The 72,089-nt window shown below is 38.9% G+C and overlaps 2 protein-coding genes across 2 annotated transcripts; one reads left to right on the top strand and one right to left on the bottom strand.

The window, feature by feature from the left end:
* The first annotated feature begins 22,181 nt into the window (after positions 1-22,181).
* Positions 22,182-57,247, top strand: zbtb20 (zinc finger and BTB domain containing 20). Its single transcript, XM_071528840.1, has 4 exons — positions 22,182-22,382; positions 40,400-40,543; positions 42,171-43,712; positions 45,487-57,247. The coding sequence occupies exons 3-4, from the start codon at positions 42,191-42,193 to the stop codon at positions 46,020-46,022; spliced, it is 2,058 nt and encodes a 685-aa protein (XP_071384941.1). The 5' UTR covers positions 22,182-22,382; positions 40,400-40,543; positions 42,171-42,190; the 3' UTR covers positions 46,023-57,247.
* Positions 57,248-67,322: 10,075 nt separating this feature from the next.
* Positions 67,323-70,010, bottom strand: LOC139651947 (ADP/ATP translocase 2). The gene is made up of 4 exons (XM_071528849.1): positions 69,803-70,010; positions 68,459-68,945; positions 68,222-68,362; positions 67,323-68,003 (listed from the first exon to the last, which is right to left on the bottom strand). The coding sequence occupies exons 1-4, from the start codon at positions 69,911-69,913 to the stop codon at positions 67,846-67,848; spliced, it is 897 nt and encodes a 298-aa protein (XP_071384950.1). The 5' UTR covers positions 69,914-70,010; the 3' UTR covers positions 67,323-67,845.
* Positions 70,011-72,089: the final 2,079 nt, after the last annotated feature.

Genomic DNA, 72,089 nt, shown 5'->3' with positions numbered 1-72,089 from the left:
TCCTTGACACACGTGACTAAATGTTTGCGCTGCATCGACAACACATCATGGAGGAAGACTAAAAGATTAAAAAATGCTCCACTGGAAGAGCTCAAATATGAAGTGAGCCCTCTCCAGCATTAACCGTCCAACTGAAGCGCAGGGCCAGCAAGGTAAAGGAACGGTACATGATCAAAAACGCTGCTTGGATTTCACAAATAATCACTTTAGAATCAGGACAGGACCACCTTGATGCAAGTTGCAATTGCATCTGATGTTTAATTTCTGCAACAACGCTGTTCACGGCTATTGCAGCAGCATGAATGCAGCACCTGCAGCAAAAATTAGCACCACAGCGAACTTGGAACCTGCCAAATGTTCTAAGCTGAAGACATGCAAAGTCGCAAAAAATCATGCCAAACCGCGGCTACGGTTGCAAAGCACTCACAGTGCAGGACCCAGCTGTACTGGAGCAGGATGCAAGGCAGTTTGTGTGAGGTCTGTCTGAACATGTAGGTGTGCGGCTTTCTTTCAGGGAACCGGTTGAATGTGTGGGTGAGTGGTACAATATGTACTTGAGGTAGAAACAAAGCCATGGCTGACCACGAAATTTCTCAATAGTACACGACGAAGGTAGCCCTTTGAACAGGAATGACGAAGAGACAATCAAGAAGGGGGGGAAACTGGGGTGAGGAGGGGGGACAAAAAAACGGGTATATTCATCTGCATATAATTACACCTTCTATCCCTCTGCCTTTTCTCGGACAATAGGGAGGCTGAATATCTGGTCGTGGCGTCAGACGTGCGGGGCGGCCCTGCTCCACTAACTGCGCCCTGGGAGCAACTTGGCAGGATCAGTGTCTCTGCTCCTCGAGCTCTGTGGCTGCAAACAAAGGCCTTATGGGCGGAAGGTTGCTCGTGTCCTTGAGTGGAGATCATATGAGCTCTCCACCCGACCACTAACCCTAACCCACAGCATATGTCACACACACACACACACACACACACACACATGGACACACACAGACACGCACACTACACTGTATGGTGAATAGACACTTGTTAGGCTGAGCAGCATTGTGGACGGGCTGCATGAATAATGAGGTGGCTCTGTTTGATTTCATCTGAGTGGTGAGAGGAGGCTTCAGCCTGACAGCTAAACTCCATCTTGGAGACTCTTAGGAATAGAGCAAGAGGCAGCAGTCGTCGGCTTCTCACCCCCACACCTCCATGTATGCACACACACACACACATGCACACTCACGCACATACAGTACACATGTATATGTATTCACAACATATAAATATTCATATTTATTGAACTACTAAGAACAGCTGGCAGCACAACATCATTACAAATGTGAGTGCTAACATCCATTCCACTGAAGATGCTCATGTTGGAGCTTATGCAGCCACCATACATGAACCCAATAATGTGCACATGGACCATAGCTGCTGACTTTGACTACATCTTGTCAAATGTATAATTTATTTGGAGAAGCACTAACTAGTGAAGCCTGGAAAGTGGAGAGGAGATGGACACAAGGTGGGAGGAGGGTTAGGAGAGAGGGAGCAGAGAGAGAGAGAGAGAGAGAGAGGAGGGGAAGCAGAAGGGGGGAAAGGAGGTAAAATGAGATAAGGGGGAAGGAGTGGAAAGGGAAAAGAGGACTGAGCGTGGGATTACAGAGGTGAAGGAGACAGAGAGGACAAAAATTGCGGAAAAGGCTGAGGAGGAAAATAAAGGGATGTGGGAATGGAGGAGAACTGGAATGAGGGTGACAAAAGGGAGAGGAGTGATTATCAAATGAGAATGACAGAGAAAGTATGAAAAAATTCAGCTTCTCCTACAAGAGAAACATAGTTGATATAACGACCTTATTCCAATAACTTACTATCACACTGACATGAAGATAGCATTATGGTTGGTAGTGTTAATGATGCAACCAGGGGCAGAGATACAAGAGGTGCAAGCAGTGCAGCTGCATCCAACTCCTTCCTACTGTATACATCATCTTTTTCTCACCTCTCACACATCAAACCATCTCAGTACAATGAAGGAGGGAGAGTCAACTCTGGTGTTGAACAGCTAGCAACAAATATATATCCTGTGAAATCCCCCAGAGCTAATATTCCATAATACTCCAGTTCTCAATGTTTGGTGATAACACTCTTGTATGATGCAATACTGTAATACATTGAGATGTACTCTTCTGTTTTTCTTTGATTTAGCTGAAGAAAGAAACAGAAAATTACGTGGGCGAAATGTCAAAATTCAATACTTCAATCAAATACTTGATAGAAATCGTTACCTCTGAGTTTTCACGGATCATCTGTCATGACAAGACTGTTGCTGCAAAACGCTTGCAGCATTTGTCAACAAATTAAATAAAGTTAGCAGCTGTTAAGGCTGGCTTGGGAGCAGCTTCTCCTGCACACATTGCCTATAGGCTATAATGGCTATGATGATCTCATAGTAATATTTTTTGAGCGTTTTTGGGAATCGCTTTCTCCTACAATGAATTTCAAGCTAGTATTCAACAGACTGATGATGGCATGACAAAATTATGGACAGATACAGATAAATACATTGTGTCTCCATAAAATGTTTTGAGGCATTTTGGAGGCATTAGGAGCTAAATGGTGGGAATCTCAATTAAAATTTTGGATGGCTGTTGTGTGGTAAAAATAGAAAGTCATTGCTAGCTACTCAAGCTGGGCAAAGATAATACTAGTACTATCCCTTAATTAAAAAAAAGTAAACAAAAGCATTCGCTCGCCTTATTCACTCTGGTTATTTGGCCTAATTTTCCTCAAGGACAAGAAACTCCTTTTTATATCGTACAATACGCTGATTTACTCTTCAGGTTGTACAAAGGGGTTTTGAGTAATCTTTATTTTTCCTTTCAGAATTACACAAATTCTGCCTTTCTTGCTTTCAGGAGATGCCAGGTCTTTTAATTACATCTCTATACAAATTTAGGAAGTAGGTGAATCGTTCATGAAAATATTCAAGCGCTGTGGTTCACTAATGGATGGTATTAAAGTCCTTGAGACAGCTTGTTGAGCAGGAAGAAAGCCCCTGGGAAGAACTTCATTGATACAGTGTGCTTGTATTACTCTCGCTGTTACTCCACAAGCTAAAAGCATTATTATGTACAGTGGTGCTTTAGTTGAATTTGCTGTGTTGTGTACAGTGTTATCACATATTTGTCACTGACTAGCACATTCTATCTTCACCCATGCAGCAAAACTTCTGTGTGTATAGCTTATACTTGTGTATACATGGGAAACCCATATAGTATGTGGGTGTCAGAGAATGGCTGGCCCATCATCGGCTACAGTTTATGATGGCAATGTGGCAAGTCACACTCCTCACCTGCAGTGCAGCCAGTCTCCATTAATGTTTAATTACATGCAATTAAAGGGATACTCCAAGTTTTTGGCAAGTAAGCACTTTGATCAGCTTAACTTGTCACAGTGAGAAGGCTAGTGGCAGTTTCACCTATGTAGGCCTATCCAGTATTTATTCATTTCACAGTGTTGGATACCAAAGGTTTTGCAGACATTGTGGATAGTTCAAGCTAGTTTTTCATCCAAAATCAAAATCCATGTAATGAATACTGAATACACCACGATGAAAATGCTACCAATCCTCTCGATGCACAATGGTGAGTGATCAAAAAGCTGATTTGCCAAATAGTCAGTGTGTTCCCTTACACAACATCACCACTTCACTAAGTTTGCTTCCCTTTACAAACTGACCATCTGCCTCACAATCTCTTGGCAAAACTCAAGCTTTCATTGCCAGATCTAAGTCTTTTCTCACTTTGAGGGTGATGTATGATGCTGGAACAGGTTTGGTGAAATATCCACTGTTACCAACTGTGGTCTTTCACTTACAGTGATTTTTTTTTTTTTCAAGTAACACAGTGAGTCACACTCAAGGCAAACAAGATGTATGCATGAGGGACTGATGTTCCAGGCATAAAGAGATACTTTGACATTTTCAATTTTTGTCTGTTATTTTTTTCGACATGCTCTTGTTTCACTGTGGTGTAGAAGACTGTGCATGGTGTTAGATAACTGAAAGAAGGCTGGTAGAATTGCTAACATTCATACCAATAGGTTCTCATTTAGCAAGGGGAAGAGGTGAAATCATTTTCTTCATTTTTAACTATGCCAGTTTAAATGAAACATAAATATCAATAGTTTAGCCTCATGACTTTTGTGATATTTTTTCATTATATGTATAATGTGCAAATGAGACATTACCTCATGAAATGTATATTTTAATGTAATTATTCCACAATGTAACATACTGTCTCCCTGTTCATCTTGCTGCACATATTTATCTATGTTTAACTGACCAAAAACCTCTGTTGCCAGGGAAACTGAGAGATTGATAAGCAAATGAATGTAATGTGCCACAGTTAAGCACTAATTTATGTAATACGACTGACAGAGCCAACTGAGCACTAATGTGCACTCACTTCCGCTCTGAAGACACCCCCCCCCCCTCCCGCCACACACACACACACACACACACAAACATACACACTCACTCACACTCACATATACACACACAAGTCCGAGTCAAAATTCTTCGAAGCATAACAGCTGTAACAGTTATCCTGTACGTATGTGTGGGTGTGTGGGTGTTTCTATTTTCCAGTCTTTCTCATCACACTGCTGACATTAACATGTTCACCAGAAATGGCAAATGGCATGCAAGAGCAGCTGCTATGCTGTTTACCTGCTTTTGAATGTGTGTGTGAGTAAGTGTGTGTCCACCAGGATTTTTGAAGGGGGAAGAGGGAATGTAGCATCCTGAAAAGCAGAGTCAAAGACACCACCAACACCGGGAGTGTCTAGACCCAGACTGCATGGCATTAACGTTCTTTCTTTTTCTCTTTTATTCCCCCTAATTTCATGACCGGGCCTGTCTCCGTGAAGCAGCGGGCTGAAGTCTGATGCTGGCCACATGTGTGTGATATAACACATCGCAGATCTTGTGTGCGAGAACCGCCAGGCAGATGTGTGGCAAGATCCAGAGTGGGTTGCTAATGTATGTGTGCCAACCGTAAGAGGTTAAGATAAGACAGAAAGCGTCTCAAAATACGAAGGGATTAGCATGCAAGAGTGCCCACCCCTGCTCTCTGCCTCTGCTCCTGACATATTCTGCGGCTCCAGCGTGACACAAAGCCCGCACAAGCTATCCTGAGCACAGGTTTCTGTCTCCGGCTTTTTAACAGCATCCACGCAGGTCAGCCCCTAGTCCCTGTCAGCACACTCACAAAGCATGACACAGAGTAGGAGACGGAGAAAGAGAGAGAGTGGGAGAGTAAGAAAGAGAGGGGCATCAAGGGAGAGATATCAAAGAGTGTGCTTGCTACACACCTCTCAGGTAGTCCGGCTTACTCCGATTTCCTTTTAAACAGCCCAAAATAACACAAAGACAGAGTCTATGTGTGTGTGTGTGTGTGTGTGTGTGTTTTTTCACGGAAGGACAAATGGCATCTATAGACCGTACTTTACAAATGTAATACACACATGACAGAAAGAAAGAGTGAGATGAGGTGCTTCCTCTCCTTGTTCAGATACAGTTGTGCTACCTCTCTCACTCTCTCACGCTCTCCTCTCTCTCTCTCTCTCTCTCTCTCTCTCTCTCTTACACACACACACACACACACACACACACAGCCAGAGTAATGAACAACAGATAAGCTTACCTTTGTAGTCACAATGCAGAGGCAGTCCATGGTACTTAGAACAAAATATTGGGGTGTAGCTCAACCCCCCCAACCCCCCACAACAGAGGGCTGAGACCCCACACCCCTCTCCCCAGCCTGCCCCACTCCTGCTCTCTCTCTCGTCCTGCCTTTCCCCCCTTTTCTTTCCTTCCGTGAATCTCTTCTTTGACTAACTGAACCAGCGAGGGAAAGAGAGGATGGAGGGAGGGGGAAACATGAAAAGGGAGGGGGAGGGCCACAGGGAAATAGAAAGAGTGAGCAAGAGAGAGAAAGAGAGAGAGAGGAGAGAGAGAGAGAGAGGAGAGAGAAAGAGAAACAGAGAGAGAGAGAGAGAGAAAGAGAGAGAGAGAGAGGGTGGTCTCAGAATTTGGTATGAGAGAGAAAGAAGAGCAGAAAAGGGAAGGTGAGAGTATGTCTGCTTTACGAGGCAAGAGACGAACACTAGAGGCGAAAGAAAGGGTGAAAAGAGAGAAGATGAGGTGAATGTGAAAAGAGATGGAGAAAAGGGAGGATGGAGATGGAAAGCAGAGGTGGAGGGGGATAAAAGGGGGGGGATTCACACTGTGGAAAGAAAGGGGAAAAAAGAGAAACAGACAATAAGACAGCGAAACAGCAGAGGATGGAGAGGGAGAACTGAGGGAGGGGACAGTGAAGGAGAGAGAAAAGGAGAGGGAGAGTGGGTGAGTGCGTGTGTGTATGTTGTGTGTGTGTCTGTGTCTGTGTGTGTGAAGACAGAAGGAATTAGACCGAAAGAAAATGTGTTGAGGAGGAGAGTGTGAATTACATATGCATCACAGAAAAAAGAAACCACACAGCGCTATGAGAACGAGTTAAAGAAGGCAAACACAAAACACAAAAGAGATCGCGTTAACTGGATGAAACAATGAGACTGAAAAGGCACGAAGGTTTTTCTGCTTGTTGTAGCACTCTGCAGCTGTTGCCTTAGCAATGGTGCAGTTGTTGCCATGGCAATAGGAAGGCTTGTTGTTGTCATATGGTTGCTGCTGTAGCGCTGAAGTCTCACGAAGGAACTCTGCATCGGCTTTACAGACCTGTACAACGGAGTGTGTGTGTGTGTGTATGTGTGTGTGTGTAGGTGTGTGGGTGTGTGAGTGTGTGTGTGTTCATTCATTTTACATTGGGTAATATAGGGCAGAGAGCCAAGAAAGACAGTGTGATTTAAATTAGTAATCAACAGAAATTATATAGTGCGTGAATATAGACTATAACCACATTTCCACATGGTTCATTCTATGTGATTTTGTCTCCCTGATAACCATTAACCCCATAAATTATTATGTGTTTTGCGGTATGCTTTATCATTGTGTAAACTATTTTGTTCAGTACAAATAAAATGGTGTAAAAATGCATGCACTCATCTTAGTAGTACACTCTGCCTTTAAGACTGTGGACCGTACCACTTGGGGCTGCGTTAAGGGGGAATGTGTGCTTCGGTGTCTTTGCATCATCAGTTCTATAATTGTACAAATCCACCCCGCTCCCCGCACCCCACCCCATCCCCTTTCCCAGCTCCCTACAATGCCAGAGCAATGGTGCAGCAATAAAGCAATTCTCAATGATGAACACACACTTATTCCCTGGGGTGAAGAGGAGAGGCATGGATCGAACATACAGTGAAATACAACAAACACATACACTTGTGTTCTACAGATGGCCGCTGATATAAATAAACTTGCACTCATGCTTTCATAAATGTCAAGCTCTGTAATTGAATGCAGGGACAGGCTATACCTTAATCTATGGATTACACATTGGAGAACCTTCGCTCAAGTTAGTTTTTTGTTGTTTCGTCAACTAGTTTTTCTGGTGTCTTAATTTCACCTTCAGACTCATGCTGAACTGACTGTCAAGAAACTTATCTTACTTACTAGTTACTTACTAGATGCTAGACAGCAGCCCATTTTAACAGTGGGTTAAGGGAATATTCACCACTGATTAATTTGGGATGTAGTTAACGCAATATTTCACCTCTGTATAACATTTACAGTTTTACAGATTTACAGTTTTTAACTCACAATAGCCCTTATATATGTTCCAGCAACTCTATTTATAATACATATACAAACTAAAGCAGTGCAACCTTGGTTTTCTCCTGAGTAGGTTGACCTTTTTAGGCAGCAATTGTGCCTATTTTCAATTATGAATAGAGACAGAAAAACTGCATGGTAGTGAGGAATCCATAAAGAGGGCCAGATGATATTTATCACTCAGGAAGTAAGTGTTTAAACGATGAAAATTGTGTACTTTAAGTAAACAACATAATAAACAACTACTGTATTTGTGTCTGTATTACTGTTGGCAGTATAGTCCATAGGTCAAACACTCTCACTTTCACAACACACTAGAAATTGTACTCAGTCTGTCATTGACTGTAAACATCTCAGAACATATTAAGAAAAGGACACTATAAGGTGCATTTGTTGTTGCTTTTTCTCATTTGTGGCAAAGACCGTATTGAATTATATTGGAGCTTGGAGTTCAAGGCTCCTTTAAGTGGCAGCATTGCCATTGCACCATTGGAATAAGATAATGGAAAAGTCAAGGTTGTGATTGAAAAAAAAGAATTTATCCTTTAACTTAACCTTAGCCAGTGCTTCACTATACAGTGTTATGACTATAGAGATAGTTGACTCCACTACGAAACTTATCAACTGAAATATCTCTCACATTCATGTACTTGATAGACACACACAATGAAAAATGTAAACAAATGCATATGTAAAAGTGTTAAAATGTGAAAGTGAAAACATTTTCTGTGTATCTCAGGAGTGAATGCAAGAACATTTTATGTGTGCGTAAATATTTCAGTGGGGAATTGAGAGCAATTCATGTTTATGTGAATGCATTAGTAATGAATGCAAGTGCATTTGTGTGTGTGAGGTAATGCAGTGACTATGACAGCTGTTTATGCTTATTTGAGAGTTAAAGTGGTAAATATGAGAGGTTTTTTTGTGCATATGAAAGGGAAAGTTTGAATTATGGGCCATACAGCACATCTTAGTATTCTGTCAGAGGATGATCTTAATATGGCTGACCTGTTTACTAGATTATATAATTCTGCTGTGGAGTTGGAAAGACAGTGAGCAAGAAGCTCTGCACCCACAGTTGCTTTGCCAAAACTTTAGTATTCTCATATTCTCTAAGCTACGATTCCTCTTTTACATACTATGCACAGTATAAACCTTAACTGTCACAGAAATGAGCTGCAGGGAGAACAGACTAGTACGAATTATTTTTATGTGGATGATACAAAATATCTTAAACACACAAACCTTCCACTGCCCCTCCAACACCCACACACGTGCATGGGCACACACAAGCCACACACACAGATACACACGCTGTTAAAAATATATCAAGCTAGAAGTAGCAAAGAGAATAGCATCCCTGTGCACTAGCTGGAATACTGGGAGCATTTTCACTGATGAATAGCAGCAAACCTTCATTATAATTTTCCTTCCTAAGACTGGAAAAGCACTCACCATGAAGTATGCAGTATCCATCCTCTTGTCCCGTTTAGCTTAAGACTAGTCTTTTGGCTCTGTGGCATGCCTCTGACTAAAAAGTAGGCCAAGGACGAGCGCTGGTCATCTAAACAGGCTAAACCCATGCGGAACATCCAGATCATGGGGATGCTGACTGAAAAGTGGCCAAATTTATCTTTAGCAGAGGCCAATGGCACATTTTTCATTGGAACTGGTTTATCCATTATTAGCCATATATGACATTGCTGATATGATAACTTGATATGATATGATAACCATTTTAGATAATCAGGACAAAAACACATACAGAGAAAAGTGTTATTTTGATTCAAAATATCTGGTATTTCAATGAATTACTAAGAATTACTATGTATTACTATCTATGTATTAAATAATATATTTAATAGATGAGCTTAGTTAATACTTTAAGTGAGCATTGCAAACATACACATTCTTTTTTAAATATTTAAAATATCGTTGGCTTCAATGGCTTCTCTCTGCCAGAAGTCTGTTCCAGACCAGGATGAAAACCAGGAGACTATTTCTGAGACTTACAGTTGTCAAGGACAAGAGCCACCCACAGGTGTCCAAGCACATTCCTCTCATGCAAGAGATTTGTGCTGCTGCCAGCTGGGCTTGCCCACTCTCAGTTTTGCTGCATGGATGTCACTGTGACTTGCTTTAAGTATATTGTCCTTAGTGCGGGTGGTGGGTAGGTTGGACCGTATGTGCTCAGAAAACAGGCTGCTGGCTGGCTGTGAGATGTTGACTGATTGAGATGACGTATGTAAAGTCTGTCTTCTGAAGGATACAAAAGAGACATGACACCAGATGCACGCCGTGTCTAAGAGGAAGTTATAGGGAAGGAGGCTTTGGGACCTTTTAGATGCTTTTATAGCAGTGGGGCTGCACACCTGCTAAGCTTTGAAACAGGTGAGAATGTCATATGACCCACAAGAGGGCACATCCTATGCAAAATGTCTTCTTCATTTCCTTGAGAGAATGAAGATTATGTGACCAATAGTTTCTGTCAATACTGTCAGATCTTTTGTTAAAACATCATGTCCCCCAGTTTTCTTCTTTTGTCTGCTGCATTTGATATTTTGATAAAGGCAAAATAATGACAGGAGGACGGATTTGAGTAAGAATCATTCCCCTGCCTCGGAGCTGATAGTTGAAGATGATGATAAATTTTCTAGGTGTTTGCTGGTTACATCTACAGGTTACAAGTACACAACACAGACATAGCAATAACATTTATTCTCTGTTTGCAACTAAGTGGTTCAGTAAATAGACAGCACATTTTGCAGCTTAACTACTTCACTACCACATCCCATAAGGTTAGCTAGCTCAGCTGCTTACTTTACTGCTACCCAGCGAAATGGTATTTGACTCACTTTCACTGATAAAAGCAAAACCAGACTCACAATGATCAAGACGCTTCCTCAGCTCACACTCGTTTGCCAGCTTGCAGTAACCTTTCCTTCCTGAATATTCCCACAAACATGCAGCATGCTAATTAATAAGCAGCTGGGGAATTCCTAGGCTGCTGAAATAACACATAATTGTCAACTTTAGCCTGTGATGTTACCTCACATTCATCCTCCTGCCATATCACCCTAACACACACCATGGCCAGAACTGTCCTAAGTAACAAAGTTGACAGTAGGTGTTGAGATGTGTTTACAATTCTAACCACTTTATTATTTGCAAGTTTATTGGAGACATCTGAATGTGATTGTCCAACATCATGGTCTCTTTGCACTAGAGTTTCTGCAGGCATGGAAAGCTGCGTTAAGGGGACAGTGGGAGTAGACTTGATATTGTGGGTGATAAGATGCACTTGTTCCAAATAATAGTAATGAACCTCAAAGTTCATTACTATTATTTGAACCACTAGAGGATATGGAAAGAGATTAATGTCAGCAGATATTGTATTTGAATTGCATACATTTGAATGCTCATATTGAACTGTTGCATTCAATAAATGGATTTGTTGAGTAAATTAATTCAAAAATTGTATTTTTAAGGCACAATTTCTATTGAGGATTATTATCGAATTCATCTTTTAAATATAATTTTAAATTCGTTTACCCGATTCAAATTCAGATTCTGTTTTCTGCGACACACATTGAGTTTCCTGAGTGTCGACTGGACGACAGCCGCCTCCTCCAAGGCTGCCAACAGTAGGCTAACACTCCTCACTTAGCCAACCACAAGCCATGTGGCACTGTGCCTTGTTCATCTCCTCAGCCACTGATCGAGTCTTATTCTTCCCACTTGGTGAAAGAGTTGCAAATCTGGCCATTTGTTTTAGGATAGTGAGCATTATATCAACTTGATAAATGATGCTAAAATTACGTTAAATTCAGTAATAATCACAGTCAATTTCAAGCCATTGCATTTATTTCAAATTGTGCCTTGCAAATTGAATTTTTGAATTCTCTGCTGACACTCTTTTCTTTCATTAGGGAAGTTACTGTGACATGATTATGCCATGATGCCACTGTTTGTCTGAACCACTTCAAGCAAGCCTAAGAGTAATTCAAGTGTAATGTTTTCATGTAATTGCTCAGTTTCCTCATCTTCTGTATATAATAATTCATACAATTCTGTTATTGTATATATACTGTATATCTACTGGTAATTTGAATCTGCTTAAGTTTTTAGGCCTTGATACACAATGTGATCATCAAAAGCTCTTTAAGACATACTCTATTATGTTGGTTTGTTGTACTGTATTTTATAGGAAATACCTGGTATCCCCACACAGGCTCTAGAGCTTGGCATTACATGGAGTTGAATGCCATCTCCTGGTTAAATACTGAACTACAATAAGTGGGCCTGGGATCTGCACATCACAAAGCTAACTATTTTTTATTCAATTTTTTTTTTATAATGCAATATTGCCCATATTGACCAATCGACCCTATAGACAACTCCAGCATGTTTGCTTTATTGCCTGTTATGACTGAGAAATGTGATGAACCAAATAAGAGGAGAATACAGTGCCTGGCCAAATTTGAACACAATAAGAGAGATTTGCTAGCATTGTTTCAATGGGTATAATCATTATCGGTCTGTGTCTGTCTGTGATCTTGTGTGTACACGCCTGAATCCCCCCGTTTACCTGGAACAGGCATTTCAGTGATGTTTGGAATGTTTTATGGCGTCTATCATAGGTGTGTGTCATACGGGCGTGGCCAGCATTGGGCTGGGTTGTGGCTATTAAGGTGAGGCTGGCAGCCACTAGTAGTGGTAATTACAAATCACTTTGTACTGAACTGAACAAAACCATTCAAAACAGCAAATATTCAAATCAGTGACTATGTGATTCTACTCCTAGTTTAGCATCATTCAACAGTGTTTGTGCAAACATTCCTGTCATACGCACTACAATTGGAAGTATCTTGCCTCATGTAATCATCATTATATTCATATAATCATATTATTCCTTGGGTGTCTCATAGTGTACTGCTGTACTGGTACAGATAGTCAACAGTCTAGACAATCAGCAATTCAGAAACAGTTCTGTCACGTCGGTCAGTTACTTAGAAAGTCCGCCCCTCGTCCTTATCCCTCAGTTGTGATGGGCTGCTTCATATAGCCAGCCGATAATATCTTAAGTTGCTTGAACAAGGAAGGATTTTTGTAGTCCTGCTCGAAAGGATAGGGCAGAGATAAGATCACTCAGTTCATTAGAAAGATTTGTTCATAGATCAACCAGCGGCCACAGTGCGGCAAGTCACAGCAACAACAATGGAGGAAAGCAGTACAAAAAGAGAGACAGTGAAGTTAAACGTGCAGCAGACAAGACCCGCTCAGAACATGATGAATATTGGCATTGTTTTTATAATTGCAGATTGCCTGTGTTTGCCGTTTGCTTCTTCCACACCTGTGGTGGCTTTACGGATGTCGGTTAAATCAGCCTCAGGCTAGGTGCCATTTCAGTTGACAGCTTATTTAGATGAGTGACAACTGTCAGGGCAGGAACTTGTCCAACTGAGGGGGAGGGGGGCAGGAATAACAATACACTTCCAGCCTCAAGGAAAAAAGTTGCATATTGTAGCTTTAAGGCCAAAGCACTGTGACACCAAGCCAAGTTATAATATATGAGCTGGCCTGTAGCAAGTTGTGAATGCCAAGTTAAAGTTAGAAACAACATTTGTGAAAGATGCATAGGCAAATGGTAATCCATAATTAATAATAATTGATTAATAATTTTATGCTCAGCAGGGCAAGCATCTACATGTTCAAATGTTAGGTTTGTAGGATTTTAATAAGTCATTGTTGAACTGCACATGAATTGACTGTGGTAGTAAATTTTACAGCTTTACATTGATTACTTTAACTCTCACATCCTACCAGCCCTCACTTTTTTGCCAGTCAGAGATTTTAGGGTTGCAGTATTCCCTTTTTTGCAGCACTGAATTAGGTGACTGTTAACTCCTCATTCAGGACGCTAATGGAGAGTTTCAACTTGTTCTTCTGCCCATAAAAACAACGATGGTCAGGCTTCATGGCAGGCCCAGCCACCTGCAGAAATACTGGGTAGTCTTCCTCTCAAAACCCCCAGCAGCAGACAGCAGGATAAATGGGAAGATGTCAAAGTCCAGGCTTTGAATTGGTCTGGCATTCCTTATTCGTGCACCACCATCCGCCATGACTCCGACTAGCCTCCTGAATGGACACTGTGTTATTCAGGGTCCAGGAAAAGGTCTGGCCCAAGCTTTGGACTGGTTTGTCAGTGATGGATGAATCCGACTGCCTCCTGGGGAGAAGCAAACTTGGTCAGCCACTTTTCCCCCACCATCGCTTGGAATTTGTTCACTTGAGGAACAACCATATCCAGGTGATGAGCTTCTCAAGGCCTTTGGAGGAGCCATCTGCAGGCCTACAGTGAAGCGGTTATCACTGTCAGGTCATCCATGACAGCTCTGATGAGCCAGACATGGTTCAAGGGCTTATGGCATTCCACTTGCTGGCATGATTTGCATTTTGATGGCCAGGGCAAAGACGATCACTGAAATGGTGCCTCCAATGGCAAATCCCCTGCATGCACCGTTAACTTCATCCAGTTAAATTTGGGGGAAGTTATGAATTTGCAAGACGGAAAGCTTTCATGTAAATGTGGCCTACATCTACCTAAGTGTTACAAGTAAATGTATACGCTGTCTATTAAATCTATACAGTGACTTTTTGTCAAAAAAGCTCTTTGATCAATATGTTTTAGCAACAAGACTGGCATGAGTTTGACCTCTGTGTCAGTATTTAATGAGCTACAGTGCTTTTGGGGTTAGGCTAATGTAGCACATATCGCCCACTAAACATGCTCAGTGGGGCTCCACCCTATGTTGCCTTTTTTCATGGTGAGCATAAGTTGATATATTGTGCCTACGTGATGAGTAAGCGTTAGATCCTCTATCTTTACTGTAGTTAACCTGTGCCCAAATTCCCCACACACTCTCTGTTGACTTGCTAAGCACACTTGTGTTATATGAATTCAGCTGGCTAGCATTGTCAAAACAAGCTGGCGATTTTGTGTGATGGTGATCAGTTTTTATCAAACACAGTTTGTGAGCTTGTTAATTGTCATCAAGCCTGATTGTGTGAAAAGTGAGTATATCATGTTAGATAAACAGGACTGCATCATAGGCTTTCAATCTACTGATTTGCATCGTAAGACAGAGAGAGGTGAGTGGCAGCCTGGAGGGATGAGTGGCACCTTATTCCTATTAGCATTCCTACATCTGTCTCCTGTTCTCTTAGTAGGTGGTAGAAGCCTGGGAGAGATGGACAAGCGCCCTTGTGAGCTGAAAGGCAACTGAAGAAGCCTGTTAATCATTTATACTGCCTGGACTGTGTTCCCGAAAGGACAGCGTTGTGTTAACTCGTTTATGTTCCTGATAGGGAGAGGTAAAAATCAGGGTGTTGGTTGAGCTCTCCCCATCATCCTTGTTCCTGTCTGGGTCCAACGCTGCACAACTGTCACAGGTCTATATGTCTAGCCTGAGCCTCTAGCCTGAACGGTCTCAAGATGTTGTTGCAATTCATTTGCATTTACAGTACTTGCATCTTGGAGGCATTCTTGACAACATGCCCCTTTCTTTGAGTATATACAAAACAGATATATGTACAAAATAGACACTCAAAAGTTTAAATCTACATGATTTGTGAGAGAATTAATAAGGGAATGAATTGTTTCTTGATTTGAATAATACTTTACCTACATTGCTGATGTAAGACTATGAAATTTTGGTTATGAGTTATCATGTGTCACTTCGTTGCCATCCCGACATGCAAATCCTGATCCTGATATATATATATATATATAGCCTTGTATGGTACAGCATTATGACTTTGTATATTATAAGAACACAGATGATCTTTACTTGGTCTGTCAGGGAGTCCACAGTTGTAATACAAGCAGTAATTCAGTATGTGTGGCATGGGTAAATCTAACTATAGTGAAGTGTTAAAAGACATGTCTGATGAGCCAAGCCACTGATTTTACAGATTGTACTTTTTTTTTTTTCTTCACTAAAATTCTTAACATCAAACGATGTGACTCATGGAACAGTTGGTGCTATTCTGTAAAGAGCAAGAGCTATTTTGTCTCACCTCACACATGCAACACTTCCAGAAAAAAGAAAGAAAGTACAGTTTCTGTACAGTCTCACAGCACATAGATAGAAACAGAGGGGAGTTCCAACCCAGAAGGAAGCGAAGGGGTTCAACCTGTTGCCAAAAATGTTAGGAGTCCTTCATTCTGTCACCTCCGGCTCCGTCTGTGATCACGGATTTTGAGTTTCAATTAAACATACAACATAATACAAATGTTGGCACTTACATACTGCACGACCCTAAAAAAGTGACTTGACAGGCCAAGAATTATGTTGCATTGTTGAAAAGACAAACGAATAGCTAACAAATTAATGTTAGCTCCCAGTAACGTTCTGTGAGTATTTGTCTTCTGGGAGCAGCCACTATTAAAAATGTCAAAGAGATGCTGTGCACCTTCCTGCACTACAAAAATAAAGACCTCTCTCTTCAAAAACAGCGTCGGACAATATATGCTTACATCACAGGATGCAACAAGCTTTGGTTAGCCCCAGTTAGCTTGTTGGCATTTTAGTGGTTTAGGATAAATGGATTTTAACGGTCATGCATTCGTTTCACAAAAATATGACAGAGGACAAAGATGTATTTATTGTTGTGATACTTTCTGAACAAGAAGATCTAAAGTTCTGATCAGTAGGAAGAAACAGAAAGCATGAATTTTAACACTGGTGTGAAAGATGGTTATATGGTGTTTGCCTTTCCCATCTTCAATAAAGAACAAGCACGGTTTGTACTAGAAAATAACTTCCTCTATTGCTGTAAAGAATGACAAAGTTTAACAGTGCACAGGTGTAAAGGAGTGAAGTGTGCCACCTCCGACCCTAACCTTCCCATGATGCCCTTGCCACCGTGGGAAAAATGATACCGCTGGCTAGCACCCAATCCAACACAAGGTGTGTAACATTTTCTTGGTGCATGCACAGCTACACTATGCAGGTCACGACCAAGACTTTGGGTGTGACTGGGGTGATGTCATCACCACTCCTCAGTAGCTTGTGCTGTAGTTTACTGAGAGAACAAAAGGTACAATGAACAATAAACAAGTCAAGTCGTTTCCCGCGTCTCAAATAAGTTGTAAGTCCTCAAATATGTGATTCAGGTTCTACTTGACTCTAATCATTATCACTTGAATCAACATCTCTGCCAATCAGAGGGTGCGGCCTGAGCTAACTGGTTTACATTCCACCACTTTCTACATTATAAATGCTTTTATCTTACTATTGCTATTCCCCTAAAACCTATAACAGTATAACAGATTATAGCAACATGAAGTAAGGATCCATTCTATTTAATGTGTGGTGAGCAAGCATTTGAATTCCCTCAATCCCTCTCTTGTTTTCCCTCCTCTCTGCAAAGTATACAAACTTCCAGCATGAAGTATATTCCACAATCCACCAACGCAAGTGACGGGCCATCGTGCTGATCAAAACAGATGAATCAATTACAATATAATATAAGCAGGTTACTAAATATGCCATATAGGCTGCTCTCAGTTGTTCTCAGTAGTTGTTCTCATACGAAAGTGTGAGAAAGAATGGACACACCAAATCTAGGAAATGCCCTCTCAAAGATTGGCTTGTTTTTTTCCTTTATCCCCATTTATGGGTTTCCACCAGGTGGGGTTGAAGACAAGGCAGGCTTACGAAGGCACATTTTGAACACAAATAAGATTTTTTAATTGCATTGCATATTGAACGAAAAATAATTGAAACTGCCCTGCCCCCTTTTGCACTTTGTCAGTTCCCATCCATCCAGTAACGATGAATTACAGATATAGAGACTGCAGTTGTGTCAGAAAAAACCCAGAAAACACAATGGGCGCCATCTTGCCTAGACTCCTTGGTAAATTAATGACCTGTGGGCTGTTCATTAATTATGGTTATATATTACAACTGGGGCAGAAAGAGAAAGACAAGAACAAGCCCTGGGTGTAAATCCATACAATAACATTATAGCTAACAGGGAAGGATGTGATAATGTAAGATCTGGGAGGTTAGCAAATATTCATATAAATATTCAAATAAATAAAAAATATATATTTTAATATATTAGTGCATATTAAAATATTGAATGGAATAGAGTGAATCATCCTTTAAAAGTGTGCTTGTGTCCAGCAGAACCATATGGGGAATTCTTAGCATGCCAATGTATAGGAACTAGCAACAGGAGAGAGACAGAAGAACATATAAATCTTCCTGAAGGGGCAGAAGAACAGGTAACCAGAGAGAGTCTGGGCCAAAAACTCAGTGGGACAAAGTGTATGACAGAGATGCTATTTTGGAAAAACCCTTTAAGAGGGATAAGAGGGAGAACTGTGAAGAACTGAGAACAGGGGAGGGAGAGGAAGACCCTCCCCATCCCCCTGCAACAAGAAGAGGTCCAATCTCAAGGTTTTGTCTATATGGTGTATTGACATCTCAGTGTTCCTTATAACCTGTAATCTGTATAACTCAATGTGTATTTGGTATGCATTTTGTAACTATAGTAGGAAAGGCTAGGATTGATGATTGATTAAGATTATGATTATGAGAGATTGTAATTGTCTTGATCCTGGTAGAGTTGTTACTCTGTTCTGTTCTTATTAAAGAGAGAAGCAGTTATTACACTCAGGTGTCTTGGCTTCTCCTTGTATGAGTATCCAGCCTGGTCCTGGCAAAGATCCGGCCTAATTGTTTTAATGTTTATTTATGCAGAATTGATAGTGGGTGTTATTCATTGACTGTCTTGCATTTACTCTGGCTTGGATTTACTCCCAAACCCCTATAATAATGTAGATTGGTTTCTATATTTAGGGAACTGTGACATAGTAAATTGCATTGTCTTTATCCCTGGCTCCTTCAACCCTTTCCCCTACATCCAAGCTTGGGAATGTCACCTCATTTAACCTTAGTACAACCCAGTTGTTTTTTGGTTTGGATAGCTAGCTGGTTAACCAAAAACCTGTCTTGGCAAGACAACCAATGTTACCATTAATATGCAACTACTAGTCACTCTGTCTAAGTCATACTGCTGCCCTCTTGTGGCTGCACTGAAAGCTTGACCTCTCTATAGAGAAATGTGCATCCATTATATTACAGAGTACATTAGCTTTGACAATAATCTCATTTTCATGTAAAAATAACCATTCTTCATTGATTGCAATGACTTGTGGGTTTCTAAAGATGAAATTAAGGGTTTACTACTAAATCAAAATGACTGTTATGTTTACGCCTATGCAGTTAACTGTTGATGATTTATTACTTTGTATTTGTCATTGGGGAAATTAATGAGGAATTTCTCAGCAATGGATGCAACCAGTATGAGCTCTAGTCACTTGAATCATGTTAATACATCTATCTATGTCAGTTGTGAAACAGTCAAAATGAAATGTTTTCTTGTACCTATCATGTACCATTGTAAATTTCTTTAACTTGACACTATCACAATTTGAACCGGATCAAACTAGATAGTGAAAAAGCCTTTAGGCATTCCAAATATACACGATAACAGTGTTAGAGATCAAAAGTCAAGTGCTGTTGACAAGATTATCATGAAAATATAATTGTTTATAGGTGTGATAGTAAGTACATGGTGTACTTTTGAGTTTTTCATATCCAGTTTCGCTTTTGACTTCTACAGCAGACAAATTCAGTTGGTCCTTTATCTCCCTGTACCAAGCCTGTATGTACAAATTTAGTCGTCTCTGGCTCACGTTTAAACCTTCCTACCAACTTAGGGACACCGCTAACATTATTTTGTCTTTTAAAGACACTGAGAGACTTCTACACACTTTTATCATCCTGCCTTGACTGCTGTAATAGCCTGTTCTGCTGTATCAAATGACAAATTGTGGCACAGTCCCTGCTGTTCATAATTCTGCTGCGAGGTTATGACTAAAAACACGTCACAGGAGCATATTAGCCCTGTTTTAGCTTCCCTACACTGGTCCTCTGTTAGTTTAGTGTCGTCTGAAATCCTCCCAGCCAGATTAAAGGTGACTGGGCTTTTATTTTTTGTCATACAGGGCCCAAGGCTGTGGCTACCTGAGAAGCTAAGGCACATCAACAGTCACCTCGTAGGAACATAATTTAACAGTCAGGCTTTTATATAATTTTTTAAACCTATTTTATTGTCAGTATATTTGTCCATTATATCATTCTATAATCCTGTTTTTTGGCAAGTAAATGTGGACTGAATGATTACCTAGTATATTTTTGCATACAGTGGCAGGAGACTGATGATTTATTTTCTCTTTTAAACTTACATCCTTAAATTTCTAAAACATCCTTTCCAAGAATTTGTGTAGATCTGACACACACACACACACACACACACACACACACACACACACACACACACACACACACATACACACACACACACAACCAAATTCAAATAAATAAATATATTGAATACATTCATAGACAAAAAAATAAATATAGCCTAGATTCATACAAACAATTTATTTTTTATAAATTATTATAAATTATTATATCTAAATTCTGTTGGACTTCTATGGCACGGAAGGCAGGCCCAGTAAGCCGTTAAAATAATTTGATTTTATGGAAATAACGGCGTGAAACAAAGGATCCCATGCTCCTGAAAAAAAAGATATCACTCTCCTCGGCTGAATTCAGCACTTGAACATGCTGCAGGCTAAGCCACAGAGGCATTTTAAATGTTCCAGTAAGACAGAGGCGCTACAGGCTGAACAGTGGTATATTTTATATAATTGTCCTAAAATGACATGAGCCTGACTTCTTTATGGACCTTAAAAGCTTTTACAAGCTTAACTCCGTGTCGTATTTGCATACAAACAAGTTCGGCCCTGTAGTAGTTTTCATACTATGTCAGTGGTTAATGTAGGTCAAAGTAGGTGACGGAAGGGTGTCCTCCCTTGAACCCGCTGTATAAATCCATATCACAATCCTGCAGATGGCGCGCACAATCAACTAAATGCCCCTGGTGCTCACATAATATCCGTATGTAGCCAACCCTGCTTGAGAGATGGCGATTGTCTTAAGCGGCAGCCTACAGTGTGTCTCCCTCCATAAGCAAACTTAAAGCATGTTGAATTTTTAAAAAAGAGAGTTTTCTGCATAGGCCTACGTGCAGCGGCTCACTCTCTCTCACACACACACTTCCAATTCTGGAGGCAGGAAATAAAATAAGACGGGCCGATCAAGCGTAACCTTAAAATATTTGACCTATTTGTCTGTAAAAGCTTGTCGTTTAAGATGCAGAACTGACTAGACGTTCAACTCTGAACATCCTGTACCGTCGGGCTCAAAAAAATAGCACAGCATGAATATATTATTTTGCAAACATCTATTAAGCACTAACCTCAGCATGGCTCATTATTCTAATCTAAACTACAGACAAGCGTGTGCGCATACACGCACACCTGTCACTGTCTAGACAGGGAGGGGGCATTAAGGCGGTGGGTGCGGGGGGGATCCCACATGACCCATTACTGCTTTATTCTATGCCAGCCAGAACATATCTGAAGGCATTGGATAATGACAAAAAAAATCAACAACAACAAGAGAGGGGGAAAAAAACAATCGCTTTACCCAATCTGATTGGCCGGCTAAACCGACACCATTTTTTCCTGCTAACTCGAGGTCAGCTCGGGACGTTAAAAAATAAATAAATGAGAAAATAGAAATGCGTAGAAAGTAAAAGACACGGCAGACAATCTAGCTTGTTGGTGCCGAAAATGAGTGGCAGCGCCGCCGTGCAATGAGAAGCCGGCATGCAGCTGGCGTGCTGTACTGGCAGCGGCGTCAGCCAATGCAAAGTTCAGACGCATGATAGACACATAACTGGCAATTCCCCTGTCCTTTTGATCCAGATTGGGGATAGATTTGAGAGTTCATTCAGCTCGGACACATTCAACGTTACAAATTTGAACAGCTGGACTTGTAGCCTTGCACGTCAACTCAGAACAAAATGTCAGGTGTCTGGGTGGCGTGAACGCTTTTTGTCGGCGGTGTAATATCACAGCGAGCGAGTTTATAAACCACAAACCGGTTACAGGTTTCAAGACCCACGATGAGTTTAATTTAGGAAATTGCTGCTTGGTGCTGCTCAGGCTGGGGAAACTTTATAAACTTGGGTAGGAGGAAGACTACTACTACTATCACTATTACTACTACTACTTCCAGAGAGCCATAATGGAGCCGGTTTCACCGTCCCACTGTGTTCTCTGCGATTGGGGCAAAATAGCGCTGACCGATTTATGATCCAACCCAAGACAGTGCACTGTTCTTCCAATAGCAGCTTTAAGTGAAAAGGCGTGCCTGCCTGCCCCCCCACCCCTCAAAGTACTCGATGTATAGTTAAAAAATGGGAGGGCACACTTGAACCGAGCTCCTCTATGAAGGTAGGCTGCAGCGTGTGTTTATTGATGAGATGAAAAGAAGATGGAAGTGAGAAATGAAACAAAGTAAAGGAACATATTAAAAAACTACAGGCTTTGTCGGGCAAAACTGGGGGGAGCCGTGGAAACGCTGTCGCCACTTTTTGAACGAGCTTCGGACTGCAGGTAAGAAATTGAGAAAAGTAGGGAAAGGGACGGGTCTTTATAATATCTATAACGCTATTATTAAGGGGGGAGAAAGACAGTAATTTCCTATATGAGAGATTTTAAAAAATCCTTGTTGACTTTGTGGTGAAATGCATGAAATATGACTGACTTCCATGTAGTTCCCGCTGGCTTTACCAACCAAATATTAAGCTATAGTGAACAACATGATCGGAAACTTCATTCTTTAGGGGAAGCTTATGATTCAATAATTTGTAACGCCAATACGAAATGAAACGGGGTTTAGTGGGGGCTCAGTTGTGACTGCCAGGGGTTTTGTTGTCCATTTATATTCGACTACAAAAACGCGCTGCCCTGGCATGACGCAAGTTGCCCATCTGTCATTATTCTCAACATGCTCCTTTACCTTTAGCCCTATACTTTCGGATTTGCTTGAGAGCTGGGCAATGAACACTTGAGAACAATACTCTCGTCAAACTGTTTCCTAGCTCTGTTTCTTTCAATCAGCGATGCTCACAAGCTGCAAGCTCACATTTTACACATTATAAGCCCGGAACAACTGTGGCAGCCGACGTGCGCATTTGGCTTTTAGGTCAGTTATTTGAATTAGAAGAAACGTGTTTCCCCATTGCAATTAACCACTATGTTATCATTAGAAGCCCCTTTTCTTCAACACGTTTCAATTTCTCTAACTTGCCAGGAAAACTGGTTTCGATGTCTGAAATTTACATCATTATAGCAATAGCTCATACAGCGCGTTTCAGTCAGACAGACGTCTAGCCTACATTTTTTTTTCTGAATTAACAGAAATATGGTGTGGCATTTGTCAAATTAAGTTGCATTAAGATATGCTCAGTAGACAGAGGAAGGCTGAGCAATATTCACGCATGGTATCTGAAGCTAAAAAGACACTGCGGGTTCAGTTTCTGTGATAAATCAAAACTATCCAGTGTGACTCTAGTCTGGATTTTGGTGCCGTGTTTCACCAAATGAATGATCACTTTGATTGTCGCATTACCCTTGGTCTTTATGTGTTAAAATGTTTACGATGGCTGGATGTTTTGACAAAGGGTGGCCTAGATATGGATGCTGTGGTGTAATTAAAGTTGCACGAGACAGGCTTCCTGCGTGCCTTTTGAGACATTTTGTTGCAAAATATTCAGTGTCAACTTGTGATTCCTTTGCCCTCCGCCGATTAGGTTTCAGCATTTAGAGGTAGTTCACCACTCCAATAAAGTTGACAGGAATTATTTGTATGTTCAGTCTTTTTGCAAGTGAAATTAAATTGCAGCCCATAGCCAATTACCCCCCCTAAAATCCACTGAAAGGACCATGGCGGGGAGTAACATGTCAGTCGTCTTCTTTGGGCTCCATCTATCCGTCTTTGTCGTGTGTGTGTGTGTGTGTGTGTGTGTGTGTGTGTGTGTGTGTGAGAGAGAGAGAGAGAGAGAGAGAGAGAGAGCGAGAGAGAGAGAGAAGAGAGAGAGCGTGCGCGCGTGTGTGTGTGTGGCAGACAGATGTTGTCCCATAGCGCTTCGCTTTGTCAAATGAAGAGTAATACTGCATATTCTGATGTCCATTAAGATGGCCATTAACAGTTCATCAGATAGTTTCTACAATACAACACCCCCGCTTAACAAGTGAATATTTCGTCTCAGATTAATAGGCATAGGCCCGCCTAGCCCAGAAGTTATGTGCGGGCATAATGCTTTGCGTCAACACATTAGTCATGTCGGAGATGGTTGTGGCGTGGTCATTGAACCAGTTTCCCCACGGACGCAAGTACAACAAGTAGGCCGGTCCAGGGTTTGATCATCACACAGGTGAGCCGCTGAGCGCACCGGTGCGCGAGCTGCTGCAAGCGCACAAGTGCTCTATGGATGTGTACTTGTTTGTGTGGAGAAATATTTTTTTAGCACGCCTGTTATGCAAGGACCTAGCGTATATATAAATATATATCTACCTAATACAATCATCACTTTCGATGTATGTGATCACTTTCTCTTTCTGCCTCTCATTCAGAATGGGTTTTCACTATATAAATGGGTTCTAAGCCTATAGGCTAGGTTATGTAATTGATGCTTATTATGTGCACTGGGTCATTTCTTCTCTGAATGGATACACTTGGAGAATACAGAACATGCAGTCCAGTGTAGCATAACGCGACATTTGCAACACATCTTGGTGTAAGGGAGACGCTGGGAATAATTACAAATCTATCCTATAAATTGCACCACATTGATTGTTAGGTTGCATGAGGGAGAATAATAGGCTACTGTAAAAATTGACGTTATCACAAGTTAGGTAAGGTATATTGGGTTGAATCCTTTAAAGTGGAAAAAAAACCACCCAAACTTAACACTTAGCACGTACATTTTTGGGCATTTAATTGTTTGCTGAAAGGAGAATAGTCCTATTGCTCTTGTGTGTGTGTGAGTGAGCTATTTCCATGAAGAGTGGGCTTGATATGTTAAAAACTCTTGCTTTGTCCAAGCAAAGAGGGTGTATCTGGAAAAGGGGAGGCAGCCATTATGAGCCATGGGAGTTTGTAGTCCAGAGTATCAGGTGCCCAGTTTTATCTATATAAAGTCACTAATGAGCATTTATATGTATATATTCCACATTAACATTAATATTCATAATGTTTGAGCCATTGCCATTTGCCCGCTTTCTATGTCAATGTTAAAACCCGCCCATAACTCATGAATATTTAAGAGCATGTCTGCAGACCAAGGAGACTCATTAATATATGAAGGAGACCTAGCAGATATAGACCTACTCAACTGGTGACTTTTTAGGACTGCATGAAAGGATATGAAAGAGGTATTCAGTTAATCCCCACCCAACAATCAATCTCACTTTTTCTTTAGCTTCAATCAGCCATCCTTCACTCCTCATCTCTAATATGTCAGCTCCTCCCTCACTTCGCATTCGGCAAGTTAGATTTCACAGTCTCTTCTTTTATTCTCCTGACAAGTGCCTTTTCCTTTGTTATAGTTATTGACCAACAAAATAACTGAGAATTGCAGCCAGCCCTACATCATCCCTCTGGCCCTCAGTTTTTCATTGTTACAACCATGACATGTGTCCATGACATTCAATTCTGAATCGTGTTAAGCTGATTTACTCACTTTTTTCGTTTAAGTTGTTTACTGCTCCACCTGATCATTCAGTTTCACTGAGGTGAAAATATAAAAGAATTCCATGTAGTATTCATGTAATCAGTACTTTCTTGGAAGAGATAGCTCACACAGTCACCTTGTGCATTTATACAGATGTCAGGTGATTACTGAAAACATTTTTTAAGATCATTAAAGGCAGTGCCGTGCAAAAAGACATGATAGTTTCATCTTTTTGTAGCCTCCAAAATGCCACATTTCTTGTAGTCAGCCATCTTCCTCAGGTTTTTGTCCAGGTGAATCTGGTGACTTAAATAATTAAGTTTTTGAATGCATGCTTATGCCTTAGTTTCATGACAACACTCAGATTGTTAGGCCTTTGTACGTTGTCGGACAGTATATAGTGGAAAGGACAGGAAAGGTGGGAGAGAGTATGCAATATAGGTCATGAGTGGAATTCCAATTCACAACCTTGTTAGTTCATTTTATTCACCTTAGTCCACTGAATCATGCAGCACTGCTCCTTGTTCCAAGCTTTGGTTAAGGCAAAGTTTCCATTAAATGAAGGCAGACGATTGAAATTTGGCTGTAAATTAAAGCATGTACTGTGCCATGTGCGTTAGTAAAACAAACCTCTGAATTCTTGGTTGCAGCACTGGTGGACCAATTTCCTTTACCGATCAAGAAAAAAAAAAGATTTACAGTTCCATGTAGGCTATTTTACCATAATAAACACTGGCAACATCTGCCACTTCCTGTAACCCTGTTGAACATACTTGGCAGCCATTTTGGGAATGCAGTGGAATTATATCGATAAAGCTAGCCACTATGGTGGTTTGCCTCCAGAATGTCACACTGCTTGTTTATTGCTTGGGCTTGTCTTGTCTTGGACGACATTTATTTCAGGATGCCTTTTCCAAATGTTCCCGCATGATACTCATTACAAGAATATTCCCCCAGAGATCAAATGTGATCTTTGTTGTGTTTGCCAACTGAGAATGTTTTAGGTGCCCATCTTAAACTGGAAAATAAGTCATTCTCTCAACTACAGAATAACCAAGAACACTTTACACTTAAAGATTTGTTTAGGAACACTGCATAAAGTTTCCTAACTGACGTCTAAGGTCATGTTTTACAGCAATTGTAGTTGTAATACTGTATTTGAGTCCCTAGTTACCATGGCAGCATCTTAAAAAGTCACTTTTCCCCCCAGGCTTCAGAAAAGTATAAAATTATTTGACGTTAAATCATGTCATGCTTACTTATTTTTTCCAAATCTGTTTATCCTCTTAGCTAATACAGTAGCATCAAATTAGTGGCTACTATTTGGAGAAGTCTAGCTAGGTGGATAGTTAATACTTTTGCAAACTGGCAGGCTAGCTGCCTCCTGGCTAAATGGCATGAATCCTTCTACACACAAACAAACCTTCACCACACATAATATGCTTTTCTTTTAAAATTTCTATTGATTTTTATTTTGGGAAATATTATCAACACAATTGCACAATCCACTGCAAGACCATACAGGCTACCTTGGTGTTTAAGGACAGGAAATCCCCCTAAGGTGCATTATGTAACACAAAAATGCAAATGTTGTGAGTTTATGATGATTTCCTTAGCTACAAGGTAAGGATGGAAAAAAATATTTTTTTATATTTTTTTTATACAACTCCTCCTTTTATAGGGATAAAACCATTTTAGTGCTAAAACTTACTGAATGTTTTTATTTTTTTATCCAAGCAGGCACTGATTTATTATGCATTCAGAATGCCTAACCAAGAGTTTCATAACTGCTACATTTTACACTTGTGTATACTGACTCAATCAGTCAATTTATTGAGTAGGCATTTCAAAATAGTCTCGCCACTGGCAGTTTCAATATAAAAATATGCATAGAGTATAATGAAACTGTTTTTCCACACACAACCCTATGACCAACACAAGTCCAGAGAAGAAGCACGTAGAAATGTGGGATATACAAAGGTGTGGTGTGTATAACAAAGAACTTACAATGTCTGAAAAAACAAACCCCATAACACAAATTTTCCTAGCTACCCGTAAGGCATGTTTTTTTTTTTTAGTTTTCACAGGACTTTTATTTTGGAATCTTCACTCACTGCAAGTATCACAGTAACGCCTGATGAAAGCAGACAATGACACTGAATATTTGTGCATGTGCCATGTAGTTATCATGAAGCTCCTGCTCAGGTGTTATGAGTGTGAACTAAAATGGCGTTCGTCCTAAATTCCTAAAAAGCTTGATGATGTTTTAGGATTAACAGTGTAATATTTCCAAAATGTATAGGAATTTTAAAATAAAGTGCCCACATCAAAGGACAAGCCTGCTCATTCTTTCCTAAATGTTTTACATTACATAAATTTGGTTACCAGTACCAAATGTGAAGGCCTTTTCTACTGTTAAGTTAATTGGAACAATTTTCTAATGATGTGATCAAATAATGTGTGTATGCTGTGTGTGTCTTCAGTTTGTTTGTAAGATCATTTTTTAGATTAGGTCAATGTCTGTTCTGTGAACTACAGTAAAATTCATTATTTCCAACTCGATGCAGTTATTTGATACACACATACATACGTACATACAAACAGAATCCAGTTGGGCTTGTGACCATTTGTTTCCATTACCTTTGCTAAAATTGCTAACAGACTCTAGATGCATGCTTCTCTGTATTTGGCAGTGTTGGTTGAAAAGGATTTTGATTAAAAGTCAGGGGTTTGGGAAAGTATGCCATCAGACCCAAAAACCATGCATCAAAGTAAACAGAAATGAATGTACAGTTAAACATGTACAAAAATTTGTGAAACTTTTTATCCATTTAAAGAAATTCACGCAAAAATCTAAATTAAAACTGGCAGTGTTAAGTCTTTATTCATTATCAAACATGCTGTAAAAATGTTTTAATCCTAGAGAAACATTTCATTTGCAGAAAAGAAACAAGCACCTAAACTTATTCTTCCTCTTTAAACACATACGCAGGCCCAGGCATTCAACTGATGTGAAAAATGTATCCTGGATTCTAATAGCGAAGTTGTATGTTTGCCAAGGTGCATGTGCGTCCTCAGCTCACCCTGCTACCCATATGGTTTTCTACAAGTCATGGTGAGATCACTGACTCGTTGAAGGGGAAAAGTATCTGGAGAGGGTTTTAGAAAAGAAAAAATAATAAACTCTTAAGTAACTTTTAAAACTTTATATCGAGACTAACTTCATGCTGTGTAATCTTTGCTTACTCCCTGGCTCCAGGAAGACTTTTCAAGCCTCATGCCAGTAAACAACAGTAACAGGAGCCAAAACGTTAAGATTGTGCACAGTCTCACTCAAGGCACATCGACAATGGTATGCACTGTGCAATGGGTAAACTTAGGGGGAATTATTTACACAATAGTATTTGTGTTGTGGTTGTACCACAAAATGAAGATTATTAGGACCTAAAAGTATTTCCACAGAATCAAAACTGTATTGTTTTTTTTTTCCTTTCTTTTTTTTTTTTGTTTTTTTTGAGTAAGCCATTAGTCTTTTGAAATACAACTACAGGAACGAGCAGGCAGACATTTTTACTTGCTTGACCCAGGAAAGCATTGCTATCTTTTTTTAAAGAAATTATTTTATGAAGTAATCACTTTTTATCATGAAAATGAAAGCAATATCTGTTTGAGATACTGTCTAAATTGTCTACCACCCTGAAAGTGACCTGCATAAAAAACAGTTTTCAAAATCAACACTTTTTAGAAGCTTCCAACTGATTGTTATTTTTTGCTAACTGCTTATAGTTATAATAACTAGGCAGCTATTGTTTTATCTGCCAAGACTGTTACGGTAGTTTCCCAGCAGTTGGCACATGGGGCAAAGGAAAAACATGTGTGACTTGTTCAGCAAAAAATGGTGAAACAATTTTTCATGTTTATGAAAGTTGCAGGGCTTGTTTGATATTTTGATTAACGTCTTACAAGTGATAAAGGGGAAAGCTAGTGTGAAGTTTTTTTAATACATTCATAACACCTGAGCTTCTTAACAGCTGAATTGCATATTCAATACTGATTCATTCCTTATGTCAAGCTAAGGTTTTTAGGCGTTTCATAAGGCGATGCAATGGCAATGTTATGTCATTTGGGATTTACAGTGGCACAGTGTGCCAATTTATTGAGAATTTAGAATAAAAGTGCTCGTAACAATTGGCATTTTTAAAATTGGAAAAAAACACATTATGGTTAACAATTAAAGTTTGTGTATGAAGCCATTTTTCCTATATTGCATTCTGATGTTATACACACATTACACATAGTCTTGTATTCACTTTTCAATGTGCTTATCTTATCTGGACTTCAACCAGTTAGCTGCTGCTGCTGGGTTAGCTTTCAGCTGTAATAGCTACTTTTAGCTCACTAGTGATTAGCTACATAGTTTACTTGCCACAGTCATTCTTGCCAGCTCATGTAAAAAATATGTTAGCCAGCTGAGTTAGACAGCTTATGTACAAGCCTTATGAGTCATATCTGGTAAACTAGCCTGTTAGCTGGCTAGCTAACATTAGGGTTATTTTTCTTTTTTATTTAGTTAACTAATGTTAATGCATTTTAGAAAAATGCCTTGAAAAAAATAACATCTGTAGCAAGCTATGTTGCTGGCTAGTGAGTTAACGTTAATTTATTCATTAATTTTCCATACCTGCGTATTCCTATTCAGGGTCATGGGGGGGTTGGAGCCTATCCCAGCATGCATTGGGCAGAAGGCAGGGTGCCAGTCCATCATAGGGTGAACACATAGACTAACACAGATAGACAAACAGTTAAGTTAAGTTAACAGAAGCTAGTAATCAAAGGTAGACTCTGTGCAATGTATGTATAATAGCACCCCCTGCTGGCACAACGAATGAGGAATCTAAATCAAAACAAAGACAAAACCTGCCACCACCCCGCTTTCCAAACAGCGCTGCCTACACACTCCCTCACTGAGCAAAACAATTGTGCTATCAATTCTCAAACGGTTCAATACTGACAACACAAGTCAGTTAGAAGTAGCCTATTTATGATAGGACCTACAGAAATGACTCATGACCATGTGGTGTGACTTCTACTATAATAATGTTTCTAGAAACATGGTGCAAAGTGCAACACAGCTAAAAGTGAAACACAGTAATGCTAGGTATCATGTGGCTTACACTCTAGGGCTTATGAGCTATAAATTATTCCCATCAAGGTAATAATAATTTTACTTTGGCACAAAACAGACCACGCTGACCAATTATTCATGTGCGATAGCAAGGCTTTTGCCAAAAGACCAGATGATCATTATAAATTGAGCTGATGGGCGATCACGTAATCGCGACCCTATGCGCTGTGTTAGCTAACTCTGCTCTCTGCACATATATTTACAGAACAAATTACAGAACACAACATAAAACTACACCAAATGTAAGTCCTAGATTCATAATTTCTCAGCGAATTGGTCAGTTTAACGTAGCCACAGTTAGTGTAACAGGTTATAACGTCAGTACTGCCACTACAGCGGCGCAGAATAGCAACAAACACAATGTTAGCCTGGTTAGCTCTGTATATGGAAACACGTAACAAACCAACTGGGCTTTGCCTTTATCAGGCTCAGCCCTGCAGCTCCGCACGGCCTGGTTCTGAGTGATGGGAATGACGTATTAGATGTAGTTAGTAGGGCTAGATAGTTAGTAGGGCAGATAACAAAATGCTATATAAGGTAAATTGCGCTTTCCTGTCTAGGAGAAAAATGGCCAACTCACCATCAGTTTTAATTCCTTTTATCTGTGTTTGATTTCCTCCTTTCAGTAGCAGTTGTTTATTCTTGTTTTTGGCCTTGCTCTATCAAAGGCAATGTGGGAGGCATACCAGGGTTCTTCGGTCTCACGACTGGCTGCTCCACTGTATCGTACACTATGCACCCATTGTCGAGGAAGGCGGAGCTTGTTGAGCTTGAATGGGTGTAAAGGATGGAAGGGGCTCCAGCCAAAGGGGAGGAGCTTATTTACACCCAGTAAAAAAATACATTAATCTGAAGACAGAAAACAACAAACTACATGGGGAATGAATAGATTAGAAGTTCATTCCTCCACCATATCTTTTGACCTACTGAGAAGATTGTAGGCTAGCTTAAAGTGAAAATCTTACATAGATTGCCTTTGACAGTAGTTTAGTAGCTAATTGTTTAAACTTGGATTGTAAGTAATTCCGGAGAAGAGGATGAGAAGTAGGAGCCCAAGTGGCCTCCCTGCAGAGAAAACAATATATGTCTTGGTAACAAAGTATTAAATCATGTATGACATGGTATAGTGTGTGCACAATATTTAAAGTGTGCTTGAGTTGCATAAAAAGGGCATGGAAGCTATAGAACGTATGCATGTAATAACTTAATCTATAGAGCCAGTGTAACCACACCAACCTATTTTCAGAGAGATGGTGTTTGAGCTCTCAGTCTGATGACACAAGTCCTTGCAACTGATCAACTCTGAAGTCTATAACATCCTGGTCTGCATATTGATGACAGTATAGCCTATTAGCTTTCAATATCCTTGTAAATTATTCACTAACAACGACGCATCGCAAGTGTTGTCAGTAGGCTATTCCTTGATAACTCATCCCCAGAGTTTTTTACCTGAAGTTAAACAAATCTATCCTTTATGTTAAAGCTTAAAAGCTTGATTCAACTGAATAAATCAGGTTAAACTAAATAAATCAATGCACTCGACTAAATTTCGGCAAGTAGGTGAAATCATTTTGACACTCGTTCAATAAGCCAAACCAAGCACCCACTTTAAAAGAAAAGTGCACACATTTTATGAAATTGACAGTTATTGTTAGTAAATTTGTTGGCACAAATTATGAAAATTTTGGGCACAAAATAATGCAATTGAGGGTGAAAAAAAAAAACACAAGGAAGGAAATGAGCTCTATCTCATGCTCATGAAATAGTACCTTGTGCCCTCGTGGCCGCAACATATTTTTTTCCCTGCAGCCACTCCTGGGCTCCGTAGAGAAGCACAGGAGTGGTGGGTAATAAAAAGAGGCCAGGCATATGAGAAAACAGTCTGGAAAACAGCCTTACAACATAAATTTACATGACTAAGCCCAAGGCATGGCCTTCAGTTAAAAAATGGCAATTACTGCAAAGACATTCATTTTGAAAATTTTGCTTAAAAAATTGACACACTGCTCCACCGTTATGCCGCATTTGACATGAGTATTGCATGGACACCTAAAGAAAGCTCTGCATTAAGACTGAAACAGTATAAAATCCATGTGGCTGATTTGAAGCTCTTGTTCAGTTCTTGTAAATTGTTACACTCTTTTCTGTGCCCATTTATCAACTGTGACGGTCTTGTCATCGATTTTTGAGCCCTGACATTGTTAGAGCATTATGTACTATATAGTTGTTTCCAAGGATGTTTTTTTGACTATCATTGCATACTCATTCTTTGGACACATCTGCAGTGTCTTACCAATGAGGTTGTAGTATTACAGAATGATCCATTACAAAAGACAAGCCTTTCTGAATTCTATGTATTTTTGTTGTTGTATTTTAGCTGATACCTCATATAGATTACTGGGATTTCTGCTGACATTATTGTATCAATCATATTTTGATGGGACTGGCAAATTATCAGCATGTTCATTGTGTTATACTGTATATTGGAATCATTTGACTCAACTGAGACTACTAGTATGAAAGTATATAGTAGTATGAAACCCCATGATAAAATCTAGTTTCCTTTTTTCAGTTTGTTCTTTCTATTAAATCATTGCTATGATACCAAAAGGGGGGAAATCATGAGTTTTGGGCCTTTTTGTCTTGTCTTGTGAAATTCTGTAGCTGGCTTGCTTAACAAGTAGGCTAGGCTATGTCTTGCAACACATTATTCTATGGGTCAAGTTTCCTAAGACCTTATTTTCATGTTGGTTGATTGCACCCTTCCCTCTTAGATTAACAGAAAACATTACCTATGTTTATTTCAAATTGTTTTAGTACAAGTATAATACTGCAGTATACTTAAGCCAATATATCAAACTTAAATTGCTAAACCATCCTGCAGGCCATTGGACTAAAGGTGTCAGCAGTTGGTTACAGGGTGTATAAGGCATTCATGTGGTTGACTGTGTTTCAGTGTGTCAGCGTGACATTTTTAGATGGGTCATATGTTAAATGAGCTGATGAGACATATATAATCTGTACACAACAGTATGCCAAACTATAAATACACTGGAAGGTCTAAATATCCATAAGGTTCTTCTAAATATAGAGGGTAATTTGCATTAAACCATTTGGGTTTAATATCCCATTCATTTACAGTATTAAGCACAATCCGTAGTTGAAGATAGGCTACAGTACCATGAACATATTGTGATTTTACCTGAATAATGACTCAGTCAGTTTTCACCCAACCTGATGGAATGCGTATTGTTGTTGCCTTAGCTACAAGCTGAAGAAATGTGTTACATCATAAAAGCTTTGCAAAGTCCACTTTCACTATTGTCTTGCTTCTGTATTGTTCACATGTATTTTGCAGCAAGTAATTTTTGTAGATTGGAAGTCGTAATGACCCCCTCATTCAAACGGCAAGTATTTAGCTTGCTAGGTTCTGAGAGAGAAGCTACTTTGCTCACCCATGCAGTATAGACCAGCCAACAAAAAGTGCAAGGTCATGCTGAAGTGCCATAAGCACGCTTGTGCATTTGTAAAAGTTCAGCTCTATATCTCATTACTTCGTGTACCATCGTGCGGTAGCTGGTAAAACACAAGGTACACAACTTCTGAGGCCCCCATTTTTTTTTTCCTTTTGTCACATTTGCCAAATTCATATCTAGTGGTTGACATGTTATTTGATAATTCAAATTAGATATGTTTTTCTGACTGTAGTTAGTTCACAGGTTCATTGACAAATGTATGTAAGAATACAGGATATACTGTAAGACGTTACTACCACACAAACAGAATTCAACACTACTTCTGTGTTTGCCATTTCTTGTTCTTTGCCAAATATAATTTATCTGATACCATTTATCAAGACACACCAGCAATACATAGAGAAGTCATATGAGCACACATGTAGGTTCATGAAGACCTCATATTAGCCTGAAAGCTTCTTTTTTTGGAGAGAAACAGTGAGCTCAAATCTAACATATATAGTAGCTTTAGAGAGCTGTTGAGCAACGACAAAGGACTTTGGATAGATAATGGGTTGCCTTTCTTAATGCTCTTTGCGTATCTGTAAAATCGCTGTTTTGAGATTTACTGCTCTTTTTTCCTCTTTTTTTTCCCTCGAATTTTGCAGTTGCTGTGGACACCTGTGCCAAAATGATAACTCTCTAACTGTGCAATATCTGCTTCGGGGGTTAGAGCCGTTTTTTGTGACCATCACATGAGGAGTCAAATGTTTTTTTCTGGTCAAAGGCTCATTAATAAGAGCACAGTGGGTATGCCAAGCCTGAGATATTCTTGAAACCATCTTTGCCATCGCCCAAGTAAGATACTGTCCTCAGCGATTACACACTAAAACTGGCTGTTTATTTCCTCACTTTATGTTCCTATTGGGCACTTTATAAAATGTAATATGGAACAGCATCTACTGAAAACACTAAATCACGTCAAATACCCAGAATCCATTAACTTTTGTTGTTGACTTTGTACAAAAAATAATAAAGTATCTTAGAGGTAGATTATCCTGCCATCTGCAATGGACAACGGATCTGCTATAGAGAACGGGTGGTGGTGGGTGTGTTTTTGACAGATAATGATTAAGTTGAACAAGCTGTCTAGTCCAAAAAATAGTTGGACTTTCCTTTACTTGTGTCATGTATTGTATTGTAGTGTTTATTGCCATTTGTTGGCTCGATGAATTTGTGTGAATGCCACACGTCCTGCTATATTCAGATGGCTTTCTGCTGGGCTCTCTGTTCTTAACACACTAATCTGCTGTACTAGTTAATAACTTGGTATTATCGGTAGTGGAGTAAGCATGTACAGTTAAGCAATGTCTCTATGGTGGGAGATTTAGGTGACTATTTTTATGAAATATAAAGAATTAACAACAGCTCCAGTTTGTGTATGATATACAGAAATGTTTAAAGGTGCAGTTACAAATGGTCACAACATTCCAGTGGTATTCCTTAAGGAGAGCAAGGCAGAATTACTTCATGATGGCTTCACCACATAGGAGAGTATCCACAATAGCAAACTTGTTGTTGTGAAGTAATGAAATGCCATTTTGCAGTTTTTCTAATATGTGTGTAACATCCCTGGACAGCTTGAAATCTAAAATGTTGTAGAAAAATGGTGAAACACGAGTCTTAATTCTGTCGTCAAGAACAGGATTGTAGGCAGTGAGCCAGAGTAAAATTTGAAGCTCAGGGAAACTTTTCATATAATAATTTGTATCATAAACCTTGGTTTATATGTAATTATAACATGATTATTGTGTGACATTTAGTGCTCCATATACACATTTATCAGTATTTCACTTGTAACGTTCCACAATAGAATTTCAGTAAAGGGAATAGACAAGACAAAATATCACAGCAAGGCAACTTTCTTGATACAACTTTCCAACGGCCCGTACCTCATGTGTGTTTGTTGATGTTTTTCAAATATGATGGTTTTCCTGCCAGAACAGTTACTACAGGCTAAAGGTAAATCAATTAAACCCTGACAATGAGAGATGTTTTCCACTGCTTCTGCTGAAGTGTGTGTGATTTGGGTGCATTAGCTGCATTATCTGGTCATTTTCATGTTTGTACTTCACTACTGATATTATGCTTTTACATTCATGCATGTATGTATCGATGTTTGGACAGTAGGAGTAGGAGTTTCCCGAGGTCATAGGGTCATGAGATTCCCCTGTTGACCATGTCCTGTCTCAGCTCTGTTGTTAGGAAAATGTAAAGAGGATATGTGTTAAGGCGTTAGAAAGTCTGGGACCTTGTTATGGTGAAATCTCTTTACCTGGGGACTGCTTATACTATTTATATGGGTTTTGACACCATGTAATGTATAGACTCAGGAACTGAGCGAGGAAACAGAGGTTGTTTACTCGGGTCTATATAAGTGGCCTCACGCCACTCCTTTCTTGTTCTTTTCATAATTTGCTTGTCTGTAACAGTAACTTGAACCAAGCTCGTATTAAACCTGCATGAAAGAAGCTACTCTGTGGTCATCGTCTGATTCTTCTTGTCTGAGCAGAATATCATTCATGGGAAACACCCAATTACAACTACACTATAGCGCGGACACTCAAATGTAATAAGAGATATAGTACTTTAAATAGTACTCAAATTTAATTAGCTAACAGAACATTGTTGGCAAAAGGTGATTATTCAGTTACCTAAAAGATTTTTAATTGTGCAGATCAAAGTGAATCGAGTCACAATTGTATTAGCCAGGTTTTATTTTACTCGTTATTGGTTTAGGAAGACTTTGAGGTGTTGATTACAGTTATTTGTAACTGTATGTTATTTTTTCAGAAAACTGAAGTGTAAAGACGCTGTCTGCCTAGTAGATCTTCAATTTATCTAGTAGATCTTCAATTATCACATGCTTGATAACTGTACATTTCTATCACTTCATCACCATTGCTTAATCACTGAAACACGATTTACTCAATTTTTCCAATTTGCTATGCATATACAGTATGCACTAAATTACATAAGCTCACAAATCCAACTCATACAAAGCTTGATTTCTGGTAGTGTTATATGCTAATGTAATTGGACTAAATGGATGACTAAAATTAATAATGGGAATACTGGACAGTGGTTGTTAAGCGATTGAGATTTCAAACAAATTCATAAATTACCATGAATTAGGTGTAACACAAAAGTATCAGAGCACATGTCTGTTCTATTCTGTATTTAGAACAAATCTGCTTCAGATTCATCAAGATATGCACATGCATGGACTTCAGATTTCCACAATGCCCTGAGCCTCTTTTTTCTCCAGATTTAAATATACCAAGGGCCTAGAATATATGCATGTAGTGTGTATTGTAAGCGTTATTTGCATATTCAAGATGTATATTATTCACATGGCTGATACCGTCTCCTTTCACAAGCACGCCTCTTATGTCTGTCCTCAACCCCATCCCCCATCCTCCCCATTTCATTTTCCCCCTTGATTAACTAATGTCCAATTCGATGCAGTGTATTTCATAAGCCTGTCAACTAATTCAGGCGGCTGATTAACCTGAAGTCTGACTGGTGAAGTTGCTATCCTTGCATCCCCGTCTTAATTTTTTTTTTTTTTTTTTTTTTTTTTTTCCTTGAGTCTTTGTTGTGGCGGCAGCAGCAGAGCATTGCATTGGCGGTCTGGAGCATTGTGTCTGATTTCCTGCAGACAAACTGACCTCTGGGGATTTATTGACAGCAAACTCCACAGAGACAGACACAGAGCTGGGAGTATGGGAGCAGGAGGCAGTGAGAGAGGGGTGGGGGGGGTGGGCGGGCGAAGGGGTGGCAGACAGACCGACAGACAGACAGACAGACAGAAAAGACAGTGGGAGAGTTTCAACGTGATGAAACGGGAACGAGTCAAGGAGAGAGAGAGATCAATATCAGAAAAAATACACCCCAAAAATAGTTTGATCTCAAAATTTGCGTTTGGTGGAGCAATAAGAAGTGAAAGAAAATGGCCGCCTCCAACAAGGATCTAATTAATTTTGAAGGATCATCAGCCCCTTTAGTCCAAGGCAGGGTACAGGAGGGAGGGAGGGGGCAGGGAGGGAGGAGAGAGACAGACCCCTGGGCTGATTAGAATTCACTGCAGGTAGGCGCTGGCTGCTGCTCACCCACTGTGTCACAGCTAAAATGGAATCACTGTTGTGAGTGGCAGTCTGGGCAACTGAAGCCTGCTTCCCTTGGCCTGCTCCTTTGTTGCCAGCATTCACCTCACTTTACCCCTTAGGCAGGTGGATTTACATGTCTGGATGGTGAGAGAAGCCAGTGAGGGAAATATATATGCTTGCATTGTCTAACGCTAGCCATGAAAAGGCCTGTGGCATCAGGTCACAATTGCATCACAAGCCAACCCTGCAAAAAAAATAAAAATAAATAATGTTCAAATGTTTGCCAGACTGATGGTTTCAACACTTTGGTGTGTGTGTTTGTGCCAAAGGATGGTCTGTTTCACCATCATAAAGCTATTAATAAAAAATAATAAAAAAATAATGCTACCTATTACTGCTAAAGAGGCCATTACTAGTCTATATGTAGTCATTATTACTTCGTCCATTGACGAACATACTGCAAGAAAATAAGATACAGATGCTCAGGTCATGCTGTCCAACAGTGGTTCTAAGACTGGGGTCTGTTCACCCAGAGGTCTTTGAGCAGCTTTTCAACATGAAAAAAAACAAAAAAAAAAACATTTCAGACCCTCAGCTCTTATTTCCTCACTTCCTCACAGTACAGACATTATGCCCTTCTGTAATAAATCCTATGTAAAAACATAATCTTATTTGGAGGTCCTTGGGGGATATCCATGGTCGAATATGTATCTATTAGGAGACCTTGGCACAGAAAAGTTTGAGAAGCCCAGCTGTATAGAGCAGAGGATCTTAGGCCGTACATTTACCAGAGACCGATTGTTGTTTGTGGGAAAAAAAAAAAAAATTCCAGTGGTCATTTGATTAAAATCACATAGTAGACATGGGTAATCCCACTTCCTCCTCAAGGTAGACGGATTTTGCTTCACTCAAAGGGAGAGGTGTGTTCTTCAAAAGTAGTGGAGATTTGTAAATGACTAATCTGTGTAAATAATTCAGTGGAGGTCTGATCAAATCCCAGTGTATTCTGTTCATTCAGCAACCTAGTTATTGGCATTTTACAAAAAGCACTTGGTTTTAGTGTTGTAGTGAGTGATATGATGGCTATTAAACGTTTTTATTCTGATCTCCAAAATCAGTTTACGTAGGAGTCTCACACTTGATCACACTTGTAATTGTATGCCTAACCCTAATTAATGAGAAATCTTCATATTGCAACATGTTAAGTAATTTCGCAACAGTTTTAAACCTGTATTATTTGTCATATTTGAGGGCGCTGGCACTAGTGTGGGATCAATGAGAATTTGTTTGAAAGACCATAAGCACGTTGGTACTGGTTCAATAGAATTATTTGAGTCTGTCTGACCTTTATCAATCCTACCACAGATTTGAGACTTCAGTGTGATGGGTTTTACGTCATTTTATTCCCATTTATGGGGTCAAACCTTGTCAGACTGACGCATATATAGTATAAGAGGCATTATTCTCTTATATAGGGCTTTCATAGTCTCTCCAAACCTGCTCGTCACATGCTTAATGTTGTTGAATGCCTTTCTTGTGTTTCTCCATGAATGCCTTGTGTGTTACATATTTGACTCTTTCTCTTGACATCTGGATATTATAACTTCTTAGTAACTACCCTAGGTCTATATGGGACACTACCTTGCTTAATTTGTGTGGATTTGAAAATAAAAAAGAAGACACAGACACAAACGCACACACACACACACACACATCGTGATGAGTGTATTTGATACCTTTTCTGTCGAAAAATATTAAATCTGGGTAAATTTATGTCGAATATAGACCGTTTGTCTTGGGAAGGGTGTGGTTTTTGCTGACCAGTGGTTTAGATAACTGCTGAGAGAAGAATTGGCTCTAATACCATATGATTTTCAAGCTTGATTTGTAATTGGTGGTCAAGCGCGCACAAAAAGGTCCATTTGTCTTGCTTTGAAAACTCTTTAACACATCTGTTGCAGTGCCTCGGTGCTACATATTCACGTTGCTGTGCCTTGAGTTCATTTTGGGAGTGGTGATATGTACGAGGCAGCATGCTGTATTAAGATTTGTCTTTGTCTTTTCTCCCTCCTAAACACTGTGGCAGAACAACACATGATTTGGACAGAGAGGACTGACAGCATTGCCTAGCACTGGCCTCTGATCAGCCATCTCCACCAGCAAACTGAAGCTTGACCCGCACTTCATCACCAGCCACACAAGCATCTTCGCAACAAAACATCATCTGACTGTGAGTACAAGATTGCTGTAAAAATGTATTTTTTGCCATAATGCTTATGTTACTCCTTTTATTGTTGGAATTAAGCAGTGGCATTATATACTAATGCAATCCCACTGCTTCTGCATTGCTTTTTTAAACAAATATTTCATTACAGAAGAATAAACAAGTTACAGTCAAATATATTTTGTATTTAGTCCCCAATTTTTATTTATCCTTAGTGTATAATTACATTACACATTATAAAGCATTTCTCCACATGTTCAAGGAGAGTTTTTTCATATATAGTTAAGCCATGTGTGTCATATTGTCAGAAAACACTGTATGACTAATGTATTTTAATAAATATACCTATCATTCATTACAGGCATAGTGTAAACTAATTTTCCATGAGATATTTGAAATGACAAAGATTTGTACTGTTTCCAAGATCAAAATGGAGGCGTTTCCTTGGCCAGATTTAAGAAAAGCATTGTGTGTAATCGTCTCCACGACAGGATATTTGTTTCACTTATGCTCAAGTATGTTAATATGCAAAAGAAATGAATTTCACAGGAGATATGAAAACCCAATTTTTTGCATAATTGTTATACTTGCTACATAGCTGATTCAAATTTAGACTGGCTCTTTCTCTTAACATCTAACTGGGGAGAAAAGCACAGAAAGTTATCTTAAACATCGCTCAGCCGGGTCACATCTAAGTGTATTCCTAGGATAGTTAGGAAGCGCCATCACAGTGAACACATGGCTAACAAAAGAGGCCTGCTGTCCTCTAAGCCCAGTGCACCACCTAATGGTGGTTGGTAGTATTTCAGGAATACACACTGTACTTGACAAACTTGTGGTAATTAGATGGGAACCATCTTAATTGTCTTTCCACATGGCCATGTAGAATCTTTTTTTTTAACAGGCATTCAAAAGACCAGTTCAGCTTGAATGTTGAAAAAAAAAATATATATATACAGTATACATATATATATATATATATATATATATATATATATATATATATATATATATATATATATATATATACACAGTATATATGTATTATTATATTATGAGACATACAGATGGAGGAAAATTAAAATGAATTTGATTTACCATGTGTATTATTGATATCTTATCGTTTCAGGAATTCCATGATAAATACTTTATTGTTCTGTTTATAACCAGGATTGATAATAATTAACATAGCTTTAAATTTATTGCAGTCCTTTGACAAGGTTTTGTTTTATATACACACACCACCTGGTAGGAGTGGGCATTAGCACACAGGCTGTAAAAGTGGGTTACAAAAAAAGGCAATGTAGGAAGCAATTTTTGCATGCAAAAGTGCTTTTGTTTTATTTGTGATGTATTTGCTCATAATGTAACTTATATTGTATATTTATTATATATTTAATTATACAATTACATTATTATATATTTATACTTAATATATGACTTAGAGTTAAATAATAATGTTGAGATATTGTTATTTTATGTGCAAGTTAAATCTCCAAATGATTTTTGTGACAAGGCAATTAAATTCAAGATTTTATTTAAGGTATACTGGTGTATTTAATCCAGTTCAATAATCTAGTGAATGCATCTGCCAAAGAGTTTAAAAGTCATGTGTGTTATTCCCTGCTTGCAGGTGACATCAGTTGCAAGGGGATGACCGAGCGCATTCATAACATCAATCTCCACAACTTCAGCAATTCTGTACTTGAGACCCTCAATGAGCAGCGCAACCGTGGGCACTTCTGTGACGTGACTGTTCGGATCCATGGAAGTATGCTGCGAGCTCACCGGTGCGTGCTGGCTGCTGGGAGCCCCTTCTTTCAGGACAAGCTGCTCTTGGGCTACAGCGACATTGAGATCCCTTCTGTGGTCTCAGTGCAATCCATCCAAAAGCTGATTGACTTTATGTACAGTGGGATCCTGCGGGTATCTCAGTCAGAGGCCCTGCAGATCCTTACTGCTGCCAGCATCCTACAGATCAAGACCGTCATTGATGAGTGTACCCGCATCGTGTCCCAGAATGTGGGCCTGGCCGGGCCAGGGGGGTTCCCTGTTATACCAGGAGACTCTGGTCAGGAAACACCCCGCGGCACGCCTGAGTCTGGCACCTCCGGGCCCAGCAGTGACGCAGAGTCAGGTTATATGCAAGCAACATCACAGCAAAATGCGGAACGTGCATACACATCACTGTACTCCTACCCTGGCCTCTCTCTGCAGAACGGAACCCGCGACCGCCCCCTCTACGTTAGCCCCATGTCAACTAATTATGATACGGCTCTCGGCACTCAGAAGGACCAGCAAGCTCAAGATCCACCCTGGATCACCCGCATCCACGAAAGATCTCAGCAAGATCGCTTCCTCTCCACGGAGTCCACTCACTGCCGCAAGCAACCCCGACCGGTACGCATTCACACAGGAGGCATGCACATAAAGCAGGAGGCGGAGGATGAGTACGCCTGCTATGATAATTTGGGGGACTGCCCAGAGGACACTGACCATACTGAGGGTGTGGAGAGTGAATCCAAGGGTGAAAGCTTTGACTCAGGGGTCAGCTCCTCCATCGGTACTGAGCCAGATGCTTTGGAGCAGCAGCCGTACCTGATGAGCTTCGGGCGAGAGGGGGGCGGAGAAGGGCAGCAGGGTGAAGGAGGTCCAGTGCAGATAGAGGTCAATGACTCCTCCCCAGAGCAAGTCCAAGAGATAGAGGACGGGGGCACATCCCACAGCACTAGTGACAGTAGCATGATGCAGCCCCTGCCAAACCCAGTCATATCCCAGTCCCTGCCAAGTGCCCCGCACTACATGCGCCAGACAGAATCACACACCAGCAATCTGAGGATGCCACTCACCGTGACCAGCAATTCCCAGGTGATGGGCACTGCTGGAAGCACCTTCCTGCCCACTCTCTTTCCTACACAGCCGCCTAGCAACAGCAAGCCTTTCCTCTTCCTCCCTCAGACTATAGGAGGCCAGCAGCAGTCCCAATTTGTGGCAGTGCCACCCCCTGCAATGCCATCATTCCCAAACCCAATGCCGGTACCGCAAGCGTCAGCTCAGCAGCAACAGGCTGCAGGAGGAATGGGACAGGGGGAAAAGAAGCCCTATGAATGCACTCTCTGCAGTAAAACCTTTACTGCTAAACAGAACTACGTCAAACACATGTTTGTCCATACTGGTGAGTAGTATCTTACTGCTCTTTTTTGTAGAAGAGAGGTTATTAGTTTTCATAGTCATTAGTAAATATTTATTATTATTAATACTAAGTAGCTGTTGTGGTAACAGCAGTTGTAGTGGCAGTAGTAGTATAAAGCCTCTTTTTGCTTAGAGAGGGAGTAAAGGTCTACTGGCCCAATTTTTAACAATTTATGATTTGAAAACTATACAAAAAGATGCGTTGTGAAGACTTATAACATGTTTCAAGTCACAATTTCACCTCATCATAACACAATTAAACAATATTCGACAAAAGGGTATGCGTGACTGTTATATTTACCAAACATGGTGTGGTAAGTGATGTGGTAGCATTTGAAGCTGAGTAGCAACACATGACAATATTTTACCAAGACAAACTGCCCCAAGGTCATTATTGCTTTCCTGAAACAGTTAATAATGCCTGGCATTGTCATGTTTAAGGTTTGCCTAAATAAGACTAATCAAACATGACCGTAAAAATGAAATTAATTAGCTTAAGTATCTTTGCTATCACTTGTATCCAAGGTGACATGCAGATACTCGTTAGTGGGCTCACGCACCACACCATTGCAGTGTGTGCTACGTGCCGTCTGATAGTGAGTGGCTTACATCATGACAGACTAACAAAAATACAAAATAGATGAATACATTTGGTTGATGATCTTCTGATGGGACATTAGTGTGTTTTTCTTATTGGTCCGCTTGGCCCCACCTCTCTGTGTCTCTGTAATGTAAACGTAGGTATTCACAGTGTTGAAGATAGCTCTACTGTTAACTCCTTCATCTTTATCAGAGGAAGTGCAGCATAAAATATGGAACATTTTTGTATTGCTTAGATGTTGCCATAACTGTACTAGTACTACTTTAAAACAAAGCCTAGATTCTCTTCACACGATGCTGTAGCATCCAGCACCAAAGGGAATTTGTCTAACCATAACCATGCCAATACAGGTATGATCCGTTTTAGCCTAAGGTAAATTCCGGTAACAGTCAAATTACACTGCAGGCATTGAGGATCCAGTGTTGCTGCCCTAGTTGAAGTCAGCTGAACCAGCAACACTGTCCAATGCCACTATGCCAGAACCAATATTTGCCTATATTTAATTTTCAACGGCTGAAAGACATTAATGACACCAAAACATTAACTATCTGCCTTCATAATGGTTGATTTACATACAGCAAGTCATGCAACAGGCTCACACTGAACCTAAAGAAGAATTCTCTGGTTAGCTTCCTTCCAAAAACTTGTACAAGTAGCAAGTACCATTATTGTGTTGAGAAGGAATGTTGTGGTTAGTGTGAAATACGACTATTGGCTCTTACTTTGTTCTTATAGTATGATTATCACTGTAATATACAGTCTTACATTGCTATTTGTAACATGAGTTGCAATGTTATCATGATAAAGAGATGCAAATTAGACTTACAAAATAGAAATACAATGGAGAGGTTTGCATGTGTAAAAAGGTTTCGTTGAGGTTTGGTTTATAAAAATGCAGTTTTTTCATAAATGAGGCAAATATGAGACGTTTTGCCTTTAGACTCAGATATTTATTTGCATTAATTGTACTGCTAGATAATTGATGAGAAATGACATGCGAATGCATGGCAACAGAGTTGACTTATGAGATTTCTGTGGATTAATTTTACAGAATTTTCTCTCAGAACTTTTTCTTGCACATTTTTTAATCTAATTCTAATCTAATTTGTCTGTCTCCTTTTTTCTCTTAATGCTTGTGTCTTGCATGTACATCCAGGTGAGAAGCCTCATCAGTGCAGCATCTGCTGGCGCTCGTTCTCCCTGAAGGATTACTTAATCAAACACATGGTGACACACACAGGGGTGCGAGCCTACCAGTGCAGCATCTGCAACAAACGCTTCACCCAAAAGAGCTCTCTCAACGTCCACATGCGGCTGCACCGTGGAGAGAAGTCCTATGAGTGCTACATCTGCAAGAAGAAGTTCTCACACAAAACCCTGCTGGAGAGGCACATGGCCTTGCACAGCACAGGCGGCGCTGTCACCGGGCTGTCGGGGAGCGCCAGCGCCGGCGGCCCGGTCTCCATTCCCATGCCTATGGCTGTCCCCGAACCCGGAGCTGGAGTAGTGGCCCTCGCCATGCCAGTGAGCGGAGGTGCTGGAGTAGGGGCTGGGGTTGGAACAGGAGTGGGTGTAGCTGCAGAAGCGAGCTGCCAAGAAGGGACCACCTACGTGTGCTCCGTCTGCCCTGCCAAGTTCGACCAAATTGAGCACTTCAATGACCACATGCGAATGCATGTCTCCGATGGATAAGTACAAATAGATAAACTTCTTTCAAAAAGAATGAAAAATAAAATGGCACTAGATTTTCCTTTTCTTATTTTGGGGTATGAAGAGTAATGAGTATAGACACTGGCACATTAAGTTTCCCAAAAAAATGTTGTTTTTTGTTATTCTAAAAGAAAAAAAGATGGTGGCCTTAAGGCTTAGTAGTTTGATATTGATCTACTGGATGGATCCTAACTACAGGCCTCTAAATGTATGCTTTCCTAAAATACTGATTTATGTGTTGAACACTACCGAAAGGCCTACGAAAGAAACACATACACACAAACACACCTTTAGCGTAGATATGTTTGTATGAGTATACATGTGCATATGTATGAGTGTATGTGTGTATTTGCATGTGTGTCTATTTGATTGTTTGTTTGTTTGTGCGTGCGTGTGTGTGTGTGTGCGTGTGTGTGTGTGTGTGTGTGTGTGTGTGTGTGTGTGTGTGTGTGTGTGTACATTGCCATGGAACATTTAGCATGGCAGTTGTGAACCCATACTGACCAGTTTGGAAACTATAGATGTCCAAGCTTACTGTGGTATAATTTACAACAACAATAACAAAAAAAAAATCATCTGGGGTTGGGCTACATATTCCCTCTAAAAAATACTGATGGTCACAAGATTGCCTTCTTATGTAAAATAAAAAAAAGGAGAGTAGTTAATTTGACACTGGGTTTTATTTATTCCTATGGTATTAAGGGATTATAATGCAGCTGTTGTCAAGGTACCAATTTCAATCATTTTATTGAAATGTAACTTCCTGTCAGTGGTTACAGGGGCAATTACTTCTCATATGTTTTATAATTATTGTCCATGCATTTTGATGGTTAAGGTTAAGTTTACTAAATTAGGGTTTGTTGATGAGACAGTATTTGAGTAAAAATATAATGTTTCTTTTTTTTTCTGAAGTTTGGAGTTTAACTCATTTGCATACACTGCCACTAATATCTTTAAAGACTGTTAAGGCTAGTAGACCTCTTCCATTTCAAAATATAAGATAAAAAGACAGATTCTTTTGCTGACTTTTTTTTTTAGCCTTTTACATTCACAGTTATGGCAGGCTTGAATATGCGACTAAACTCTCTCCTTCATAATTGCTGCTCCTCAACTTGCACCTGACTGTTATGGGATGTAGATTAAAAAAAGGATTTGTCACTTTAACTATTGTTGTTATTGAGTAGCCTACATGGTTATAATTTGATAATCTAATTATCTGTAAGGGGTTTAAGTTGGCTGTTGATTGGAATAGTTCTAAAGAGGGAGGAAATTAATTTGGTCCCAAATTGGAAATATTTGCCATCCTGCTTCCTAGAATCTCTGTATAACCTGTTCGTTACTATTGCACAGCTATTTTAGCAGTTGGGAGCTAAATGCATCATTCTTGATGCATTAGCTCTCCCTGGAGGCACAAATGGCATGCAACGTTTTGAAAGGGAATGCAGTCACAAAGCAAAACAATTAGCTCCATTGATGTTACACTAACTGGTTTATGATACTGTATACCACAAGTTGCAGATGGACTTTCTAGATAATAGTATACATTCCTGATTTTTCTCAAACCTAGACACAGCATGTACAGAATAGATTTGGAAATTAGTTGGAGAAAGTTGTCATCCACGCATCACATCACTTAAAGGCTCATCTCTGATATTTGAAATGTTTTTATTGCTTTTTATCCAAAATAGGACACACACACACACACACATGCAACTGCCTGCAACTGCAATCTGAAGGATTTGCTCATTTATGTGAGTAAACACTCTTTGGTAGTTGTATTGTTGAAAGAATAACTAACCACATACAGCGGTCTGAAAAAGACCTGCTGTAGGTTCAAAAAACGAAGTGCTACTTTGCACATTTTCTTAAAATGCCTGTGCTTAATATTTAATCGTTTTCCTTTAATGAACTTCTATGATTTTCTTTTATTCAATTTCAAAGGAAAAAAAACTTTTTTTTTTAATCTTGATAAGTGGACTGCATTATTTTCTTGCATATATGTTGCACTGCTTAAACCAATAAGTGCACTACTGTTACCAGAGATATTATAGTTTTAGAAAAGAAGAATTGTTTTTTTAATCTAACATTTGGTTGTAGAGTTCATATGTATTAGAATAGCTTTGTTCCAATTTATTCAATAAGTAATTCAACATTTCTTGGCTTTTGTTATTGCTTGCAATTACATATATACTTGTGCCGTGTTAAAGCAAGCATTTATTTTTATTTAAATCTGTACCGTTGAGTGTGCTCGTCTCTGTTTTAACCTTTTAATACATTATTTTATGGAGTCAGTCCCCTATAACAGTTATTGGATTGCATACATTAGAACAGACAGAATTTTCTAAAGCATCCAAGCCAAACAACAACATTAACAACAAAACAACAATAATAATAATAATGATGATGATAACAATAATAATAATGATAATGATAATAATAATAATAATAATGAAAATAAATTTATAGTGTGTGTGTGTGTAACATAAATGATATGTGTGTCCTAGAACAAGTTTCTTTGGGAATAAGTGGGGAGGTGATGGAATGCAGCTTATTTGATATCTGTCAGTTGTACACAGTTGTGTCCCTTCCTTAGTGTTTGTATGTCTGTGAGTGTCTGTGTGTGGTATATAGCCTAATCAAACTGTTGAAAAGTGGAATATCTGAACTGTAGGGCTTCCTTTGCAATATGCAGCGCAGGTACTATGAGAAGCAGCTCATGTAACCTTTTTGGGCTAATACAGCACCTGTAATATATGTTCTGAGATTTGACTAAAGCCTAGGTCAAATACTGATTACTTCATCGTCCCCATTTGGAAAAGTCATGTTTAGCGTTTGCCGCTGAACGATCATCTGATTGCTACTGGATTTCAGATCCTTAAGGACTCAGCTTCAGAAGATGTTAGAGTAACGTTCCATTTTTCATCAATGAAAACGACAAAACAGGGAAGTGATAAACACCATTTGACCTGGAGAAGTCCTGTATTCCGGTTTCTCCTCAACAGAAAAAAAGAACATAAGAGAAAAAAGATTGAAAAAGCATGAGGTTAGTCCTCAGTAAAAGTAGCATATTATTTGACATTTGATTGGGTTTGTCTCCTATGGTGTGCATATAAGCCTAAATTGTATGGTTCCTGTCTGTAGCTGTTGTTGCCAGGATGGCAATATTGCTGCATGCTAGTGCTATATTTGTCTCTACACAGCACGTGGAGGGTAATCTCTTGCCTTAACAGACAATGCACTAAATAGAATATGTAAGCAACTGCCGAGATCTCTTTCCAACAGTATTGCCACACTTATGGCACACAGCTCATGATGTTGGTGTTTGTTGTCTGTTTAGAACAAAGGTAAACACTGCCAAACTAACATCATCACTTAGTTGAAAGCAAAGGCAGAGACATTAATTGAATTGTTTCAGTGTAATGTATGTATTCAGTAATCTAGCATTCCTTCATGGCACTCAGCTGCCCCTCGCAGTTGACCTAAATTTACATATTTTGTGTAATACATATATCAAATGCACTATTGACTGTAGCTAGATGAGTACTCCTTAAATCAGCTTGTTGGTATCATTGGTCTAAATAGTAGGTTAAGTAGCTCGATGTTGGTTTTGAAATATTTGATTTCAGAATTACACTATCAAATGTTTCTCTATAATTTTTTTGGAATATCAAAAGTAGCCAAACTCAACATTATCTGGATGAGGGCTAATTGATTGTCCTACCGTCAGTTGACTTCATGTATTATAAGGTGTTTGATAGCAAAACAGGCTTGAAAGGGGAAGAACTTTCTCTCCAGTGTGTCACAACCTGCTATAGCATACCCAGGCTTTTTTCCCTCCCCTAATGCAATAGCATCACATGTTCTTCACTGTCCATAGTTATATATTCCTTATAATGCTTCAGCTACTCATTGTTGTGGTGCTTAATTATCTTTTCTCAATGTTGCAAAAAGTCGGTTTGAAATTGTTGAAAAGTTGCAACATTATCCTGAAATAAGTCCTATTCTCAATCGTGCTTCTTCTAGTTGTTAGGTTTGAAAAAAAAAAAAGTCTAGACTTTATGTTTGCAAAGTGTATGCTACATATTTTCCAGAACAAAACATATTGAAAAGTAGATAGCCTTGAGCCTGCAGCTATTTGTATTGTGTTTCAAATATATTATTGTTCATGTTTTGTTTATTTTAGTGTACAGACACAGGGTCTACATTGTTGTCCTTCTTGCAGTGTGTTTAATTCATCGTTATACTTCTTTATTTCAGGACTTACTCCTGTATTTTTTTTCTGGTGATCATAGTGATGTTGTTTATACGTAGATTCATGTGATTGGATACAGGATAGTCAGCTATTGAGCAAGATTTCAGTGTGCTATACATGCATATATTCTTTGCATTGAGATGAAAACGTGGAAAACGGAAGATAGTAAGGGTGAGGGTCGTGTTGAGTAAGGAACAGGTTCATTTGTCTGATGAGGATTTGTCTGTCTTCCTGTCTGTCTGTCTTTCTGTCTGACAGCTACCTAACTTCTGTCTCCATACATTTAAGTCAGATTTTTATTTAAGCATGAACTAAGTCACAAAGTTAAGAATAGTAATTACAGAAAACATAAAACCGTTCACATAATACTTAACTGCATTTCTTGTCCTACTACAGTACACATAAGAGTGAAATAAATAACTTCTTATAAATATACTATATATATAAGAATCACCATCTCCACACAGATAAAGAATACATTTTCAGATAGTTTGATAAAGAAATAAATGCAGCTAGAGTATACCTTGTGGGATATAGGGAATATGCCTATCAAGTGCCTATCAGTACATACAGCAACTATACAGAATATTCATAGTTTTTCTCTCCTACATTGCACATATACAGTATATACACAGTGGTCTATTAAAAAATATACTATTTATACTACTACTGCTAAAACCTGTTGGTCATGAGTGCATCCTAACAGAACCCTTTAAAATACCTGAAATTTTCTATTCATATAAAGGCTACATCTGCAATTTTTATTTTTTATTTTACATTTTTACAATATGGAGGATTCAAAGATATAAAATACAGTCACTAATGTTTTTTTTTTTGTTTTGTTTTTTTACTAAAGTGCTAAATATAATGCACAATAAAATGTAAAACAAACAGAAAAAATGAAATTGAAAAGAGAAATAAGAGCGTTCAAATAATTGAAATAGTAACTGAAAATCTCAAAGTTGAATGACCACTTCCTTCTTTCACATTGCTCTTTCTCATCGCCATGTGGCATTTTACACTTGCAGCTTTCATTTAAAGCTATTTGCAAACAAGGAGGCACAAGCCATGCACGTTTGTGGAAAAGGGCTTTGGTACTTTGTGAACAGCAGAGGGAGCCAGACTTCACCTTGAAGTCTGAGTCTGTTCACACACTGCAGGAAGGAGCATTCAAGCCAGAGAAAACTTGTATTTCTGGTTATTTTGTTTGTTGAATATTGCCATTCTGCAAATTAGTAATTATTATAGCCATGAGCAAATTGGAGTAGTTTTCATGGTGACTGGGTTTAAGAATTAAAACAAAAACAACTATAAATTTGTTACAAGGATGCTTCTGTCCAAAGAATCGTCCCATGTATTTGTTTTTAGTATGGGTGGACTCACTGAGAATCTCACCTCTAGTCCAATACCCAGTCCCCCAAATCTTCTCAATCATTGGCACTTAAATTAACAAGAAAAAAAGGCTTGTTGGCCGTAGGAGACGGCAGTGCCGATTAATAGTTGGTGCAAAGTACACTGTGTGCCCTTTTACCTCGATTATAGTCCTGTCCTCGTGCAAACCATGCCCAATTTCCCCACAATGATCATTAAAGTTTCATCTTATCTTATCTTACGGCTTTTGCCAGATGGGAGGGCCACACCTTCTTGTTTACATGAAGCCTGAAATTGTAAAGAGCAAGCAATGAGCGATGACAATAGAAACTGGTGATTAAAAATGACATGAGATTTTAATAACCAGTATTATAAAACAAGCACTCAATGTGTAAATACTGGGACAGTGAATTTAACTTTTTGGCCACACACACACACAAACTCTTCTTATCTGTACAAAGATCAGTGTAAGTGGTTGGTTAAGTTGTTATATGGTGGAATAATAATCATATAGCAAGTTTGAGGAGCGCTCAGAGGCTGGGAGATAAAAGGTGTTGGGATCGCTTATTGTACCGTCCCCCTATGGACTAATTACCACAATTTTCTCTCAACCTTTACCCCTAGTTACTCTGTGCCAAATTTGAAAAAGCCACCACTTTATTCTTGAATTACATGCCAGAGCTGAACAGAACAATAAAAAGAAGAGAATCTCTTTTTAAGTCAAAACATTGCTGTAAAGCCAGTAATAAAGCATTTTTATCACCCATAATAATAAAGCATTTATCATATCAAATGATAGTGATTGCCTTTATTTTGAATCTTTAAATCCTCCATAATACATAGTTCTCAATCGAGTAAATAGGAGAAAACAGCTATGATTAACAACTGATGTTAAATACACATTTAGGAGGAGGTTTAGTTTCATAGACATTTTAATATAAAAATGAAGCATTAAATATAGGCAATGTGATATAGCTAGTCCCTGTCATCCAACTATCACACCATAACACACACAAAAGGCATTTACTCAGATTTTACAGTGACATACAGCCGAGCTAATTATGCTAAAACATCTAGATTATATTATAATTTCTAGTATAACAAAGCGGTCGCCCAGGTTTTAAAGTAGGGCACAGCTAAGATAACTGTAACATCTAGATTATATTCACTATGATGCTTTCTCCATGTGTGTATTTTTACACTAACCTGTCGACTTTTCTATTAAAACATCAATGTCAGGTAACTTACCAGGTATCAATCCAAATGAAGCATGCAGTCATGTTCAAACAGCTTTGCTTAGGGGAGTTCTTTGTTTTTTGATGGAGCACAAACTATATTTTAAGTGTCCCTCAATAACAGGCTGGAACACTTGGTACATTATCTATTTTTTATTTTATTTTTTTTTTATCATAAGGATGAGGAGACTTAGGTGTGATTTAGCCTCTGAAGCCTAAACATTGAGCCTCTTTGTGTTCTGGGAGGTCAATTGTAATAGTCTTTGGATTAGTCAAGCTCTATGAAAAAGATTAGTTATAAAGTGTGCAGCAGAAATATGCATTCCTGTAAAGTCCAGAACATTCCAGCACCTAGTCTGGCATTCATTTTCCACACTTAACTAACTTAATATTGAGGATGATTTCCAGCGCTTAAACGTTTTACAGATCTGTTGGATATTTGATCATGCAGTAGCAAACATCGCCCATGATATCAAAGTTCAGTTAATATTTACAGAATAAAGGCTACAATTTGTATGTCCCAAATAGATCTGATTGTTTTATCACATCTTGCTGTTTATTAAAATTTATCATGAACTTCATAAGCTTAAATGACAGCTTATGCTTGTGCTGACTGGTTCTAGGCAACATGCACTATGTCATCATTCTGTTTTCTCTACTTAAATGTATGTTGGTCTCTCTTTTTTGGAGTGTAGAGATATAAAAACTGTAAAGGAAAAAAAAAAAAAAGTTGTTGCTCTTCTTCACCATGATGTTGGTCACTGTCTCAGCCAAAATGTAATCTGCCATAATGGACATGCAGATTCTCATTATAAAATTTAGCACTGTAATGTTCCTAAAAGGGTTGGTGGTGGTAATTATGTTTGTAAGATGGGGCCATGCTAATCAATAGAAGTCAAATGGAAATACCTGTATTAGATGATGTTTGTTTTCATAAACCAAAGAATGGTAAGATAATTTAGGATTAAGTGTTTGAGTTTTACGGAGAAAATAACATTTCTTTTCTAAGTGTGTGGTTATGGGTTCCTATAATCTGGCTAGATTCCTAAAGTTATTTTTTGGTTTTGTTTGTTTTTCTTATGGCAGGGTGCTTGTGAAAATGCATCTATGTTTTGTCAATTGATCACTATTGGTTGTTTGTAGTTTTGTGGTTGTGTTAATTTGTCTATTGTAGACCAAAATAGCTTTTTATAAGAAATGCAACAAAACATAAAAATGAATTTGACGCAGTAGCTGTGATGTAAACTATCGCATGTTAAAACATGTATAAGATTGTAAATGTTGCATTGTTCCTCTGACAAAACATACTAGTAAATATTCATTGGTTATGTTTTCTATACACACACATTTAGCAAATCAGCGTAGATCTTTTCAACTTCACAATTGATTATATTCAATTAGTTTGTCTTTGTTGGTCACCAATTGTTTGTAATACCTGTTTTCATCAAATATCGGATCTATCTGACTGATATTCTAAGGCTATCCCTAAAATATTAATCTAACATTGTAGAGGATCACCACTTAGAATAAATTTAGCAATTTATACTTGAGATGGACCAAGATGTTAAGTTTGCACATATTTGTAGGTTAAGCCAAAAAAGAGAGAATAATGATACACAACATTCAGTCTCAACAATTCAAGTCAAATTTAGCTGAGATGCTCATCTTTGAGCCCATTTTACAGTCTTCATGTTCACTGAAAAGCATTAGAGCCAGCCATCACTTGATCGATTATGGTTAACAATATTTTGAAGAAAAAAAACAATTACAACCAAACTGTAAGATGAATTTAAATGTCATGATGTGGTCCAAATATGTGATAAGTTGATATAATTTATGAAAATTATTACAAAACAGTATATTTTTGTAATATCAACTCATCATCTACAAGCAGAATGTAAACCCTTTGGCAAATTTATTGACAATATTTCATTGATGTAAGGGGTAATTCTAGGTGAATCTGCTGTATATTTTTCATCCTGTATGTTCAAAACATGAAATTTGATTAATTTGGGCCATGTTTCATAACCTGGAGTAAAGACAGAATTTCTGAAATATTGACATACGATTTGTTTAATCACAAATCAGAAATTAAATGTGCCCTGGTTTATAGAAGCTTAGGTTTTGTCATCTGACTTTCAAGCTTTTTGCTGCCATATCTTGTATGTAGATGCTTTTGTAAAAATGCACTTGAGTTGAACTATGAGATGTGCTTATGAATATGTGTATATTTTGTTAGGCTCATTGCCTACGTTAGCTTGCTATTTTATTATCTCCCTAAAAATACTTCTCCTATACAGATACGAACTTGGCAGAAGTGGAGCTGTTGTAGTAAAGGTAGTTAACATCACAACTAAGCAACCCTGAAATATATGCTGCAGTAATGTGTTTTCAGTTTGTCTTTGTTAATTTATGCTCCAAGTTGGTTTGTATTTTATTATTATTATTATTGTTATGAAACAAGCTTGTTTGAAATGTATTGACTGCTGTTTTGAAATAGGGGATAAGGTTTTTTAATGTATGTGCAAGGAAGTTTTATAATATGACTTGTCAAACACTGGACTGGAGTGAGTTTTCCAACATTTCCAAGTTGAGAGATAGTTGTATTTGACAGACGTAACTGCACAGACTCCATCCCTTAGCACAGACGTGACCTGACAGATGAAGCACATCCTCCCAGCTGTACAGGGGAGGGTGACTAACATGGCCGCCCTGCTCCATTCAAAATAGGGGTTAGATGTAAGAAATTGGACATTTCCTTTGTGCTGATTAATTGCATTCATTTGGTGATGGGTTACACACAATAAGAAACATTTATTAGGTTTTCCTTCAAAATTTTTGCATGGCATTGACTGGTAATAATTGAGCGAATTCAGTTATTTCAATTGTTTTCTCAAAAAAAAACAAAAAAAAAAACAAGTACTGTTCTCTTAAATATTATGAAAATTGAAAAGGGATACCACTTGACAGCTATCCAATAATCAAAATCACCTGGTATGTTCTTGCTATGTTAAGCAGATATGACAGTTGAGTCTCATTATACCAACCACCACTTCTCAAACCAGAAAAGAGATTTGCACTAGACTTATTTTGGTCTTCTTTTATCAAAAGCAATATAATTCAGATCACTCGACACATTTTGAAACCACAGTATCTGAGGGTCGTCTGCCCACAGTGGGAATGCTGAGTAAATGGTGATATTTGAAAAGTTTTGGATTTGAGCATTTTTTTGTATAAAAGGTACAGAATTGGAGTGTCTCGCCTTTTAAATGCACATGAACTTAGAAATCCACATATTGTTGTTCATAGCTGGTTTCACCCAGCGACACCCCTAGTATTAGTGTCCAGATTTGAGGGGCATTAACACTGTTGTTTCCTCCTGTGATTGTTTTGGACAAATCAAACAGCTCTTGCAAATCCGAAGTGAGAGACAGGATGACGGATATGAGGGGAAGGAATCATTTCCCATCAGTTAAATGTAAAATGTCTTCATCACACAGCCATCGATCAATGGTCTTGTACACACCATATTTAAAGATAATACGATACCAAAACATAAGCCCATGTTAAAAAGCGCAACTGTCCACTGACGCACACACACCTTTTAAAACAATCGTGTCATATCTCTGCATATTTGGTCACTTTGAGTGCTTTTTTCTGGGATGTTACAAAACATGCTTTAAAGTGCAACAATAATGAAATACTTCTTAGAAAAAAGATTGATTCCAAATGCACCTTTCGTTATATAAACACAGCATCATTGGCTATGTAGAGAATTTGTGTCCACCAAAATGTATCATATTTCATCCTTTTCAATGAGGTCATTAACAGCAGGAGTAATTATTGACCTTACGTCTTTATTTTGTTGATTGATAAGTGTAAATCTTCAATAATTCATGACAGCAAACTTCACCATTTTATCTGGACGTAGTAGCTTTCCTGTTTTCACCGCTTTGTGGTGTTGTTGAAAGATGTTGCGGTTTGTCTAAATATGTTGCGTGTTAGAGGAAGCATAAGTATGTGCCTTCTTGTAATCTCCTTGGTGAGCTTGTTATTATTGAGAAGCTGAAGCCAGCCAATTGTGTTTGCACTAAAACCAAATTGCTTTTGTGATGTAGACTATTTAAGCAAGCTTGTTGCGTCACTTTAACCGTACAGTATGCATGAGGGTGAAATTGGTAAGTCTAGGGCTAGAGCTCTCATCTGTTGACCTGTAAACCAGTGCAGCTTAGAGGATCTTGTGAATATATCTTGGCTTAGTTTTGCATTCAGTTTTCAATTCCATCTCCTTACTCGTCAAGTTTGTCATTGACAATTTCCACAGTAAAAAAAAAAAGAAAAAAAAAAAAGCAAATAACACATACCATGAATACAATCCAGCTTTTATTTTCACATGCCACAGCTAGAGAGCTACACAACTGTAGTAGAGATATTCATTTCTCTGAATCCATGGGAATGCATGAGTATATGAGGTCGCCTCAAGACTATTGGTCAAATTAATTTAGGTTGTTTTTGAAAACATGTATTTATTACTTATTTTGTTAACATCTGAAAGAAAGGCCTACATGCTTTGAGTCTTACAAATGCACCTTATTCATGTCAGTCCATGTGGAAAAGGCTGGCAATGTAATATCTCTGATTTAGCACCTTACTACACAGCATGTTTTCACTTTATGCCAGTTTAGCTATTCTTCCATGCGTATAATTTCCAAAATAAATCTTATATTTTGTGAAATTGTTTAAAGGGATGTGCCAAAGTTTGGAGGCGATCTCCCAAGTGTTTATGCTTATCATTTTATTTTCCTCCTCCTTCAGTTATAGCAATGGTATGTCAAAACTTTCCTATAACAGTGTGTGGAATCAAGTTATTTCAGCAAACAGTATCATTACTTGCCATTTTACAATAAGCCCTGTATTTCACATATATTTACCAGTGATGTGTATTTGTTATTATAAAGAAAATAGCCGTAAAGCTTCATTATGTTACATAATATTGTGACTTTTTTCGAAAAACTGTGAAGACTTATCTTGCATATACTTATACAGAAGTATTAAGCCTTAATACAAAAGACTAAAAAAAGTGTGGAAGAATAAACTGATTGTTGCTAAGTAAGGATGATTTTTGTAAATGTTACCAGCACTTTTTTTGTAATTTTCACTCTCTGAGGTATTGTACAAGTTCAAGCTGTTTGTGAAGTTTGATTATGAAGGAATAAAAACTAGTACTTTCCTGTACTTCACAGAAAGTCATGTTGCTGTTGTCTGTTTCCATAAGACTGTTGTGTGTGTTTTCCTATAAATAAACTGCCCTGACATATGTTTCTTTAAAGGTCAAACTTTATTGCCATATCAGTGAAAAACGTATAGCAGGTACGCCTCCTCACATAACCTTCTTCTGGTTGGGCGCTCTGCCAAAAACTACAAACCGGCTTCCAACGAATCCATGAGAACACATGAGGATGACGGCACTCAAAAAGACTTAGTCACACTGACATGAAAAATGACTTTTTCGTCTTTTTAGCTTATTCTATCATACCATATACCTATTTCACAATTTATGCCATTTTCTTGTATTTTTATATCAGAATCTCATCACTTTTTCTTCCTGGAAAAGGGAGAATCTTTAGTGGTGACTTCATTGTGTAAATGGAGGCTTACATAAAAATTCACAGATTTCACAGATTTTTAAACAATCCCACCCATCCCATCAAATACAACTGCCTTTCTCTTCCTAACTGAAATCCCATTGGTTTACACTTTTGAATGATCCCTTCCCACATTTTGTCCCACCCCATTATCTTGTTTCAACAGGAAATACATCACATTAAGGAAGCAAGTTGCTCTCAAAATGCGGTTTCATTGTGACTTTAATTAAAAAAATTAAATTAAATAAAAAAAATAAAAAATAGGACAACACTTGATCTCACTTATACCATATTCTTATTAATGGCCAACCACAATGTTAAGGCATTTCAGAATATAAGCCTTCATCAGAGCATCATATTTTTAAAATACGTTTTTTGGAGTGCCCGCTTTCTCATTTTTTATCATGACATTTTTGGAAGCCAGTTATTGCAATATCATTGGCAGCAAAATCCCACCTGAGGAAGATTAATAAAAGCTACGGCACAGAGCCTTATTCATCCAGGGAGCGGATTTGCTGAGCATACAGCCTGCCTCATACTGACACACTTACACATATTTACACCTGGGAGCCACCCAGGACAGCCACAATATTCTGCCGATGGTCAATGTGAAGCTCCGTTGCAGGTGGGAGTCACTCATTCACTTTCAATCACAGGTCATACTGCTATTTCATGTTATTTCAGTGGTGTGTTATTCTTGAGAACTGATATAATCCAAAAGTAGGAAAAGGCTATTGCTCCTAAAAATTAGTCCATAAATAATATTAACCTGCAGGTGTGTCGATTCCAAATGCAATGTGAAATGAGACGGTCCTGAAGAGTCTGCACGCTGCTGGATATTAGGAAAGAGTCACAAAGGCATAGCAAAAATATATATATATACTGTATATATACAGTATATGTTCTTTTATCAGTCGTTACAGATGCTCCAAATAAAGTACATATGCAGAAGTGTTTTACAGATGCTTCAAATATAAAGCACATACAAACATGTCAAACGTTTCAATCACATCTTCCTTATGATTTATTCATTAATTATCTGTACTCACTTATTCTTATTTAGGATCATGGGGGGCTGGAGCCCTGGACAGCTCGCCAGGCCCTCACAGGCCGAGCACAGACAGACAGTCACATTCATATTTCTATTCACACCTGTGGGCAATTCAGAGTCTCTGATCCACCTGACTTTCATGTCTTTGGACTGTGGGAGGAAACCCATGTGAACACAGGCAGAACATGCAAACCCCACACAGGAATGCCTGGCAATCAAATCCGGATCTTTCCTTCAGCGAATACACACACACACACACACACACACACACACACACACACACCTGATGCCAACCATAGGGAGTGGCAATGTGTCATGTGTCTATATTTGGATTTTAACAGGAAGAACTTGTTAAAATTCTCGAAGCTACATTTGGAAATCTAAGCCATCTTATATATCAGGAACAGCAACATTTGACTCATTCTTTAAGAGAGACACCACTATAACTGTTATTATATTATTGGTGGGAGAATGTAAATGGATTTATTATCTGAAAATGTTACATCCCCAAGGCATGAATGAAGGGCTTGATTTGCAATTTGTTTTCTGTGAGATGTAACTGCTCTGTATAGGTCATTGATGACATTTCCATACACAGAATTAGTCCTTAGAAAAATATTTTAGTTATTCTCACAGTTGCACTAGTGTCTCTCTTACAGAATGAGTTGAATGCTGTTGTTCCTGATCTACAGAGAGCCTGAATTTCTGACTATACCTAAGAATTTTCCTCTTACCCCAATATACACATACGATCCTATGGATGATGTCAGTGTCCCATGCAATTGATGTCAATTGACATCAGGTGTGTGTGTGTGTGTGTGTGTGTGTGTGTGTGTGTGTTCTCTGTATATTCTCTACTGATGGGTTTGCTGGTATTGTGTCACCAAGGAAGCACTTTATATTTGGAGCATCTGGAATGAATAATGAAATAAAATACTGTATACTCATATACATAAGTGGAAAAGACTGAATGCATTATATTTGATGTAGCACCTTACAACACTTAATGCCATATCATGTCTATCACTGGATAACTCTGTAAAGAGAACCTGTTTTCTACCAGTACGCCTTAAACACAACAATTGGTACAGTTGAGAATCTAGCAAGCAAGGCCTGGTAATTTTGCCACTTCTTACACCTCCATATGACTAATGTCATTGGCAGCATAATACTAAGCTATTGTGGATGACAATTAAGTCATGTAGAGAAGAGAAATTAAGCTGGCAATCAATACTGCCAAGAGCCCAAATCAGTGGTTACTGTGAATATTTTACAATCTGGGTCCTGATAAATAGTAGCAATAATGTTGATTTTATTTGATTAATTTATGAGGTGCATCAGTTCTGTATTCTCTTCAAGATGTTAGAAACGTTCCCTGGCTTATGTCACACAGTTCATAATTAATTCCTTTTATCTTGTGTTCATATGTTTGAGTGAAGTGATCTGGTCAGTCACTGTTTCACACTCTGAACACTCCACATTTGGACTGAGTCAGAACTGTTCGCACCATCAACATTAGCTTTCAGCGATATTCAGATTAAGAATGTGCTCCAATAACCATGAATGAACCAACCAATGAGCATAATATTCATAATACAACTGATTCTACTACTACTACTGCTACTACTAAAGTACTTCTACTACAAATAATATAATGGTTCTGGTCCACTCTTACTAGTCTAAAATTATGAACCATTATTTGCAATATAATCAATGACAATATAATATCACAATACATTAATATCTGGTGAATAATTTAGAGAATAGAAAGAAGACAGAGCAAGAGGAAGATAAAGGAGACATATTGTATTCTAATACTGCATTCATGTTGTATTGAAATAATGGTTGGAAAGATTTATTAGGTGGAACTACTTGGAAGTGTTTGTGCATTCAGAATGAACCTGTCAGACTTTCCCACAGACTTGGCTTGATACTTATTACGTTCTGATTTTTCTCTCTCAGCTATTTCTTTCTTCTTAGCCTTCAAATTGATGTATTATGACTAACATTACACTGTCAACCACAAATGAAAAACCCACCAAGTAGCCCAATTACTGTGCCATTACATTTAAAATGCCCAAAAATGATTTGTGATGAAAATTACAAATTATGTTTGTTTTATCTGAAATAAATGTCATTCCTTACACTTGACTGCACAAATGGGAGCCAGTGCTTCCAGATGTTCGCTGACATTTATGAACTGATGCGGACAGATTTCAGAAAGTGAGAAAAACTCAGGCTCTCAAGGAGTTTTCAACTTATAATTAGTCCTTGACGTAGATACGAAGAGCTTTGAAGTTCAGAGCTCATATTTACAATTTCCACAATATAACACATTTCATATTTCTATCATTGTATTTCATATATCATATATCATATTAATGGTAATGCCAGAGTGTTTGTAGCCATGTGTGTCGGAAGGAAGTGCATAATATGCAATTAGCTGCCAGATGAACAGGTGGATACTGAGAAACTACAGCTGAAATATTTAAAAACTTCTCTAATATTGGCCATCATGTCAAGTAAATCCAGTAGCTACCTTGTAGTTTGTCACTGATTTATGTTGGTTATAGGCTGAGCTGTGTACTTTCAAAGAAATGATGTGACATCGCTGAATGGCTCAAATGGCTGTGCATAGAGAAACCTGCATCTTAACAAGACATCAAGTGTCAGAAAAACTTGGACGATGGCCAGTATAATTAAAATTAAGAAAATCAATCAGAACAATCTCAGTCCTAATTCTTTCATGTAATGCTTGGAATGCACTTTAACGCTCAGGCTGTCTCCTCTCTCTCCTTATTCCTACAACCCACATTCAAGGCCAGCTTTGTCTCAAACACAAGTTGGCTGAATTTGTAATATTACTGATGCAAACATAACAGTAAGATTGGGCAGCCTCTGCGGGGTCCACAAAGCATTTTACGTTGTCACCAGTTCGGATTTCGCGGGAAATCTTCTGGATTACCTTATGGCACAAAGGGAGATTGCTTTACGATACAATACCGGAAGAGGACTGCTGTTCTTCCAGTATAAACGGAACTAAAGCTTTCACAGTTTCTCGCAATGGCAGATGGTGTAAGGAGTGAAAGGCTGATGGACAAATTACTTCCAACATGTTTATCCTCTTCAATTAAAGTAAAAGAGAAAACCTTTGACCGAAGATCCTTTGTAACAGGAAGCAACGGGGTTTGTGGGAAATGTGGTCTAAATTTGGAACCATTATTGTGCCATTTTTGGATTTGCAGAGCCAGATCACACAGTCGTCATCTCTCCTGTGTTACTCCAGGTAACATGCACCCTTTCCATCCTGGCAGTGGAATAGTAATGAGCAGACACACCAAATAATATATATAAGTGCCATTAAGAAGTAAGAGAGATTTATCTGTAGTGGGGGTGAGTTAGAAGCTGATAAATGGGATAACTGATGATTTATTTTGCCAGTAAATGAATAAAGTAGAGGGGAAATGTGTGACACATTATGCAAAAGAGAAATAAAAATATATTTAATCAAGAACTGATAGCAATAACATGCCAAGTGTATTAGCTAAGTGTTGATAAATATAATGTAGGTTAATAAAATGTAGCCAAAATAACTAAGGCTTATAGAATTATAAATAATTCATAAAATTATAAATTGCATTATATGTTATTGGATAAAAGTGGGCTAATGTTGATTTTCAAGTGTGTTGTTTTTAGCTTGGCCTGGTCATGTGATGTACAGTTTGAATGTACTTCAATCTGAAAGATACGCTGGTAATAGCATACTGTATCATCACTTGCAGTATGCAGTACATACTGATAAGTATGTAGTATGTAGTAGGTTAGTATCTGATTTTGAACACAGCTGGGTCGCTGTTAGTGTTATGGAGAGAGAATGTCCCGTTAGCAGCAGAAGCAGTAATTTATGACCATATAGGAGGCAATATGGGCTGGGATTTCTTGCATCTGTGGGCTTCACCCTGGATCCACCTGCTCCACCCTTTACTCTACTGCGCAAACACTGGCTCCAACAATACAACATGGCAGCACCCAGAAACCCCACTTCCTGGGCTTCAAACTGTCCAGCTAAATGACAACATGTGGCATGACAGTCATGTTGTCCACTATTTTCTACAGCAAGGGAATTCAACCATGTGCCATGGAGGGCCAAGACTGCACCGGGTGATTTCACTGATTAGTCCCTCCTCGCTGGTTGAAGGTGTGTTATTCAGTGAAATCACGGTCCTTGGTTGGAATGAAAACCTGCAGACTCTTGGTCCTCCATGGCACATGGTTGAATACCCCTGTTCTACAGTCTATGGTACATAGGGGAGAACAGGGTAAAATGAGCCACTTTTTACACTTTGTGCTACTACGGCAAAAAGTGTATTTAAGACAATAACTTGTCTTGTCTAAATTAAATGTATAGTTAAGATTTTTGAATATCATTGAATATTGTTGGATTCAGCATAAGGATGGGGCAAGTTGAGCCCTGTAGTGATAAAATATTAAAAAACTAGGAATTGTTGACCGAAAAATGAAAATTCAGTCGTTATCTGCTCAAACCCATGTCAGTTGAAACTCCATTGAAGTTCGTAGGACCACCAAACATGCAGTGAGTCCAAAACTCCATCTCAGCCTTCATCCCAATGTATCGAAGTTAACAAGGCCATCTTTTTAATGCTAAAAAAAAATAAAATCCTAAAATGTCATCCATAAAATGTCTCAGTTTGTGCTGCATAATCCTGTGTTTTGAAGCTGAATGACTGCATGTGGGTCAAAAAGTCCAATACAGCAGCAAGTAGAGTCTTGCACCAGAGCGCTGTAGGGAGCGCATGCGACCAGAGAAATAAGTAAGCAAAATATAGGAGCAGCAAGGTAAATATTGGACTTTTTGACCCAAAGTGCCATTATTTGGCTACAAATCACATAGATTATTCTGGATGCACTGTTTGGAGAAGTTTGTTTGACATTTCATGCTTTTTGGAGCTGTAAAAAGATGGCCATGTTAGCTAACTAACTCGCTGTGCGTTGGAGTTTTGACTAACAAATTCTAACAGCACAACTGATGTTAACTTCAACATGTCAATTTTGTCTTACTTTGGTTTGACTTGGTTTAACAGTCAACACATTGTCTGTGTGGTTTTGTTTGTGTGTGTGAGAGTGGTGTGTGTGTCACCTGTCATAACCTGTCCATGGTACTTCAACTTTGTCAATTTTCTCAATCTCTTCAGTGTCATTCTGTCTATCTTCTGCTCCCTTGCCGCTGACTGAACTGACTTCCCAGGCTGCTTCTGTTAGATCCTCCAAGGAGACTGAACTTGTTTGTAGTCTTGTGGCATTATGATCTCTGTTCTGTAATATTAGAAAAAGGACAACGATTGAGCACTTATGTGTTTAAGCTAACGTAAATGTAACTAGATTGGGTTAGCTGAACCACTGGTTCAACTTGGCCCAGGGCTAGTGCCACATTTTACCCCACAACCGCCACCTTAACAAACTGCTCCACACAGTTGATCAGAGTTACTGATTTCATACTGAACCTTATAAAGCCTTAAACTAATTGAGAATAAATCCTCAAATGTATGAATCATAACATCTTTGCCATGATGAAATCACTTGACATACTTTGTATAGCAAAACTTTTTTTGACCTGGCTCACTTACCACTTCCTCCTTGTGCTCTCCTCCATCACAGATTCAGGGACATGAATGACTGACTCTTCCTAAATCTATGATCACGTGATTAAGTTTGTATACGGTTGCCTAGAAACAGGGGGTGGCTCATTTTACCCACACGCTCAATTTAGGCCTACTCCATTCTCCCCTACTAGCAAAGATGCTACTTATTTGGCTCGTTCTCACAATTAGTACAACTACTTATTGACAAATCTAGTCGTATATTAATAGCATGCAAACTCCATATGTCTTTTAACTACTATTTGATGCCTTAAAATGGTACAATAGCCTACTTGTTTGCTCTAATAAACCATCTCTTTAAAAAACACTCGGTTGTCCTTCAGGCAGCACATTATTCTGCGCGGCCCCTTAGAGACAACGCACGAGCGCGCGTGACACGGTACGGGAGCGCGCAAGTTTCACATACGTTTCACACAAGTGCCCCCTGTCGTAAAGCGAAGGAACAGTTTTTTTCTTAAAAAGGGGGGGAAATAAGATTGTGCGGCGAAACTTCCATGTTCGTGAGGTGTTGTGCCAAAATTTGTAGGGCTATCCCCTAAAAAAACGTGTTCTCGCTCGATCTCACGCCACGCAACAAAATACCAAAATCATTTCGCTTTTTGGGGATTGTTTTCCTATCGCCGGCTGTCCAGTAAACAACGCTTCAGATTAAAGTCGTCTACCGGAAGAATCTACTTAGTTGACTCGCTTGCTTGTGACAAGGAAAATCTATAACAGGCCTTCATCCCATAACATAATCTCTTTACAGGTTCCTTGGTTTGTGACCCTCTCAGGCCACAATCAGTAGTTTGTAGAAGTAAGTTGTCAGACTGTTAATCATCTACTTACCATTTATTAAGGCCATGTCTCCGACAAAAAAAATCATTGCATGGCAAAACAACAACACACATCTAGGACAAAACAGGGAGACACCGCCAAGGAAACCTATTTTCAGAGACTACACATGTTGGCACAACACCGGCAGTTAGTGGCAAGTAGCCTACAATCCTGTAGGTGTCATTAATGCCAAATTGGTGATTGGACTGTCGGCATTTGGCTTCAGAGTTAATGACTGGTAAAAGAGCAGATAGCATCATGTATCATTCATCACACAAAACTTCCACCACACCCAATATTAATGCCAAGTGTGTTCCAACATGTCAACACTTAAGTCAAATTACACAACTAAGATCCCTTGGTGGTGCATTTTACACTACAGTGCACTGCATCAATGAGAATACTTTTAGAAAGTCTATTAAGTCTATGTACCATTCTAACATTAAGGAACCAATGCATGGTGCTCTTTATTTAAGATGAATTGCAGTTTTGTGTCTGCAGTCAAAGTAAGTTACCTACATTTAGTGCATCCAGTCTTAAAGAAACATGGTTGGGCATTTGGTCAGCAGGTGGAAGCACTGCCTGCTGCAAAGGGGCACCTGTGATGTATGTGGTGTATTCACACTGCCTGTGCGTCCCTCTTGCATGCTGATGGCTGGGCAAAATGACTCATCTACACCTTATTCTAGTTCCACTTTACAGGGTTGCCACACCTTTTCACTGATGAAATTCCAAAAATTTTCCATGACCAGGGTTCTTTTTTTTGCTTTAAAATCAAAGATTATATTTTAAGTTCCAACAATATTTTCCTCCAACAGAGAGGTCTAAACTGTTTCAGAGCCAGCCACAGCTTTGTGACATTTCAGTACTCAACAAAAAATAAAAAACTACTGCCATTCATCATTTTTCATACCTTCTCCAGGCCTGTAAAATACTATTTTAAATTCCCATGTCTTTTCCAGGAGTGTAGGAACCCTGTATTTTAATAGTTCAGGATTATTCTTCACACTTTGTGGTGTGAGAAAATATAAATGAAGTCCATTTTACAATGCATCTCCCCTGTGAGCTACAATCTTTTTCCCTGCCTGCTATTTTTGATAACTTGTGTGACTACCAGGGCTTTATCAGATTTTGCTGTAAAAGCACTGCCAAACAGAACCTAATAAAGCCTCTGAGAAAAGGTTAGTAGATTGTGTAATCACAAAATAATTCATTGCTACATGACAAAATCACATCCATTGCAAGTGAATTTATTGGTAGCACATCAACCGTTTGTACAGGTGCCAACACTCTACACACAGTTGGTCTACTCTAAAACCTTAGCCGTGACCACGGTCAAACCAGAAAGGCTCAGGAGGAGATAAGCATGAGTAAATATAGCAGTTGAGTGTAATCCACTTCATGCCATTTCATTATCCAATGAGTGCTCGTTTCAAATGCTCATCTCGTACTGTGATGGTGGAGGAGACAGCTGACATCAACAGTTTAGTTTGTTCCCCAGAATAAATTTATTCAAGTTAGGACCATACAAACCTACTGAATGACAGGAGGAGGTATCAGATTTCTTTAACAGGAATGACATTGGTAAAGAGGGTGTGGAACGTTTAAATGATAAGATGCACAACGTACAGCCATTGCCCACAGCTAGTAGTGAGACACTATTGTTTGTTCCCATAAATAAGGCAGAATGCAGAGTCCATAGAAATGGAAAGTTGTTACATTTAGCCGAATTGGACAGTGATGTTAAAAAATAAGATTTAGATGACTTTCTTCAGCTCATCGTACAACACCAGCACGAAGGCGCCACCCATGCCTCTGAGCACGTTGGACCAGGCTCCCTTGAAGAAAGCCTTGCCACCCTCATCGCGGGCGATCTTCCGCCAGCAATCCATGGTCCCACTGTACATGATGTCAGCTGAGAAGGTAAGAAAAGGTAAGTGAGATAAAGCTAGTTGAAATAAAACTTACTTCAAAAAAACTTAATAGAACCATAAGCTCAGACATCCACAATAATAAGATATTATTGTGTTATTATATTATTACTATACTATAGTTATGACAGTTGTCAAATACACTTCAAATGGACATGTGGTCCTTTGTCCCGAAGGCTCCAATTAATACAAATAAACTCACCTCCTTTGCGTCCAGACTGCATCATCATGCGTCTACGGACAGTGTCGAAGGGGTAGGAGGTCAGGCCAGCAACAGCTGTCACAGACTGGGCAATCATCCAGCTCACCAATATATGGGTGTTCTTGGGATCTGGAAGCATACCTGTAGGCACAGAAGAATAAAGATTACAAATCTACTAGATATACACACACCCCCTTGCAGAACCATGAGAGTATCCCACTGTAACGATCATCGTACCCTTGGCTGTGTCGTAGATGCCAAAGTATGCAGCCCTGTAGATGATGATGCCCTGCACAGACACATTGAAGCCCTGGTACAAGCCCCTCACACCATCAGACTTGGAGATCTTAACCAGGCAGTCTCCCAGGCCCTTGAACTCTCTTGCCTCTCCTGCCTTTCCGACATCAGCGGCCAGACGGGTTCTGGCAAAGTCGAGTGGGTAGACGAAACACAGAGAGGTGGCTCCAGCAGCACCGCCAGATGCCAGGTTACCGGCGAAGTACCTCCAGAACTGGGCGCGCTTGTCAACGCCATCAAGGAAGATCTTCTTGTACTTGTCCTTGAAGGCGAAGTTGAGGGCCTGGGTGGGGAAGTATCTGATGACATTGGCAAGGTTACCTCTCCAGAAGGAAAGGAACCCCTGCTCCTTGGGGATACGGGTAACACAATCCATGATACCCTTGTACTGCTTATCTGCGGTGATTTGCTTGCTGGCATGTTGGACCTGTAATAAAAAAAAAAAAAATAATTTAATGTTGGTCATGTAACAATCACAAGTTCCCCTTGTTGTGACCTTGGCACCTGTCACAGCTATAAAGCCGCTCTAGGATGTCCACAAGATTGCAGTCCAACAGAACGGTCAAGGTTTAACCATGAAAATGATATTGGCTACTATGCTGTGTTGTGATCTAGAGATGTAAAAAAAAAAAACTTGTGAATGAAATTCACAGACCATCTAACGTTATCGCAGCTATACAAAGGTAGAGAAGAGATTCGTAGTGAAAGGTTTTCGAGGCGTGTCATTAGGGAGGTTAAACAGAGAAGGAAATCAAACTTATTGACCCGGCTGTAAATGAGTTTCGCCGGGCCTTGGTACAGCAATCAAACCTAGCTAAAGCTAGGCAGTACATTAGCAATCATAGTCATTTTGTCATGATTTTCAAAGAAAATAAAATCGGCAATCATTCTATTATAGTTGCCTTACAAGTTATTAGTGTTGAAAATACACAAGACAAGGTAGTATCTATTTGTACATTGTGTCCTAATGTCATAGCAAGCGTTTGTCCTTTGTTAGCTACGCTAGCTAAGGTTAACGTGGGAAGCTAACGTTAGCAGTCAGGCTCGTGTAGGTCATTTCACATCCCGTGATGACCTGAAGTTCTTGTTAAGCCATTCATTCATTGTACATTAACGACACATGCTACTACGCTAATTTAAAACGCCTCTATACAGGTGCAGGTGATGGTAGCCGGCATAGATAAGTGCAACAATGTTCAATGGCAGTTAGCAAGATCACAGAAGCTAGCTAGCTAACTCTGAGATTTCTGGTGAGACGTCCGCTGCATACAGGAAGACAGTTACCTGAAGGAGAAGCTTCACTCTCTCGATGGGGGCAACGGCTGTTTTGGAGATGGCAGCAGAGATGCCACCAGCCAAGAAATCCTTGGCGAACGAAATTGCCGTTTCACTCATTGTAGATGTTCTTAGATGCCTTTCAGATAATCAGTACACAAGATACCCCCACTGCCCTCTACAGCGGATGGCCTACACCGACGAAATGGCCGATTGTAAAGCCGCGTTGGATTTTTATCAAAGATAATGGCTCGCGAGACAACACGGGAACTACGATGTAACGTTATTGGTCAACCAGTCAACGTGACACGGTTTCCGCCAATACAAGGGTTATGGTTAATGATGTCACTGCGTTGCGTAATTTCTTTGCCGTAGGCGAGTAAAGTCAGAAATTTTTTTATGTGTCATCAACGGTAAATCAAATAAATATCAGTTCTTATGCTCAAAGGGTTACGCCCGTAACAGCCAAAGAGCCTTAAAATCAAGAGAACAGCTACCATTCGTAGTGACACCATTTGCATGTGTGACTGTATGAGGAAACGGTGCTCAGCCTAATCTCGGTTACAGAAATGAATGGGTTCCGATTAGACACTTGGCAGAGGACGCCATTTACACCTTCAAAAAGAAACCTAGGATCCATGCTGGTTGTTTTCCTCCGGGTTTCTAAATTATATAAGTCTTTGCCATACATGATAGTCTGCGATAAGCAGCAGTTTAAAAAAAAAAAAATCTGTAATCTTTATAGCAATGTCCCGCCAGGGATCGGCAACGTCACAGTCTGCCATCTTCGCTGTACTGGTGTTGAACTATCCCGTCAGTTGATTTATTCCCACTGATGCACTAATTTCTGATTACACCAGATGGCAAGATGGCAGTTTATGACGTAGGCACTATGCACACAAAAACACATGTGCATGTGTGAAAATTAGGATATTACCATCATAATATATATTTAGCGTAAGTTGCTTAAGAATTTATAAAAAATAAGGATATTTTGTCTCTTATTTTAATTTTCAATACATTATTTTAAACGAACATACTACAAATAGGTGCAATATGGGCCTGTCGACTGGACTACAAAAAGTTCAAGTCCTTTCAACAGTTTTGGAATTTTGGAAATAGGCTACTGTGGTCCATGGATCTGTGCATAATCTTAAAGGGAATTGTTGACTGTGGGCAAAAAAAGAGAACATAACATCAGTATTCCTTTTGAGCATGGCTCTCTTAGCCTTTTTATTTATAACTTTTTGTCATAAAGTTAATACCTTAGATTTTGATATAGTATGTGTGCGTGTGTGTGTGTGTGTGTGTGAGAGAGAGAGAGAGATATTGTACTGCATTTGTTTTTCAGTAGCATTCCACAGAGAATAAGTTTGAATAATAGCCTATTAAGTCATTCTACATATGAAACAGTATAGACTACTTAACTAAGAGTTAATTGTGAGAATACACATACATACATATATATATATATACCCTTCATTGTTCTAAAGTGTATTAAAATAATACTGCCATTAAACCAGATTTGGAAAACTATTTTTTTTCTTTTATACTTAATGTTACTTCACACATAGTATTGGTGGGGAGAAAAGTTATGTTATGATGCAATGCCCAGCACAAAGAAGCATGTCTGAAAAGATACCAGTTTAATGGAACATGGTTGGATATAAGGACAACCAAGTTCTCAAGTAAGATTCCTGAAAGGTTACTTTTGGCTATACATTTGTAATAACACGATGGTATTAGGACTCTTCATAAATCTCATAACCCAATTGATTTTTGCAAAGTTATAAAACAAAGAGAAGTCTAGACTACTAAGGTCTTCATAATCAGTGGAATCTTATTCTAAGTTTGGAATAATATGAAAGCTTATCAGGAGTCAATCATTTTGAATTTGGACTTTCCATTGCTAAGAATATATATAAGTGTTCGGCGCTATAACCCACAGCTTTTGACTGTAAAACTGTACCTTGTAAGCTGAAATCTCTTACCAAGCACAAACTGAGTTATTAGTTTTCTTTTTTGTTTTGTTTTATTTGACTGACTCAACAGGATTAGTGTGCACATTGTTCATTAGTGTATTTTTTTTTAACCAATACTCAAGATCTGATGTAGACTGCCTATCCCTTGTGCTGTTTAACAAGGCTTTAGCTACGTAACCTGAGTTGAATGTGAGAAAAAATAGGACAATGCAGGTTTATCATGCAGTTTATCACATGAGCACCTGCCATCACATGTTTCATTGAATGAGGCCCGTGACACCTACAGAGCGCTAAATAGAACATTCTGGCATTCT

The sequence above is a fragment of the Centroberyx affinis genome, unplaced genomic scaffold (assembly GCF_046629955.1).
Source record: "Centroberyx affinis isolate AG114_WGS23_722 - 3 ecotype Tasmania unplaced genomic scaffold, CSIRO-AGI_Caff_v1 ptg001735l_1, whole genome shotgun sequence".
Lineage (NCBI taxonomy): Eukaryota > Metazoa > Chordata > Actinopteri > Beryciformes > Berycidae > Centroberyx > Centroberyx affinis.
This window is presented reverse-complemented; position numbering and strand designations above follow the sequence as displayed.

Excerpts from the sequence above, each read along its gene's own strand:
- zbtb20 (XM_071528840.1), top strand. The coding sequence starts at position 42,191 with ATGACCGAGCGCATTCATAACATCAATCTCCACAACTTCAGCAATTCT. Across the intron at positions 43,713-45,486 it reads ACACATGTTTGTCCATACTG|GTGAGAAGCCTCATCAGTGC; the intron begins GTGAGTAGTATC and ends ATGTACATCCAG.
- LOC139651947 (XM_071528849.1), bottom strand. The coding sequence starts at position 69,913 with ATGAGTGAAACGGCAATTTCGTTCGCCAAGGATTTCTTGGCTGGTGGC. Across the intron at positions 68,946-69,802 it reads GAGTGAAGCTTCTCCTTCAG|GTCCAACATGCCAGCAAGCA; the intron begins GTAACTGTCTTC and ends TTTTTATTACAG. Across the intron at positions 68,004-68,221 it reads GCAGTCTGGACGCAAAGGAG|CTGACATCATGTACAGTGGG; the intron begins GTGAGTTTATTT and ends TTACCTTCTCAG.